This window comes from Peromyscus maniculatus, chromosome 6 (assembly GCF_049852395.1).
Source record: "Peromyscus maniculatus bairdii isolate BWxNUB_F1_BW_parent chromosome 6, HU_Pman_BW_mat_3.1, whole genome shotgun sequence".
Lineage (NCBI taxonomy): Eukaryota > Metazoa > Chordata > Mammalia > Rodentia > Cricetidae > Peromyscus > Peromyscus maniculatus.
In genome coordinates this window covers 82,600,492-82,672,580 of record NC_134857.1, presented here as the reverse complement: position 1 = coordinate 82,672,580, position 72,089 = coordinate 82,600,492, and the positions used below count along the sequence as shown (strand labels likewise).

General features: G+C 45.8%; 1 long non-coding RNA gene across 1 annotated transcript; it reads right to left on the bottom strand.

The window, feature by feature from the left end:
• Positions 1-51,995: 51,995 nt before the first annotated feature.
• On the bottom strand, positions 51,996-60,041 carry LOC143273768 (uncharacterized). Its single transcript, XR_013051940.1, has 3 exons — positions 59,945-60,041; positions 53,505-53,675; positions 51,996-52,870 (listed from the first exon to the last, which is right to left on the bottom strand). It is a non-coding gene; the product is annotated as an uncharacterized LOC143273768 (long non-coding RNA).
• Positions 60,042-72,089: the final 12,048 nt, after the last annotated feature.

Sequence of the window (72,089 nt, the reverse complement as noted above, 5' to 3'; positions counted from 1 at the left end):
GTTTTGAGGTTCTGAAACTAGATAGTAGTGATGGTTACAAAACCTGTGAAGATTTTTATTAAAACACACACACACACACACACACACACACACACACACACACACACACACATACACACACACACATACACACACTGCATTGCACACCTTAAAATTTTATGGTATGTTGTTATACTTCAAAACAAATTTGTAAATGCTAATGCTACTGTTTCAAAGATTGAAAAGTAACAGTTAATGTTTATTAAGCCCTTACTATGTTTGAAGTAAAAAAAAAAAAAGATCTTGGCTAAAAAACTGTAGAGTGAAATTGATTCCTGAGGAAAAATGCAATGGAAACTCTTCTCTGTCAGACCAAATTTATGTCTTTATATATGACATAAGGAAGAAGCCACACATAAAAAAAGGTGGAAAATTGTGGAATGGTTCAGTAGTATCTAACAAATTGCCTAATTGTGTCTACAACAGAGAAGTCTTTGCTTTAAAAACGAGTGTCCGTGTTGGCACGGCCTGGCCATTCTAACCAACATGGATAAGGAGGATCGGATGGGGCATTGCTCAGTTCAGCAGAGGGGGGGATTCTGAACAGCCAAGGAAAACCTGGAAAGCTAATTTGTATGCAGAGGCTGGAGGGGATGTGGAGACCCTCAAGAGGTAAAGGGAAGCAGATTAAAGGGAATTGAGAGACCCCAGACAGAATCCTGATCTACGCTTCCCTTTACCAATGCAACCACCTTAATTTGACATGTCTGGAGTCCCAGTTCCCTGACTTGGAACTGGATCAGCTCTTGGAGTCTCCATTTCATTCACTTCCACCTCTGTTCCTTGGATGTATGATACAAATCACCCCACAGGCCAGTCTCAGACAATGATGCTGCCACTTAGAAACACACTGACTTGCCCATGCAATAGATATTTGTTGAGTACCAACTACACACTGGACCTCAAATCTACAGGCAGATAACTACACGAGAAGTAGAAGGTGAGTGAGAAATAATCTACATACTTAAATAAAATTGAGGTGATGCAGTGTGGGGGGCAGGCAGGTAGCCTGCTCATCATAGTTCAGCAAGATCAATGTGGGAATTCAGAGGAGGACCCACTGTTGTGGAGATATCCAGAAGAGGGCCTTATTGGCCTAAGATTAACCTAGGTAATAAGGCCATTCTTTCTAGTACTTCCCAGAAGTTGTTAAGTTCTGAGATCCGGGGGCTTGAAAGATGGCTCAGCAGTTTAAGTGTGTACTTAAGAGAACTCCAGTTCAGTTCCCACCCACAGCAGGGAGCTATGTAACTCTAGCTCCAGGTGATCCTACGCCCTCTTGTGGCCTCCTCAGGCACTGTACTCATGTGCAAATACCCACATAGACACACATAATTTAAAAGATTTTTTTTTTTTTTAGATTCCAAGATTCCACTAATTTTTAGGGTGCTGGATGCCACTAAGATAAGGTTTCACTGTGTGTCCCAGCTTGGCCTCAAACTTCCAGTCTCTTCTACTTCCTATGTACCAAGGTCCAATTATTCAGAAAAGAATTTTTCATTCTGAGATAATTTAAGGTTAGTGTACAGTTGTAAGAAATAACAGGCCAAGCCTGTGTGGCCTGTTCCCACTTTTCCCTGTCTGTGGTGCCCTGGGAAATGGTGGTCCATTGTCACAGGCAGATACTGACATCAGTCTGGCTGAGGAGCAGATTCCTGTCACCACAGAGACGCCCCCGGGGCTCCTTCTGCAGCTCTACTCACTTCTCTCCCATCTCCGCCCCCCTTTAGCCCCCCAACCCACCCATCTACTCCCCATTACCGCCATTTTTTGTCACTTCAAGATTGAGTGAGTGGAGTCCCATGCTTTGTAGCCTTTAGTTTGGGCATGCTCACGCTCAGCAAAGCCTCTGGAGATTGAGCCAGCTTGTTATTTGTATGATAACTTTCTCTCCTTTGTTGCTCACTGATAGTCCATGGAATGGCTGCCCAGCCGTCTGTTCTACTGTTAATCTGTTGAAAAATACCTGCGTTGCTTCCATTTTATTTTTACTGTTACGAATAAAGCTTAAAAGATTTTCATGGAGGTTTTTATGTGAAAATATTTTTTTTCCTTTTCCCTGACATAAATGCTCAGAATGTAATTACTGAATTGTATGCTCGCTGTGAGTTCAGTTTTTAAAGACGTTTTCAGACTGTTTTCCAGGGGGACCGGACCATTCACAGGCTTGTCGGCAGTGTCTGGGTGCCGCGCTCTCCTCATCCTCACCATCATTTGGTGGTGTCAGTATTTCTGCGTTTTAGTCATCCTCTTAGGTATGCGATGCTATCTCATACTGGTTTCAATCTGCATTCCCTATGACTAATGCTGTTGAATGTACCTAATGTGCCCATTTGTTATCATTCTTCTTCTTCAGTGAAGCGTGTCTCCATCTCTTGCCTTTTTCTAATTGGATTGTTTTATTTTATTTATTTTTACTACTGAGCACTGAAAGATCATCGTGTGTTCTAGACACTAGTCCTTTGCTGGCTTCTCCAGTATGCAAATACTTCCTCTCAGGCTGCAGTGGATCTCTATGTCTCTTAAAAGATGAGTCTGTGGAACCAAATCCTGAATTCTGACCCAGTCTGCTTTCCTTGTATGTGTGGTGATTGGGTGTCAAGTCTAAGGACTTCACACCAGCCCAGATCCCAGACACTTTCTCTATTTCCTTTCCAAAAGTTTTCTATTTTTCAGTTAGGTCCTTGACCCACTTAGAGTGTATTTTTCTAAAATAATATGGGTCTTGGGTCCTATATTCTTAGGTCCAGGTTGGCTGCATTGCTGCACAATTGTTTATGAAGGAGGCTTTCCTTACAGGGCTGCTTTCGTAGCTTTGTCAGAGATCATTTGGATACATCTGTGAGAGGTTGTTTCTGGGTGTCTTTGCTCTCCCTTTGCCCTGTGGTTCACTGTCCATTGGTGCCACCAAGTCTGGATTACTCTGGCTATCAAGTAAGTCACAAAACTGGGTAGATGGAGTCTTCACATTGCATTCTTTTTCTAGACTATTTAATCACCCCAGTTCTTTTAATTTCAATATAATTTTGTAGACATTTATTTTCATTTTTATAAAGGTAAAGCAATCTTGTGTGTAATCTTCCATCCCAGAGCTTCCATCCAGCTGCCTTTTAAACAGCCAGGTGCACGGCCATGCTGCCACAGGAGACTCAGGATAGAGTCTCTGTATGGAATGTGCACAGTGCATTCAGTCAAACCGACTCTCAGTACCTTCATCTAAGGTCGGCAATCTGGACCTGAGAAAGCTATCCAAAAGAAAACATGCAACCAGTAGTAGGAGGAAGGAAGGAAGGAAGGAAGGAAGGAAGGAAGGAAGGAAGGAAGGAAGGAAGGAAGGAAGGAAGGAAGGCAGAAAGCTGGTCCAGACAATTCAGATTCCACCATTTCATCTTTCTATTCTTGCCCAGGATGGCCATGGCTAAGCTGGCTTGCTCAACAAGTCCTCAGTTCTCACCCATCTTTCCGCAGAACTGAAATAAAAGAAATGCAAATAATGAGAAACCAGTTTGCAGCCAAGTTTGTCATTAGTGTTATATGTCTGGAGTACAGATAGATACACACACACACACACACACACACACACACACAGAGAGAGAGAGAGAGAGAGAGAGAGAGAGAGAGAGAGAGAGAGAGAGAGAGAGAGAGAGATCATTTTGTATATATCTGGACAAACTCTGGCAAAGTATATTTTATTACAACATCTTAGCAAAAAGTGTAGTTTAATGTTGACCATTATTTCACACACACACACACACACACACACACACACACACACACACACACATCAAACATCACAGACAGGAGAGAGAGAGAGAGAGAGAGAGAGAGAGAGAGAGAGAGAGAGAGAGAGAGAGAGATTGAGATTGAGAACAAAACAACTTTCCATTTTGGGCCCTTTTAGCAACCTTAGGGATTAAGATGTATATTTATTATTACTTATAGCACAATGAAGTACATTAAAAAAGAAAACCCTTCGGGGCGTTTGCAGACAGCACTGTTTTCTGTTCTTGTTGCTGGTTTTTTTTCCTCTGAGAGCATGGTGAGCATGGTCACACCCAAAGTCAAGCCACAAGCAGGGCAGAAATTGTTCCCAGACACATTTGGTCACCCAGTGTCATTTTAAAAAATGGCTGAACCCTTGTGAGATTCATCCAGTGTATATATATATATATATATATATATATATATATATATATATATATATATATATATATATGAACCCCAATAATATGCACAAAATATAAAATGTAAATAAAACCATAAATTTCCCTTTTTAAAGTACTTGTAAGAAAAAAAATTCCCTGCCTCCTCTAGAATGTCCCTCTTGTCTTTTGTGTCCTCAGAATTGGTTTTCACAGCCACCTCTGACATGGTGAACTCTGACCCCTGATGTGGTGGGACACAGGCAATCTGATACAGCAGATGACAAAGAGAATTCTGGAATTCTCGAGAAAGCCTGAGAAGTACCGTGTAGAGGAGGAGCAGGAGAGGGAGCTGCAGGAAGCCAAAGGTAGCTTTTCTGAGCAGGTCCTGAGCTGGAGCTCACGTGAGAACGGCGTCTTTACTAAGTCAAGCTTTCCAATCGGGAATGTGCTACGTCTCTCTGTTTATGTGTCTTTGATTTCTTTCATCACTGTTTTACAGATTTCAGTCCTCTATCTTTTTATTAGATTAACATGTATTATTTTTTCCACTTTTGAGTGATTATAAATGATATTGTGTCAATTTTCAGTATGCATGTGTTGGTGGTTAGCATGTACAAATAGGATTGTTTCTATCGCATCTATTTTGTATAACCATTTATCTCGATGAGCACACTTACTGGTTCTAGAAGGTTCCATTTGCTGAGTTAAGATTTCCTAGGTAGTCACACTATGGCAAAAGGAAAGTTTTCTTTCTTTCTGTGTGGCTTTCCTGTGGCACTGGCTAGAACCTCCAGGACCGTAGTACATAAAATGGAGCAGATAGAAGCAGTCTTCCCTCATCAGAAAACAAAACCCTTCCTTCTCTCACTGTGAAGAAAAATGCAAGATGGAGATTTCTCTGCAAATATTCATTATCAAGATGTCAAAGTGTTTTTCTTACAGCAATTAAAATGGTCACATGGGGCTGGAGAGCTGTCTCAGTGGTGAAGAGTACTTACTGCTCTTGCAGAGGACCTGGGTTCAACTCCCAGCACCCACATCAGGTGGCTCATAACAGCCTGTAACTCTAGTTCCAAGGGGTCTGAAGTCCTCTTCTGGCTTCTGTGTATAGCTCTCTCTCTCTCTCTCTCTCTCTCTCTCTCTCTCTCTCTCTCTCTCTCTCTCTCTCTCTCTCTCTCTCTCTCTGTGTGTGCCTGTGTCTGTCTGTCTGCCCGCCCCTGTCTACACATACATAATTAAAATAAAATGGCCATGTGAATGTTCTTTAATTTTTGATGTGGATTGTGTTGATTGATTTTCACATAATGAGCCAGCCTGGGATACATAATAGAAATGCCTTCCTGACTAGGTATCTGGTGCATGCTGGGTGAGGGTTGGTAGCTGATGTTCTTGTCAGTTGCGGGGTTGACTGTGGTTCTTCTCTTGTCCTCTTCATGTGTCTGAGCTCTAGAGAGGTGCCCCCTCTGTCTTTGATGTAGGTCAGTCCTGCTAGACATCTGCCCATTGTATTGATCCTCTCTAAGAACCCGATTTTCTCTATTGCTTTTTTGTTTTCTGTTTCACTGATTTGCATTCTTATCTACATTGGTTTCTTCAGTTTCCTTGGGTTATTTTGCTGTTGTCTTTCTAGATTCTTGATGTGGGAACTCAGAGAGCTGGAGACTTTCCCTCTTTTTAGATAATAAGGATGCAGATGAAAGTCTCAACTCCCATCTCAGTCTCGTGCGGAGCCACCCTGACAGTGGGTGTGGCTAGGTACCATGCCACAGCCTAGAGAGGGCAGAAATACTATCTTTGGCCTTTGCTGGGCTTGTTGGCCATATGGACCACAGATTTTTATTTGAAATTTACCTGGCATAGAACAGTCTCTATCTAAAGAGTCCTTTGATTGTGGAAGGCGGCTACTCCTTTGATGGTACATTAGCTGGAGCCAGCGGGCTTTTGGGGGGTCTTCTGTCTGTACCCACCTGTGTTCCCGTGTTTCCAGCATCCTCAGCTAGTAAAGAAAAAAAAAGAGACCTGAGCAATTCACTGTATGGCTGCTATTGCCTCTTCCTGTCTGCCTCCTGTCTGCACCTTCTAGAAACTTCTTTTCTTTGTTTTGCACCTATCATGCATTGTTTTTATGCAGTCCTTGTAAGAAAAGTAGGGAAGACTACATCTGCCCCATCTTCCCAGAATCAGAAGTCTGGGAGGTGGAATTTACCCGGGTCACTGGAGGCTGGCAGGAGTCAAGCTTTACCGGAGTGGCTTCTCTTGGGTTGACTTTGTCAAAACTGTCTGCAGGTAAGCTCGGAGAAGATCGCCCAGCCTTTGGATCAACTTCACGTGTGAACAGTCCTCATCGTCAGGAACCAAACTGCCAACCAGAATTAGCCAGAGTCTTCTCCAAGAGCTCCTTGTCTATACTACCAGGCCTGAGCCAGCCCAGCAGCCTGCAGAGATGGCTCTTGCTTTCCTCTTTGCAGTGGTCGCCTTTTCTACAAGCTCTCTTTTTCCTCCATGACTGGACTCAGAAGAGGACAAATTAAAGGAAAGGGATCAAGTGCCGTATTCCAGGTGGGAGCTTCTGGAATCTGATGTCATACCTTTGGCCTGGGGTGTAACCCAATGCTCACCGGTTCTCTCCACCGCAGGTTCTTCTGGGAACCTGCCTTGGTGGGAACGATAGACGCCGTAGTGTCTTCTAACATGGAGGCAGGCAACAAGATAGGAGACAGACCCGGTGTTGGGCCTTGTTTAGGCAAAGCCTGCAGGTATGGGCTGGCAGCATCTTTAGAGGCTGGAGTTCTTTGTTATCTTTGGATGCTCAGGTGAAACACCTGGAAAACAAACCAAATCCCATTTAATCCCCTGTCAGCATGAGAAAGAAATGTTGCATGCCAAAATATGCCCAAGATCAGTAGAATAGTGGTTTTGAGATATGAGCCAGTCCTCAGAACACACACACACACACACACACACACACACACACACACACACACCACACACACACACACATACACACACACACACACACACACACACACACACACACACACACACACACACACACACGAGGACATTGAGTGCCCTCTTCTATCACTCTCCATCCTATTCACATGAGACAGGGTACCACTAAACCTAGACCTCACCAATTCATGGCTAGGGTGGAAGCCCACAAGCCCTATAAATCTTTCCGTCTCCACCCAACACCCCTCCCCGACCCGCACACACCCATACCAGGATTATAGATATAAGTCCATACAAACTTTTGTGTGTGGGTGCTGAGAATCTGAGCTCAGAACCTCAGGCTTGCATAGCGAGCGTGTTTCACCACTGGGCCATCCCTCCCAGCCCCAAATCACCTTCCTCAGCTGACTCTGGGTTACACGGTGTCTAAGGACATGGTTGTTATCTGTAGCACAGCCCTGTGGACCAAATGGGAGAGATAACGGAGTAAGTACAATTGGACTGAGGAACTGGGTGTAAAAAAGAACCATGTCCATTGGACATTCGGGAGGTCATAGCAGCAGGAAGAGGTAGCACACAGAGGTTGTGTAAGTCCGTCAGAGAAAAAAAAACAAACAGATAATGGTAACAAGGACCCTGGAGCCTAAAGCTACCATCCATCACCCACAGCAAGTCTTTCAGGGGCTGCTGATGGCAGCATGAACTGTTGTGCATGTCACTTCAGCTCTGCTGGCGGTCCCTAGAACATATTATATAATCATTCCCCAAATAACTTACTGTTCAGTCAGCTAACATCCCTAACATAGCTGGTTGTAGTAGTGCACCATTCTGATTACCAGAGTCCCTACGAGTAATTCATAAGGGTCTCCAGGCTCCAAAGAATATGACTGAATAAAATGTAGCTCTGACATTAGAGAGGGCTCCAGTGGGAGGGGGGTCTTAGAATCTAGCAGTTCAGAAATCTCCCATGATCATTCCCTGACCCTGGACTGACAGCTGTAAGCAGCAACACTGAATGAATTGCCTACTGATAGAGAGAAACCTGGGGAGAAGCTGAGAACTCCAAGAAAGAAGATGGCTGAGCACACAGCCAGCATGGGATGTGGTAGCCGAAGAACTTCTGGAGCCCTCCTTTGCTCTTCCCTCTCGCTGAGGCTGAGGAACTACCTTCTACCAAGGCCAAATCTCTACGCTCCTGCTCTTAAGCACCACGCAGGTCAACTGAGGAGAAGAGCAGACCCCAGCCTCACCTGGCGTGACAGCTCAGCTCTTCCACAAACAACAGAATTCCTTCTGGAGCTAAGACCAGTACAGAAGAGACTCCCTTTCACTCAGGCCATGGGGAAACGTCCAGCCAAAGGAAGAAGATGCCCAAGGCTTTAAGATCTATTTCTTTCAGCTGGAAAACACATTTCCCCGTGTTCATCATTCTTAGCAACATCTTGAAAGGAGGGTTTTCACATCACTATGCAGCAATCTCCCTGGCAAGGCTCGGTGCAGATCTGGTATTTGGCTCCACAGTAGGTATCAACAGCACATTGGGATGGCATGGAGGAAGTGCCCCAGCCCAGCCCTGAGGCCCCAGCCCAGCCCGTGAATAAACACTGCAGGCTGGAATGCTGCTTCCAGCCCCATGTGCCTGGACTGATGGCCATGCGGAAAGCCCTGACAGCACTTTCCTATGAGAGACCTGGGCTCTGGGGAGGCCCAGCTTCCTGTTGTGTCACCGTGATGTGACCACGAGAGTGGGAACCAGGCCCAGGAAAACTTCCTTCTGGACTGGGTCGACCCTTGTGCAGAATACTGGCTCAGTGCTGAGCGTTTTTTCCCTGAGATAGCGGGGCCTCTGTCACCCTGTCCAGAGCAGCCTCACTGGCCACTGTTCTGCCAGGATCTGTCTTATTGCACCCTGGAGACTTCAGGGCTAAGAATCAGCCAATAGCAGGCCCTTTCTATGTCCCCAGCCAAAGGGACCAGATTTAGAAATCTGATGACTCAGGTACATGGGAATTTGAAGGTCTCTCGTGCTATCAACAAAGCAAACAAAAAAGAAAAATGAATAAAAAAAATCTCAATATGAATACAAAAATGTCAATAAGTTGCTTGTCTTTAAGCAGTAAAATTGTGTTGATTTCTTTCTTTCTTATTACTTTACTACATTTTCTAATTTTTTATATTGTTTATATATTGGGAGGACAATATTTGTTAAAGAAAAACTTGAAATAGCAAATTAATTCAATTGAATTTTCCTATCCAAGGGACTCCAATAAGGACTAATAGTGAAGATCTACAGCTTAGTATGCTAAAGATGTAATACTGGATTTTTTCATTTAGACACAACCTCCTGAAATTATCTAACATTCATCAAGAGTTTGGGTGTTACCTCATCATGAAACCCCTGTGCCTACTAATGAACCATTTTTTCTCATAGTCACATGTGATGCACAATAAGCTCCCTGTGGCCGTGGCGTAGTGACATGATATCCACAAAGTCATTTATTGAGCACGGACGGATGTTAGATCTCAGCCGAGTGCTTGGTTTTGGTGGCCAGCACACATCGAAAATCTGTTTAATTAATGAGAAGGGAACCTGCCTGGGGGCTAGAGTATTAGTTCAGGGTTGTATTTCTGGACTTGGACCCTGCCTGAATCATTTTTGAACTCTGTGACGTGGGTAACCACTTAACTTTGGTTTTATTACCTGTAAGCTAGATATAACAGTAGTGCCTAACTGACAAAGCGTTGATGATATACTGAGCATGACGCCTGGCTAAGAGGACGATGGCTGCCCATGCTTCAAGTTACAGAAAAGCACAGGTGAGGGATGGCAATGGAATGGCTATAGTAAAGTCTCTGCCTCTGCAGGCTGGATTTAACCACATCCAGGCCTCTAGTTAGGGGAATGGTACCTACATCCCATGTTTCCCAACCAAGCTACCCTCGAAGGCTCTCTTTTTGCTTAATCCTTGTGATTAAGAAGTCTAAGAAGAGGATGCTGGAGGACACTGCTAGCCAGTCAGAAGGCAGAAAACTGAGAGTGTACTCACGGCTCTTTATACCACCTACGAGACCCACGGCCATGGCACCTCACCTTCTCAGGGTCTTTGGCACATACTCCATAGGGTGCACTATGGCTAAAGTGTTCATTCAGGAGGGACCACAATCTGATGGCGACAACCTTTCAAGAAAACTCGAGTCCCAGCTAAATTCCTAGTGAGGAAATTTCCAGTCAGTTCCTGGAACTGGTTGTCTTTCAGGGTGCCTTTATACAGTTAACCCCCGCCCCCCAAAGTCAGAGCTTCCACGTCTGAAGGCTCAGGAGTGAGGATAAGGAGGAAGGGAGAGAAAGGACTGCTCTTGGAGTGTTGCCCACATGAAGTTATTTCGGGATCTGGGTTGCTAGGTGTCCACATAAAATATCTTCATCAGGAAAAGGAGTTTTTCTCAAGACTTTTTTCAGCTGTTTGTCAAAGCTGGTGGCCGACAGAAAGAAAGCAGAGGCAAAGGCAGCTCTGTGCCTTTTCCACCCAGAAGGCCCTTCCCTCAAGAACAATATTTGGGTGACTACGGTCTATAGACTTGTTCTTTGTGAGTCATGAGCCCACTCATCCTGGAGGAAGTCCCTCCAGGCCATTGAGATGTCTGAATTGTTCTTTGTACAAACAGTAAAGAGAGGCTTTCTGGATTAGACAGGTCGATGAACAGTGTGAAAACTTCACCTCTCTGCCCCCTCTCACTCTCCACATCAGCTAGACCATGCTCTCCGTTCCTTTGACCTATCCCTTCCCTAGCAAATGGGATATATGTGGAAAAAAATCTCGATTTATAATCAAAGAAAATATCACCAGAATCACAAAAAATGTGTTTCTGGATCTCCAGGCCCGTCGGATCAACAAATAATCCTTTTAGTTCCAAATAACATAAACAAGAGAATTCAGTTAACCATGTGTGGCAGAGACTGACATCCATGGGAGGTGAGTGGGGCCTCCTCTTTTCTACATGTTCTGGATTGTCCTGAGCTTAGATCTGATCAGTTCAGTCCAGTGGGCTGGGGTGTGGAAAGGATACTGGTCCATAAAACCTCCCCAAAGAATATTTCCATCCTCTTTATCTTTCTGGAGCTTTGACTCCAGACCCAGAGTGATCTGGGAGCTACACACGGAAAGAGTCCAGTGTCTATTGTATTCCAGACATGTTATTTGATATGCAATAAGTCCCTGGAGTGGGTGGCATTGCTTAGCTGATGGAGAGTGAGAAGAGATGCAGAAGCAACACTTTGCCATGGTTCGGTGACCTGTCTGATCCAGAAAGCTCTGCATTTACCCCTCCTGACACTGACCTGCAGCATCTCAAGAACAAGAGGTGGGTGTCTGCTGGGTGTCGGTCATCCCTTTTAGAGTCTGTTACACTCACATAGTCCACCAAACACAGAGCAAGTGACAGAAGAGACTAGAACACTTTGCCTTAGGAAGCTCAGATGCTCAAAGATGTCATTAGGTTTGTGCTCCACCATCCTTAGTGTGTTGTCTTTGTTCTCATACCCTGTGTCATGGTCCTGAGTACGCGACTTCAAGGGGAGATGTTAGCTGTGGGACTGTGTCCCCCTTCCGGGAAGGAAAGGGGGGGGATGAATTAAAAACCTATTTCTTAAGGTACAGTGTCTCTTTATTTATCCCGGGAAGCAGTTTGTTCTGTCTCATTACCCAGAACAGTGAAGTCACCAGCCTACAGTTTGACCAAGTGCAAATGGCCAAGAGAAATGGCAGTCACAATTCACTGGGTGGAGGGGTAGACCAGTCATAATTCAAGCCAGGGGCTATCCATCCTTCTCATATGGGATCTCAATCCATGAGGGAATAGGATGGGGTCCTTGAAGGGGCCCCAGAGTCAGCACAGAACACATCTTAACACCAAATTCTCAGCACAAAGGAGATTTATTAGCCCAGAGGGACAAGTTAGGATGGGGGACTGCCTCTGAATCAGGCAAAGACAGTAGGTGTTTCTGCAGGAGCGGTTTTTTAACAGGGGAAAAAAGGAGAAGTCTGTGTTAGGATGAGTTGGAAAGTCCCAATTAGACATGTTAGGCAGTGTAGCCAAGTAATGAATTTGGATTGCTGGGCCTTGGAGTTTTAGTCAGGCGTTAGGAAGTGGCTGAATAAGGGACTAGACCTTGGGTGGGGGGCTAGCTTTAGGAATGGAATCTAACAGTTTAGCAGGGGAGAGGGCAAGACCTGCCGAAGCCATGTTTGCCATGCTTGGGCCTGTGAGTCCTAACAGGAGACACAGGCACCCGGGGGATGGCTTTTATCTGTAACAAAATGGTACAATCTGGGTGGCTAATAAACTGTAGGAGTTTATTCTAACATTTCTGTAGAAGGCAAGATCTACAAAGAGCTACAGATGTGGTGTCTGCTTCCCTTATAGACAGACATCTGCTCACTATTCTTACCCAGTGGGCAGGGCAGGCCAGCTCTCTGGACTCTCCCATACAAGGCAATTGGCCCCATTACTGATGTCTCTGTTCTCCTGACCCAGTTGCTTTCCAAGAGTCCCATCCCCTAAAACCACCATGCTGGAAGTTAGAACCAGAACATATACATTCTGGGGAGACATAGGCATACAGATCCCAACAACTGTTTCGTAGACAAAAATAAGAATCTACCATGCTCACATACCTAACTGCTTGCTGCTTCCAACCACAGCAGATCAGCCTGCGTCCTTTTCCATATCCTACCAAACAATCACCCAGTCATGTTACTTTCATTTTCTAGCTATGCCTTACTTTGGTCCCTTTTCTCACTCTTATTCTATACTCCCTGTCACAGCTCCCTCCAGTCTGGCTCTCGCAGTCTTGGGAGGTTTCCCGTAGAAGCTCAATCCTGATGCCCGCACTCCATTGCTTCGGCTCGTAATATCCATACACTGGTCACACAGGAGACTCACTTACTGGAAATCGAAAACCTTCATGATGTAACTCAGGCCTCTCTTTTACTATCCAGCAGCACAAACCACATATTTACATGTTCAATCATGTAACACACTTTCCAAACTTTTCCTCATGTCTCTTCTCCATCACCGGCTTAGGGCTTTCCATGTTCCTACTTCTTGCCTTTAAGTGTGCTGGGCCTCCATTGACGTGCATGTTTTAAGCTGTTGAAGTCTCTTGCCTTTTTGCCCATCTCTTCTTCTCCCCTGTATCCTGCCTGAAGACAAGGACCATGTCACCCTTGAAAGCTGTGATAGTTGGTCTTGACTGTCAATGCCACTGGACTGAGAGACACTGAAAACTAGGAAAGTACACCTCTCGGTGTTTCCAGAGAAGACTGACATGTAGGACGGTTGCTAAAGGGGAAGAACCACCATGGGTTTGGGCAGCCCTGAGCGGTAGGCTAAGGTCCCACGTGGAAGGAGGAGCAGGCCCGCAGACACAGAAGCTGCTCTCTCCCTGAATGAGTCTGTCTGTTCCCCGCTTTCCTCACTCACCGCACGAGCGTCAGACTCCAGCTCTTCCACAGACTCACACCAGCAACTCTCCAGTGAGCTCCCTTCAGCCTCCTGCTGGGGCTGTATCGTTCTGATTCATCATTTTCCTGGACTAAGCAACTGCCAGATTCTTGGCCTTCGCAGAGGCAGATGGCCATTATGGAACTATCCAGCTTCCAACCATGTAAAGTAATCAATAAGCCTCCGTTTATAATCACTGATGTGTGTGCATACATTTTTTCTACTGCTCCTGCTCCTCTAGAGAATCCTGACTAATGCACAGGCCCAGTGCCTCACCCAGTGACAGGCACAAAGGGATGAGTTTTATTTTTTACAAACCTTTTACTCTAAGGACTGCCATACAATTTCATTAGTGCATTTCATCCAGTTAGCCAATAGATGTCTCTTTTAATTGTGTACATTGTTAGAAGACTGATTCATGGCTAAGCAGGGTTTGCAGAGGACAATGATGACTCACCCACAAGGTACTAAGGTAAGCCGTGCTCCTGGTTGAGTCTGTCGGGGACAGGAGTGTGGATAATGACACTGAGAACAGCAGCCATTGTTGGACAATCACATCGCAGCTGCACTTTGTAGCTTTGGGTTTCAGGAAAGTGGGGTCTGCCTGTCAGGTGACATTGGGCCACTGCCCTGTGTGTCCATCTGAGGACAAGATCCCTGCAGCTTTCGGTGCTGGCATATAGGGAAGGGACCTGCTTCCGAGACATATCATCCTCCAAACTGAGCAAAGGAAGTGCCATGGTCCTGGTGACTTCTTCACTGACACCAAATACTGCATCGGCTGAGGCTCTTACTGCCTTGTGCTTCTGGCGATGTCCTTTCTTCCCACACACTATTTTTTTCCCTTGTCAAAGAAGTTTCTATTTTCTTCCTTGAAGCCTTTTTTCTGGTCCGTCTGTTTTGTGTTTGTTTTTCCTTTTCCTGCTTTGCAGATATCCTCTCTCTAACAAGGTCAAAGACTGAGCCATCTGGCCACAGGTGACCTGTGGAGCTTTTGGCTTGATTTGAGGACATGGAGCTTAAACATTCAGGCATCACAGATCCTTCAAGAAGACAAGTACTGGATGGATTTCAGCAGAGCAGTGGAGAAGGGAAAGTCCTATTCATCCTGCTGTGTGCTAGCTACACATTAGTCAGGCATGTCAGCTGCTTTTCCAAGTCCCACCTCACCACTTCCCAGAGCTCCTCCGCAGAGAAGGCAGGGTAAAGCCCAGCTTCCCACTTCATAGATATGGACACCAAGGCTTTAGCAGGCTGAAAGGTTGACCATACTCATGTAAGGGGTGAAGGGGAAAGGCAGAATTCAAACCCAGGGTAAAGCTGGTACCTGGCCCCTGCACCAGGTAAAACAGATTCCAAGAGTCTTATTCTTCTACACTGACTTTTCTTGTGATGCTTCAAATCCTTCTTTTTAAGTGATTAGGAAATGGAGGCATCAAGAGGCTTGGGGACGACATGGTACTATGGTGCCTGCTACATTATCAGTACGAAGGGTGCTCGTGACAGAATTCAGTGTAGGTATACTCCAACTCACTCACTCAACAAAGATTAGTTGACTGCTAATTCCGAGTCAGGCATCATTCTTTGTGGAAGGAACCCAGAAGTGAGGGAGATGAAGTTCTGCACAGCATGAAGATTATAACCCAGTCAGGCAAAGCGTAAGGAAACAGGGTAACTTCTGGAAGTGAAAAGCACTTTAAAGGAACTGAACGGAGACATGGGATGGAGTGCCGAGGGCAGGGACAGCATTTCCAGGAGTACCAAGACCTGAGACCTGTGTGGTGAGGATGAACCTGGCAAGCAGTACCCCAGGGAAGGGCTCTTCAAGTGAAAGAAATGGCCTTGAAGGGCTCAAGAAGGGAATGCACATAGTGTATGGAATCTGATACCCTGACTCCAGATGCTCTTATGTGGGGGAAAGAGGAAACTTGCAGGTACAGATGGACTCTGGAACCAATGCTTTCCTTGGGCATTACCTAGCCTTTCTAGGCTCCAGGATCTGAATTTTCAAGTCAGGAAGACACAAGTGAGTAGGAAAGAAGACATGGAAGAAGCATGGTTCTCAGCCCACAGAAAGCAGGCGAGCGGGCCAGCTCTGGTGGGTACTATCCTGTGTGTAACTGGAGCATGTGGAACATGAGATGATAAGCGGCCAACAATGGTTAACTATTGTTTGGGGTGCCTAACCTTGTGGGTTTGCAGCAATGTGTCCCCTGCAGGAGCTCTACGATTTCTCAAGAGCAGAGGAAGGGCTCAGCATGCCATTTTACCATATAATTTAAAACGCATCGACATGATCCCTGTGGTCAGGATGACTTTCTTTTATCAACACGCCTGCCTTACTGAATGGAAATGATGCTGAGAAACAAAATTTTTTTTTAAAAAAAGGAAGAAAAACCAGAATTACAAAATTTAGGGCATTCTTTCTGAAGTCAATCACTTTTTGCCAAATGATTTAACTAGGGGTGGGTCACTTCTGTTTCCTCCATCACTCCCTGAAGACATTCAGCCTTCAAGAGGGAGGGCCAGAGGGTGAAAGGGTCAGTTAGAACCCTGTCACCACGGAGTCTGAGCTGGTTTCAACTGCTTCCCATCAATGTTTTTTGTGGCTTCTGTAAGTTATCACCTATTGGCCATGGGCCCCGGAGACGCCGGAGTTCATGGCTGACATAGTTTTGTTCCCATGACAGTCAAAAGTGCAGAATCTTCCACATAGTCATGAAGGCCTGGGTTCTATTCAGTCACTGTGGGCTGTGCAGATCTGTTTTGCCAGGAGACCTGACAGTCTTCTTTGGAGAATATTCATTAGAGCTAGCGACACCCGGCTGGGGTACCGGTACTCATTGGGTAGCGCTATTCCAACCGCTGCGCCCGTTGTAGGGAAACTGATTTTACAGTTTTTCTATTTAGGACATCAAGATAGGTTGCCATGGAAAAATGACATCTTCTAATTAAAAACACAGAGAGGTCACAAGTTTCCCAGAACAACTAGGGCACAGATCCTAAAAGGAAAAAAAAAAATGAAATGAAACATTTGAGTGAAGAAAAGAAAAAAAAAAAAAACAGTCAAGCAAGCCTCCAGAGCCATGTCAGCTGTAACCTTTCCAAACCTGAATGAGATGCTGGGGTGGCTGAAGGATGCCGATTGGATAGTGAATTCACCGTCACTGGATGTGGCGGTTGGCTTGCAGGGGCTCAACCGCCCGGTAGTCTGGGATGCTTGGGGGGGGGGATGCTGACCTAAACTGTGGACTTCTGCATTTGCTCCTGAGGACTAAGAAGGTTCATGAAAGCATAGGGAGGGGGATTAGGAGGCTACTGACTGCAAGGATAGTCTTCCAACTCTGCCGCTTTCTCCTTTTTACACCATTGCTTGTGCGTGCACTGAAAGTGGCCCCGGGAACCGGCGCCATGCTCAATGCAGTTCCCCACACTGGACTGGAGCCTTCTCCAGGGCGAGCTCTGTGTTGTACTTGCTGCTCTATGCCCAATGTCTACTGTCACGGTTGACATACATCACACGTGCAATAAATCCTTGTGGAGTAATAGTAACATTACAAAGAGCCTCTACTTACTCAATCTCTCAGCGCTGCATGTTATTATTCATGTGAGTGCTGTATGCATGTGTATGAATGCTGTGTACCTGTATGTTCATATGCATGTGCCCATCTGTGAATGTGAATGGAGAGGCCAGAGAGCTCGATGTTGAGCATCTCCCTCAATCACTTTCCACATTATTTTTTCCAACAGTCTCTCACTGAACCTGGAGCTGGCTGGCCAGTGAGCTCCAGGAATGCTCCCATAACCACATCCTTAGTGCTGGGATTATAGCTACAGTCGTTCTGTTGTAATAATAGTAACCATGTCTTTACAGGCAAACAAAAAACTGTGATTTAAAGAAAGAAAGTCACAGTGCATATGATGATGGTGATGGAGCTTGCCTGGACTTAAGTTCAACACTGTCTGACCCAGGACTTAAGAATAAACATTTCCCCTCACTCAGAGGCCAGCTAGCAAACAAGTGGTTTTCAGTCCCTCAGCTCAACCTCCTTCACCCTTCAGGGGCCACTCGCTGACACTGTCACATTTCCAGCATCCTCTGAAGTACAGCAAACAAGAGCATCACCTTGCACACCTCAGTTCACCTTTGTATCCAAGACACAAGCAAATACACAAGCCCAACACAGCAGTGGGTGAGGGTGAGACATGAAGCCCCTTTCTTCCTTCTGTGCCCACCCTTTGGTAACACTTCCCATGTGGGAAGGGCAGTCATACTCCTGGAAGGTAAAGCTACCAAAGATGAAGCTTATCCATACGGACGGTGGTCCTCACAGTAGAGGAGATGGGACCCTTGGCTGAGTGAAAGCCCATTCTAGTATCTCATGACAGACAGTGCAGTGGAGCGGGTTGAGCCTATTCCACAGTGTCACACAATTCTGTGGGAACTAAAGACGTGGACTGTTATGTGAACGGCAACCCTAGGAGCTGGGCAAGGAAGTCTCTGACTTAACTCTTTCAGCTTGCAAGCATGCTTTGCACCGTGCATTATCAGCAATGGATAATAACATCAGTAGCCTGAGATGAGCTTTAAGGGTTTTTGCATATTGCTTCATCGTTAGCCTGTGAGGTAGGTACCCTATCACCCTGTCTGAGATAATGAAACTAGAGCTTTGCAGGAACGTACCACTGTCTCCAGATACTACTCAAAGTGTTGTTCACAAGCCAGAAATAGCACTCACACACCAGGGCCTTGTTAGAAGTGGGAATGCTTTGGGCCCAACCACCTTGACTCAGGGTGTCTGGGGTTCATCCGTCTCCCACCATGCAGAGGTACTGGGAAATGAACACAACAACACTGAAACCTTGGGGGCAAATTACAGGGTACCTTTCATTTTGTGAGGGCTTGGGACTAGACATTGGATGTCTCTGAAGCTCAGTTACAAATTCCATGGAATAAGCTTATGACCTACTCCACTTTATTGGGCAATTATGAGACTCAAAATAAATTAGTTTGTATTGAAGTACCTCTTAAATAGCAGACTTTATAAACTTTCTTTGTTGTTTATGATTATTATAATTATCGTAGCTATATTCTTATATTTCAAACATAAAGCCAAGAACTCATGGGTAAACTGAGGCTTGAAATAACATAATTATTCTCAACAGGTTCCCATTACATCATCCTATTCTATGAACAGCAAATTATTTTCAGGGAAAAGAAAATGAAGGCCATTGAGTGAACCCATGCTGGTGAACAACGACAACAATCATTATGATAATTACTTGTGCATGAAGAAGAGGAGCCACACTGTCTACCCACAGGGACAGGGCCTGACAGAACGGGAAGAAGACAGGGTCCATCTCCGAATACCCACCTGCCTGTGCTCCCAGGCTCCTCCACTCAGGGGCCATTTGAACAAGTGACTTCGCCCTGAGAGGCGAGTTCCTCCTATGTTAAATTTGAAATTATGATAACGGCCTTATTAGAATAATAATGCTGCATTTCACATGAAGCTCAGACAAGAGCAGATCTGTGGAAGGTCCCTGCCAACTGCAATTTACTGTACTGCTCTTGATGGTTCTGGTGCTGTGCTGTTTACAGTAAAAGAGCCCCAGAAGGCGGAGAAAACAATGGCTCCTGGAAGGATGCTTGAGACCTAGTCAGAAGAGGCCTGGGAAGGGACAAAGGTCAGGAAAAATACTTTTTAACTCTAGTCACTGGGTATCAGAGAAAGACAGACCTCTTTGTAGGAGAGTTGAGGAAGTACAGAGCCCCAAAGGCAATAAGGGGTGCTCCAAGGAAGCTGACTTCCAGGGTCACCCAGTCAAGTAGGGATCCTGTCAGGGTCTGTCACAGGATGGCCCCACCAGCCAAGAATTCAAATTGGCAGCAGCCTGAACTCTGGGCTCCTGATGTCATCTCAGGATGAGTGTCTAGAGTTGCAGAGAAGCTGATGGAATTGGAAGTTACTCATATCCTTAAATGTGCATCTCTCATCTCTGAGTTGTGTCATCCGGGCAACCCAGGAATCTAGTTCCTATAAATCCTTGCATTATGCTTGAATTGCCCAATCTTGAAATGAAAGGATGCTTTTTTATTACAAAATGTTGAACTATATCATCATTTTAAATGAGATTAACATGGCCTGTCTTCATTTCTTTAAAACCATATTAAGAGCTTCTGAGAAACCACGGTCAAGGTAAGCAGATGTAGCAGTCAAGGGCCTTTATGGTAAAATCTGGGGGAGCAGCGATGTGTGCACACTGCTCTGTCTGTGAGTTCTCTAAAAACCAGATTTGTCCAACACCTTAGGATGTGTGGCCTATGCCTTTAATCCGAGTACTTGGGAGGCAGAGGCAGGCGGATCTCTGAATTCAAGACCAGATGATGTACAGAGTGAGTTCCAGGACAGCCAGGGACACACAGAGAAACCCTGTCTGGAAAAAACAAACAAACAAAAAAAAAAAGATTTGCATCTGAGGGTATTTTCATAATATTTCCTCACTGTTTCTTAACTTAATAGAGTACACATTTCCATCTTCGGTTCATATGCACTAATGCTGTGTAACAAACTGCCCCCAAAGCCAAAGGGTAAATGATGACAGAATTCATTATGTTCACAAATCTGCCACCTGGCCTGGGAAGAAACAACTCACCTCTGTTCCACTGGGCATGGACTACTGTGACTCACATCTGAGTTTTGCCCATTCATGTGTCTGATGTCCAGCCACAAAGACCCAGACAGCCTCAAGTTCAGGCAGCCTGGACTCCTCTGTCTCCATCACTCCAAAACTTCTAGAGAGAGAGGGATAGAGAAGTATCTACAGTTAGGGCTAGACTGCTCACTCTCAGGATACTCAAGAGTCAGAAAAACTTCTTCACTTTTTCAGTTTTTAAAAAGTAATGTGTGAGGGGGGGCGCATGATGGGTGGAGGTCAGAGGACATCTTGAGGGACTTGTTTTTCTCCTTCTACCACGAGGTGCCTGGGGATTGAACTCAGGTCATCAGGCCTTTACCCACCGAGCCGTCTCAGGAGCTCACACGTTCTTGTTTCTGAAGGTGCCTCTTTAGAAAACTATTGTGAGGTTATTGTGGTCCACTTTGGTGACAATTCAAGGGCCAGGTCTGTGGTACAGTCAGAATGTGAACGTATGAGCTATACAGGATGCTGCCAGAGTGTCTCACTGAGTCCGAATTTCTCATTATTCTATTGCAGAAAATGTCAACAAGAACACCTATGGTCACCTTGCATGTCCTATCAAGAACGTTTCATTACCAAACCATATCTTTGGAGAAATCAGCTCTGAGAAGGTGCCTGTGTCTAGGTCTGGGTTTTGTTTCCCCGTTAATTTGTTTTCCAAATCAATCTGGAGTTTTAAACCACAGCATAGGTCAGCCACCCCTATGACCCAGGACTTCACCTCCAGAACAGAGGTGATAAAAAGACAAGTGTTTGGGTAAAGGGCCTGCTGTGAGAAAGCTTCTTCCAGAGCCCTGATCTCCCCTCCACTCTCTCAAAAGCCAGACACACTTTAATGAGATTTATACATTTCAAAGCTGATACAGTTGTACCAAGCGCTGAGAGAAAGAACTACGATGTGAAAGTTCACAAAGGATGCTTGTCTCCCTGACTCTCAACTGCCATGACTAATCAGGATGAGGCCTGGCTGCATGCAAGGTCTTTCAAAAGGCTGACCTCTGGCTGTGCGAACTCAGAAAATGTCATTCATCCTCTCTTAATAAGAAGGGGTCCTTTTTGATACCCAAAACCCAGCATTCTGACAAGAATAAAGTCCATCTAATGATCCTTAACCATGCAACAGCAGTAAATTCTTTGTGAATCCCCTAGTAAAAGCAGTCTCCAGAGAGACCACAGCTCTCTGAGAAAGACATATTCATGGGCTTGTACAGTAGCGTGAAATACGCTGCTTCTTTTCTTTGAGAGTTTAAGTTCTTGGCTCAGCTTTCCTGACCCTGATGACGATATTAGTGATGATTATGGGTAACACGCCCAGAGCACTCAGTATGTATCAGACACTGGGATGTACACACACACACACACACACACACACACACACACACACACACACAGTTCCCTCCACAGTAACACTGAGGTAAGTTACATTGCGGTTTCTCCTTTACAGAAGAGGACATCGAGGCCCAGAGTGACTGGCTCAAGGGGGAAGAGGGGGAGCTAAGGACAAGGCAGGGCACTGTGACTACAGTGCTGTGGACTGTGCACTCTGTGTTTTAAATTAAAGCTCCAGGGAGACCATCTGTCATTCATGTAGCACACTCAGGGAGGACATGTTGGTTCAGGAGAACCAATTGGAGTATCTCACTGCTGGATACACTGACTTGTTGGGTATGGGCATGTGACCCTACAGGACCAACCAGAGTTCAAAAAAGTGAGCATATTCTAGAAGGAGTTTCTTTTTATCATCGCGAGGGAGATCATAGAACGAAGTCCATGCAGAGAAATGCCGAACTGAGTCAGAAGGAGAGGGTAGCAGATGGCATTAATTAATCCAGCTTAGACTAAAAGCCAGGCACCCTCTGCTCTCCAGGCTTCAGGTCACACAAGCCATCGCCATGCATCCCCATTTGGGCTTACATCAGCTTGAACTGCTGTCACTTCATGAAAAAGAAACCACTGGTCCAGAAATGCGTACCATAAACAGTTAAAAGATAAAGCAGTGGTTGGGGAGAGCTAGGAGCATGGTGTGAGCATCTCACATCAGGGCAGATTTGATTCATACAAGTCAACACTCAGAGATTGACATATTATATGTGCTTAAAACAAAGAATGTATTTTTGGTTAAAAAAAAAAATAGAACCCAAATATTTCTTGACCTGGCCAATCCGTAGGTAGTAGAATAAAATAATGTCACGTCATGATAATAACTTAAAATTTCATGAGTCTATTGTGAGGTAGACAAAAATCTGTTCTGAAGCCAGCTGCCGGCCCCTCCTGTCTCGTGGGACTCCCAGGACAAATTAGAAGTGGCTGGTAGTAAGGAGAGCGCAGGTTCCTTCTCCCTTGGGAGGGGCTTCGTCTGCTCGGCTGCTCCTGTCCCAACATCTGACAGAACTTTCCCTAACGACTTGCTTGTGTTCCTCTTCCAGGCCCTCTGCATTTTGGAGTTCAGATCTTGACCTGACGGAGGCTGGACCTAGAGGATGACCAGACTGGCAGACACCGAGGGACAGTCCTACAGACACCGCACGTTTAAGCAAGACAGGCCTTGCACATCAATGGCTGCCTCGCTCTGAATTTTGAGCCCAGAAAGTCGGCATGACAGCATCCTTCCCACTCCAAGCTTTCCGTCCCATAGGTCCGGCTCCCTCCCACCAGACAGGCTGCTCCAGCTGGAAAAGATGGCTCTCCACCCCACCCCCTTTTCTACTTAATTAATGCCTAAGTCTTTGCAAAGGAAGTCTCTCCTGGCTTTGCATTGGAGCAAAATTTCTCTGCATTTTCACCCTCTGTTCCCACTCTAATGGGGGCTCTGTCTGTTGAGTGCATTCATGAAAGGTCAAAATGGCCATATTCCCTACATAAAAAGTCGGGCTGCCTGGTCCTGCAGGCTTCTCACCTTCTTCACACTTTCCTTCAACCCATAGTCAATGAAAATTCCCTGATTATCTCATGTGAAACTTGGGTGGCCCCTCCAATAGTTGCTATTCCCCTGCATCCTTATCTCTTCTTGAATTTCCTTTTTAGTACTTACCCCTCCCTAACATGCATTTAGTTAATTAGTTCATTGGTTGGTTAGTTAGCTAGTTGGATAGCTCATCTTTGTTTCCAAAACCTACGTCCGTGGAAGCCAAGGTTTCGGACGCTGCTGTTTATTGACAGGTCCCAGTGTACAGGTGAAGTGGGCTAGGTGAGTGAGTGTCTCTGAGAGCACAGGAGGAAAGTGGAACAGGATGCTTTCAACCCAGCTGTGTAGAGGACAGAGCATGGCCCCTACAATAGTCTCTTAACAGTTACCTCTGTCCCTCTCCAGACAACTTAGTGTGTGATAACTACAATGATCTTACCTCAAGACTAGGCAGGATGATCACTCCCTTGCCCTCCAGAGAACCCTCATCACACTAGCAACAAAATCCACAATGCTTATCAACAAGGTCCAGGGTGATCCTGCCCCTGGTGCCATCTTTGGTCCTTTTCTGAGTCTTCTGTCTCTTCTTCACTCTGTTTCTACCCAGTGAGTGTCAAAGAGTTCCTGGACAATGGACACACACTGGGTACACAGAGAAGAACTCTTCCATGCCCCTTAAGTGATACCTACTGACTCTTCAAATACATGGCTTTGGCACTCAAATTAACTGATAAGATGGAGAGGAAAATAAGTCCGTAAATAGTTAATAATAAATTGTAAAGTGGCTAGTAAGATACAGTGACATTCTAATACATGTGTGTCTTGTCTTCCGGGAGTTTCAATTTAGTTGTTATGTGCTCTGAGTCACTAGCAATGACAAGCAAGTTTAACATATTATCCACATTAGAATTTGCTGTGAAATAAGCCTGCTTAAGTGTTTTTAAATTTATAAAGATTCTTAAACTCTAATCTGGAAATCTCCAGTGGTCCCTATCCTATCTCCAGTGGTCCCTATCCTATCTCCAGTGGTTCCTATCCTGTCTCCAGTGGTCCCTCTCCTATCTCCAGTGGTCCCTCTCCTATCTCCAGTGGTCCCTCTCCTATCTCCAGTGGTCCCTCTCCTATCTCCAGTGGTCCCTCTCCTATCTCCAGTGGTCCCTCTCCTATCTCCAGTGGTCCCTCTCCTATCTCCAGTGGTCTCTATCCTATCTCCAGTGGTCCCTATCCTATCTCCAGTGGTTCCTATCCTATCTCCAGTGGTCCCTATCCTATCTCCAGTGGTTCCTATCCTATCTCCAGTGATCCCTATCCTATCTCCAGTGGTCCCTATCCTATCTCCAGTGGTTCCTATCCTATCTCCAGTGGTCCCTATCCTATCTCCAGTGGTCCCTATCCTATCTCCAGTGGTCCCTCTCCTATCTCCAGTGGTCCCTATCCTTTCTCCAGTGGTCCCTATCCTATCTCCAGTGGTCCTTATCCTATCTCCAGTGGTTCCTATGCTATCTCCAGTGGTCCCTCTCCTATCTCCAGTGGTCCCTCTCCTATCTCCAGTGGTCCCTCTCCTATCTCCAGTGGTCCCTCTCCTATCTCCAGTGGTCTCTATCCTATCTCCAGTGGTCCCTATCCTATCTCCAGTGGTCCCTATCCTTTCTCTAGTGGTCCCTATCTTGTCTCCAGTGGTCCCTATCCTATCTCCAGTGGTCCCTATCCTATCTCCAGTGGTCCCTATCCTTTCTCCAGTAGTCCCTATCCTATCTCCAGTGGTTCCTATCCTATCTCCAGTGGTCCCTATCCTGTATCTCCAGTGGTCCCTATCCTGTATCTCCAGTGGTCCCTATCCTATCTCCAGTGATCCTGTATCCTAAGAAGAGCTTCTGAACCACAGGTTAAGGAAGAGTTTCAAGCCCAATGATGCATATGTTTTACTATAGGAAAACTCTTTCTAGCTATCATGGAAAAATCAAATAGTTTGTAAGTACAAATACTGAAAGAAATATGTATGAGCTCCTATTATCTGAAAAGGAGCAAGATTTTACAAAAATCTCACTTAATCCAGAATCAGTTTTTTTTAAAAAAAAAAGAAGGCTGATCAAACTGATGAAATCAAAGGAAAAGGTGTGCCTTAATGATTGAGTATTTGGCCAGTATGTGTGAGGCATGAGTTTAATGCCCTACACTGCAAATAAAACCAACCAATCAAACAAGCAAACATACACTGAAAATACATAAAATAAAGGAGAAAACATTTTGTGACAAAACCATTCAAGATACTGTGAAAAGTAAAGTACTACAGCCTAGTAAAGTATAACCAAAGGCATGAACAGACAGGGCTCACGAAAGAAAATGAAAACAGTGTTAAGCATGTCAAAGTTACTTGAACACACCCACAACTAGAGAAATACGCAGTGACAGTACACCGAGGTACCCTTCCCCACCTATCAGACTGGCAATAGTCCAAAAGTTCAATGCTGACTTCTGGTGATGAAACAGTAAGGACCAGCCTCCTCCTCGCTGCCCCTAAGGATGCAAACAGCAGAGCTCCTCAGGAACAACCACGGAACCGAACCGTGAACCCACTGGCCCTGGGTTCTGGCAGTTCTACTTCTAGAAATCCATTCCAGGGACACAGTAGCACACATACAAGGGAGTACTTGTAACAAAGGGACGGGACCAGCTGGCATCTCCATCATCAAGGGACTGCACAGTGGTGGACAGCAGCCATGGAAAAGAGGAAGGTGGGTTCTCCATTCTGCGGAGCAATCTTCAGGATGCGTTTATAGCTGGAAAAAGTAAAGATGCAGGAAAACAGCAAATGGAATATGAGGACAAATACACATATAGATAGCCACAGATCGTTGTTTATATCTGTATAAGGAAGCACTAGAGCAAGAAATCACAACAGGATAAGAACGGATTCCTAAAGATCAGCAGAAATGGAGCAAAAGGTGGAGAGGAAACAGGATGCTTCCGAGTATATTTTGAGCAATGTTCAGAGCTTAGTGTGATGTAGTCTAAGGGTAAAATTGAAAAGAACAAGCATAACAAAAAACAGTAAAAAAAAAAAATTTATTGAGATTTATCTACAGGGTCATCTGTAATGTAATTTTGAACATATTTTGCTGACAAAGTGAGTTTTCTTGTGTAAGATTTTACGTTATACTTAATGTAAATGGAAAAATTAGGCAATAAAAGCTATATGAAAGTTTTATAATATTTCAGTCTTAATTACAAGGGGAAGCATGAGCTGAGAACTTTTAAGACGTACACATATAGATACATTATTTTATAGAAGAGCTCTGAGCTCTCTCTCTTCTCCATCCACTGAAAACTCCCAGAAGCAACACCACCTTTGTATTACCCAGCATCTTCAGTGGTATGCTGTGGGTTCTAAATATTATTCTCTAACTATTAAACATTTATTTCTAAACACTGAAAAGAGTGGGAGTTCCTAGGAGAAATGCGTAATTCTAGGAACTGCACCAGGAGTGTGCCCTCTAGCACATCTTATCCCAAAGAGCCAGGAGGCTGTCCAAGGCCAGGGAGGTACACTATGGACAACACAGCAGCCAGCCTGCAGTGACTCCTGTGAGCCCCAGCAGGAAACTCTGTGAGTCCACTAAGTCAGTGTGTTAATCCTGGATTTGGGAGCGGGAAGCCCTAAGCTCACCACTCAGAGGAGTGCCTTACTTTCTAACAAGTTGGGGGCAAGGTATCCGTTTCTTTGATTCTTCAACTCTGAATAGTGACAATGAGATCGAAAGAATTGGGTGTTTCTTCTCTTTTCTACCAGAACTCTGTTTCAGGTTGTGGAAAACGATAGTTTCCAAAGATGGCTGCAGTGGCTCTCGTTATAAGTGTTCTTCTGCACTGCAGCTGTTCGGCCTTCCACTGAAGGTGTCTCTATGCCACCTCACTGAGTCTAAGCAGGGTCGTGACTCCTTTGACCAGTAGTCCAAAGAAATGCTCTGATGACTTATGAGAATCGGTCATTAAAAGCAATTCTCCCCTGCCATTTCTGCTGGAGCATCTATTCTATAGCCCGGAGAGTATAAGTGACAAATTTCAATCCTCACGAGGCCACTGTGTCGAGAGGAGGCTCATGCCATGCAGACAGGCCATAGGTAGGAGCTCTGCTCAGTGATCCAGCAAGCCAGTGCTCAAGTCACTCTGGCCAACAGACCTGTGAGTGAAGAAGTCTGCAGACCTTCCAAACATGCAGTCGCTAAGTCATTGAAGCCTCCATGTATTTCTAGCTGAGGACCAGATGTCACCGAACAGAGACATGCCATCCCCACTGTGCTGTCTGAGTTCTTCACCCACAGAATCCACAAACATAACAGCTTTTTCTACACCACCAAGTCTACGGTGGTTTCATATACTGCCAAATTATCTGGAACACAGGGTCACCGCAAAGCCCTAGTCAATATAGGAAGGCTCTTCTTTATGGAAGGCATCTTATTAATTAACATGGAATGAAGGAGAGGCTCTGTAAAATTTTGACTGATATATATATATATATATATATATATATATATATATATATATATATAAACACAATAATAATGATTGACATTTCGCAGTCACTAAAGAGAGATTTTATTCAAGCGATGATGCTCAACATCACTTCATCATTAGGAGGGAGATCAAAGAGTTGCCTAGATATTTTGCAGGATGCTAAAATATTGCTCCACTTAATTGCTTTATGCCCTAAAGTGGAAAGGAACAATTTTGTAGTTAACAGATCAAGCCATTGCTTGTGTTGATTGGTTGGTGCTCACTCCACAACCTCCTTTTGGGTTTTAAATAGGGGGGGGGACGGGTATTGGTTGGTGTTATGTATACAACAGAGGGGAGAGAGAGAGAGAGAGAGAGAGAGAGAGAATGAGTAGTGAAGAAAACATATAAAAAATGGGTGGATTGGCCACCTGGAGAAGAATCATCGGGTCTCAGCTGCCTGTGTATAAACTCCAAACAATGTGTGTTAGTTCATTTCTAGTTACTGTGGCAAACAATTTAAGTGAGGAAGGATTTAGATTTACTATGGCTCACAGTTTCAGAAGTCTTCGTCTGGGGCTGTCTGGCTCCATTGCTATTGGTCTGGTAAGGCAGAACATCACGGAAGCAGGAGGGGTAGAGCAGAGCGTAGTTGCTCACGCTGACCAGGAAGGACCCATCAATGGCATACATGCGATGACCTATTTTCTCTAACCAAGTCTTACCCCCAACAGACTGTTCAGTATAAAGTCATCAGCTGCATAATCTGTTGGGTAAGTTAGTGTCCTCATAACCAGTTACCCCCCAATAGCACCCTCACTTGTGAACCAAGCCTTCGACACACGACCCTGTGTTCAAACTGTAGTGTTACGTGAGTGTTTTAGAACGGTTTGGTTTTCTGTTCCCCGCCCTTGAGCTGCTCAAAGGAGTGAATTTTTCTCTTTTATTTCCAGCATTGCATTATTATTTATTATAGAAAAGCGGCCAAATACGGTTTTGTTGACAAAACAATAAATGCAGTGAGATGGAATATGGAAAACCTGGGCTTAGACAAGGATGGCACAGCAAAAGAAAGGGACGGGGGTGGGGCCAGCAGGGTGTGGAGAAGGTGAAGGAAGTCCCTGGCCCCCAAGCTGGCAGCTGAGACATGGGAGGGTGTACTCACAGACTGCCCACAGAGGGAAGTAACAGGCGACACTAGCCCCCGTCAAGAGAAACAGTGCCTCCAGGAGCATGAGCAGCAGTAAGGCCTCCATCGAGGCAGCCACAGGTCATCATCCTGCACCTATGATAACAGTGTTGCTGGACACACACTGCCTAACCCAAGCTTTCATTCCCCAGACTCTTAAGTTGTTGTGGTCCTTTGACGAAGTTCTAGAACATGGCGAGAGGCCACTTTCAGTGTACCACACGTCCACCCTGCCACGGAAAATCCTCTTTTTCATAGTGGCTACAAACTCCCAAACATTTTGGGGATGGTTGGAGCACCTAGATAGAGGTGCTGACCTTGGCATCACAACCCCATCTTAGCCCTGGCTGCCTGTGCTTGTAGTTTACATAAGTAATAAAGCAAATGTCAGCCTTGACTTATTACTACTATTTTACTGGAAATAGTAACCCAACCAGAACCTGAACTAATATACCTCTGCAGCTAACAGAATTAAGATGTAAAGGTCCCCAGAAACTGTAACCTGGTCATTCTCTAAAATATTTAAGACAACTTGTTTTGTTTCTGAGTGGGAGATTAGACATAAAGATCTGGTGGTAGGTTACAGAGAGGCCTTGAAGAGAGACCAGAAGTGCCCCCCATACCGTTCTTGAGCTCGTCCTATCCAAGATGGCGGTGTTCAGTTGGACAGAGAGCTCACTGTTGATCTGCTCTAGCTAGAGGAGTTTTTGTGGGCGGATGGGCTGGCTACAGAGAAACCAGCCCTCTGCAAGCGGATGCTCTTGGATAATACAAGTAATTGATGCCATAGTATAATTTCTGTACTGGAGAAGAAGCCAAAAACACTCTCTCTCTCTCTCTCTCTCTCTCTCTCTCTCTCTCTCTCTCTCTCTCTCTCTCTCTCTCTCTCAAACACACACACACACACACACACACACACACACACTTGCTCGCTCACTATATTTTGGTGCCAATTATATACAGAAAAGCTAAATTCAGTTTGTTAACATCAGTCGGTAGATGCTTGTGATCTGGCAAAGGGCAATCGTTTTGCGATTTTGAAGCTTGTCATCAGGATTAATGAGCCTGGAGAAAAATGTCTTGAGCAATGTTTAGTCCTCCAAAGACCCCTGGGGTACAGATCTGGTGAGGCTGGGCACTCTCCCAGAGCTGGTCAGGCACATCCCATGATCCCATATTGCCTGGCAGGCTGCCAGACCCAACTCTACAGAAAAGTTCAGAAAGTGCAGGTTGCTCCCACGGGTTACCTGGCAGATACCCAATCCTCCTGCAGAAGAGGTTGACCCTGGAGTCAGGGACTGGAACACTCCCCCGGGGACTCATAGGACCTCTCTTTGCAGTCTGAGGAGCTACCGACTGGATGCTCTCCAGTGGAGACATGCCACTTCTTCTGGGGCCCCTTCCCACTGCAGCCGCTCTCTCACTGAGGGCCTTGGTGCCATGAAGACAGCAGTAGTCATGGGGGGGGGGGTGAATGCCAAGGTCATCTCGGGACCTTACTCATGTCCCTGCAACTTTGTGAGTGCCGTGTACTTCCCTCTCCAGGTCAGAGGTCAGAGTGTCACAACCACATGTAATTACCACCATGGCCTTCAACTTTCAAAGGAAGCGTTTTTTAAATATTGTGCCCACCCCTTTCTTCATCTTAAGAGCTAACAACATTTCTCCATTTTTTTCATGCTTTCTTAATAATCCTCAGCTTTTGATGCATCTCTGAAGGTTTTGTGAAGCTTTTAATCACTATGGTTGCCCATGTCCCAAATATAGATGGCCACTACGTAGTTCTAGAATGGACACTTTGCTGGGAGTAGCTGTTGAGTCTGGTCTGCCTAGCGCTGCTTACCAGTTCAAGTGAAATCACTTCATTTCTCCTGAGGAAATTACTTCCCCACATCATGCAGAGGGGGGGTTCCCTCTCCTCTAAACAACGTATAGAATAAGTCCAACTGAGGCCACTGTCTAAGCTCAGGATGCTATAGCAACCAACCACAGGCTGAGCGGCATACCAGCAGAAGCTTATTCATCAGTTTTGAAGGCTGGAAGGCTAAGGTGGGGGGCAGAGCTCAGCTCAGCTCTGGTGAGGACCTTGTGTCAGACTGTAGACTACTGAGTTCTTGTATCTTCACCTGACAGAGGGAAAGCCATGTGTGAAACTCTTTATACCTAATCACTTTCTATCACAGTGGGGGTTAGATTTCAAAGTACTAATTTTAAGCAGGGCATAAATATTCAGTGAATAACAGATGCCCAGAACCTCGTGGGTAGAGAAAACCAAGGATGACCGTTCACTGGACTGGCCTACCTGAAGTGCCCTCTGAAGTGAGTGTCCATCAATTCCATCCTGAACATCTGTCACCCACTTCTAGCCATTCCAGAGCCTGGCTTTTCTGGGTTCCTTTTGTTCTGTGACTACCCTATGCTTTTCCTAACGAATTTAGTGCTTGCATAGTGTGGTCCCAAGAGAATTTCATGTTCGCAACTTCATAGCCCTGACTGCCTTACCTGGAGACTCAAGAGCAGACAGAAGACAGACTGTGACACTGAGCTGAGCCGCACTGGATGGCTGTGGGCCGGGCTCTGGGTTAAGAGTCTGTACACATTTTTATTATTTAGGTTCCATAATCCAACAAGTGAAGTGAAAGATGAGTTGTACAGTTAGGTAATGATAACTCTGGTGTCTGAAGCTGTTTCCAAAGCCCCTCAATCTCTCGAATAGACTGCCTTTCCAGGGCTATGGTCTTACCTCTGAGTCTCCCATGGTCCTGTGATTATTTTTAAACTTCTATTTGCTGCCTTTTATTTTTACCTATTGTGTATTTATCAAATAAAATGCATTATGAAATTGTATGCTTCCTTGAGTATAGATGCAGAGTAGACAATGTACTTCATGTTCCCTACTATACCTTTGTATTTTTATAGTGCATATAGAAACACCCCCCCCCCATGTTTGAATGATGTTAACTGCCTCCTAGGGTAAAGCAGTGAGTGACCAGCTGTTGATGAGCTTATAGTGACGTCGAGGAAGTGTTGACATGGGTTTAGACAAACATGTGGTCACGAAGCCATTTCTTCCCCCTGAAGAATCATCAATTAGTGACTCTCTGGCCCTGAAGTTCTCACTTATGCTCCCTGACTCAGCTGACCTTTCCCACACATTCTGCTGTCCTTCCTTCCTGACTGCAGGTTTAGCAGCTGAGGACAGGACAGGGTGACTTGTCTTCACAGGCTTGGAGACCATCACAGGGTCTTACTCACATAAATATGGACTCTTGATGAGTCAGGGCAGCAGGCTGGGTGGGGCTGACACAGCTTCACAGTTCTCTGAGGTTTACCTGTTTACCTGCTTTAGGAAATGCTGCGTATTCTAGCCTAGCCATTTGCACCCTACTAAGCAAATAGTCTCAGCCTCCTTTTGGTCTCTTAAGTGAACTGAAAGAGAATCCAGACAATAGTGGGCAGCCATAGCTCTGAGTTCAAATCTGAACCCCGTCTGTCCACTTACCCACAAAGCATTGCTGTCCACCGACTTCGTGCTTGAGCTTGATGCTGTATTAATGGAACAGAGTCCCAGTCCCCACAAGGTTGACAGTCGGGTAGTAGGGACTGAGCTGTTAACAGGCTCTTTGAACACCATCAAGGGCATGGACCCAGCCCCCAACATGGAATGGGGCTGCCTGCGGAGTTTTCTTGGCAAGAACTTTCTCCGTACTGACTTGTCCTCTCTAGACTTTTATTTAACTCTGTGAAAACTGTTTTGTCCCGACTGTTCCCTACCCCAAACACTTTGCCTCACTATAATTGGTACCAGGTTTATCTATGACTATAGAGTTTCATAGACAGACCAGTTAAGATAGGCTAAGGTTACAGGCGGTCAAATTTTTTTTAGCCACTGTCAATTGAGTGTTTACCATATGCCTAAAAGCACTGCCGAAGAGTCCCATGGAAGCCGAGCTGAAAACTGGTCTCAGAGTATAGATATTTCGACTGACCACCATCTTCAGCTCAGGAAACCAAGAGTTAAAGGGGTTCAGAAACCTCCTCCTGGTGATGTCACTGGGGGAGACAGACTGTAAATCCCAGTGTAATGACTCTAGGATGTAAAATCTCTATAAACCAGCTTCTAGTGTCATTCATGAAGATATGCTTGGACCATGAAGACCCTGATATAATCAAGGGATCCATCCATTGACAAATCCCTAATCTACTGGCTTTGTTGGAGGTGAAGGAAAGCAGGAGGTGAGCCTGGCTGGAGGGAGTAGACAACTGGGGGTGTGCCCTGGAAGGTTTTCTCTTCCCCCATCTCCCTCTTTTCTTTCTGTTTCCTGGCTGCTATGCAGTGAGAACCTCTGGACTTCCCTACCCTCTGGGATTCCCTACCCTCTGAGCTGTGATGTTCTGTCTTGCTTTGTGTCTATCAGAACCGGAGCCAGCCAGCTGCAGACAACAACCTCTGCCCCCATGAGCCCAAACAAACCCTTTGGTCTTCTCAGCTGTCACTGTCAACTGTCTGTCACGTGACAAAACTGACTGGTGCGTGTGCGTGCGTGCGTGTGTGTGTGTGTACGTACAGGCTTGTATGTGTCACGGGTGTTGCTTCCCTGTTCTGAGATGGGGTTTCTCATTGTTCACGTCCACATACGCCAGGTTAGCTGGCCTGCCACCTCCCTGGGGACTGTCCTGTCACTGTCTCCCATCTCACCATAGGAGCACTGGCTTCCGGGTGTGTGCTACTGTGCCCAAATCTACACGGGTTTTGTGAATTCAAAGACAAGTTCTCCTATTTGTGTGTGTGCGTGGAAAGCACTTCACCCACTAAGGTGTCTCTCCCCAACCCCTCGATTAATAAAGTTACAGAAAAAATGTCCAATAAGAGTTGCAATAATTGTTTTTGCTAGAAGTTAGGGGCAACCTCCAATGTGCGTGGTAAAGCTCAGAGGCCTGAATGAACTAGTGCAATCAGGAACTCCTATCTCACTGTGGACATGCTAGGTCCAGCTCCAGGGACTCCCTCCCAGAAGCCTTCCTGATCCCCTCCATGCCTTGGAAATTCCTCTTATCCAGTGAGCCTCACAGAGCATGTCTCCCCTGGGAATCTGCATGCTGTGGAGGTGAAGGTACTCTCTAGCTCTCTTTGTTATTTACCCTGAACTCAGATCAGTGCCGTGCACACAGTATGTCCCCAAGGAGTCTTCCTGAAGATGAACCTGTGTTAAACTTTGCTGACAACAGGCCGTTCTCAAAGCACGGGACTGTATTCCACTCAGCTTGTCCTTTGAACAGTTGCCTACAATCAAACTAAATCCCCTCCCCCAGAAGCCCCTGCGGTTTCTGTAAAACACTTCACAACATGCCTGAGTATATGTTTTTCTGAAAATGGCACTCAAAAGGACTTTCAGTTCAAGTCTGAGACACATTTTGATGGGGAATAAGCTGCTATTTTGAAATTAGAAAATCAAGTTGTATACACACACACACACACACACACACACACACACACACACACACACACTTCATTTCAAAGGGTTTGTTTATTTCCTCAGCCTCACGGAGATGTCATGCAGTGAAATACCCTGAAAAATCACCTATGGCAAACTCCTGCTAGACTTGGATCTCCGAAGTGCTGTCTCCCTCCCAAGCCAGTTAGAAAATCTGCGGCCCATAATGAAATCAAAGTCATTTGTTAGATGGCCCGCAGACTCTCTTCAAAGCTTTGAACCTCAATGTCGCAGCGTCTCCAGCTAAACCATCTCAGCAGTCACTCGCCTTTGTTTACTGGGCTGCCCAGGCAGCTCCCCAGGGCCTCCCGGGCCGCCTCTGGACCACATCTCTCACCTCCATTGTTCTAAGTGTGTCCAGATGGCTCCAGCTTGCCCTTGGGTTTCAGAGCCCTGCTGAGAAAGCCTGGGACGTTTAGGGGTACAGTTGTAGAGTACCCACTGTGGAGTCTTTAGAATTGGGCAAGTCTTCTTATTGGGAATAGGGGCAGCTGATTTGACTGGATTCTGGGGAAGAAATCTGAAGACATTCCAGAAATGCTGAGTGTTGTTTGTGAGGCTCACATTTGACCCCACAGAGCTAGGAGGTCCGTCCCCCCCCCCCCCCGGCCAGCTGTACACACTTGTCTGCCCTGTCACTGTGGTAGCCAGTGTCTAGACGTGGTGCTAAGACATAACAGGTATCCCACACATGTTTGTAGAGTGGCTCAGGAGCAGCCGGGGTGGCTTTTCAGGAGCCAGCGAGCGTCAGCATGGGGACAGTTTTCCAGCCGGTTTCCTTCCTGGACCCCACCAAAGTGACTAATCAGATGGCCTGACCGTCCAGGTGTCTGACCCAAACCCCAAGCTTTGTCATTAGGGCTGCCCCTAATGACCCCGTCTTTCCTAACGTGGACAGAAGACTCAATGTCAACTTTCTGAGGAATGCCTGCAGGAAGAGTTTGTGTTCTTCCAAGCATTACTCTGTGGACATTCCAGTATGGTGTGTGTGTGTGTGTGTGTGTGTGTGTGTGTGTGTGTGTGTGTGTGTAGGTCAGAGGACAACTTTCAGGACTCAGTTCTTTCCCTCAAATGTGGATTCCAGGGATCAAACTCATGATATTAGGCTTGGCTGCATTTTTGCCCATGGAGGCCTCTTGGCTGCTTGAAATGTTCTTTTCAAATAGCCCTATGCCAGCTGTGGCTACCACACTGCCAACACAGTCTCGTGTGTCTACGTCTATGCTGGGGAGTCGGTGTCAGCCTGTCATATTCCCCAAGAAGGAGCCTGGTGCACTGTTCCTCACAGACTTGCAGGTAACCAGGTCTCTCTGACTGTCACTGTGCCTAGCCTTGCTGACGCCATGTCCCCAGCACCCGTGGGTGGGCACACATCCCATCTGGCTTTCCCTAGCACAGTTAGGGAGTAACCTGGTGCCACTGAGCCCATTCTGTGTAGCCCGGGCATTTCCAGGCCCATGGCGCCTTCTGTTACCTCACTTCAGACAGTCTGGGGGAGGCTGGGAGACGTCTTTGTCAGGGGTCACTCCCTCTCTCCAGTCTGATTTGCGTACGTTTCTCTAAGTGATTCTGGGATGATTGATTTCTCGGGTAAAATGAACAGCGCTGTTGGTCGACAGGTCATTACCCACTTTCGAAGTGGCTCTCCGCAGGCTGCCATCCCCCGTGAAGCTGCCCACATCTCATCAGCCCACCACAGGTGATCACAGGGTTCCTGCTGCATGGGGCAGAATTCTACTTTCTCGGTGAAGCTTCTCCCCCACGTCATCATTCATCACCTGCCCGCCGCTCGTGAGCTGGACAGTGAGGCATGCAGGGCAGGGAGGCCTGACTCATCCCGACACGCTCAGCCGCGCCAAGCCCTGCACTTGGCCCAGAGCAGGCATTCATTATCCTCTCTACCTTTCATTCACATTTCTCCAAGTTCTCACATTTAGGGAGGTTGAGTGCCTTGACAGCTCATCCTGCACCCACTAGTGAGAGGCCAGGCACCCAAGACAAATGGGATCGGATGAGAGAAATGAAAGCAGCTTAGATCTGGCTGAGAGGCTTTCGCTTACTCACACGGGGGGTTGTTCCAGTTGAAATCTAGATGTGGATGCTGATCAAAAGCCTTACGGAATCAGGGGACAGGCAGGTCTCCCGGGGATATTCGTGAGCTCTGCGTGCCCACTCCAGTGCATACAGAGCACTGGGAGACCCCCCTCCGACCCCTCATGCACTCACACTAGACCTCCATTCGTACCTTGGCCCAGCTGTCTGGAGGTGACTGTCTACTCAGCTCTCCTCCAGCTGCTTCACTGCCAGTACTAGAGCAGGAAGAAAAGTCTTACCACTGGGGAAACCCATCCTCCCATGTGCATGAGTACACACACACACACACACACACACACACACACACACACACACACACTCCCTATCTTGCATACTCTAGGGCAGCAATTTTCTTTTGCAGAGGGATTATGGTTTCCACCACCACCCCAGAAAGCTCCACAGCACCCAACTTGTAACAGAAACTAGGATTCTGTCAGAGGATGCTCTACTCCCCCACAAAAAGGCAGGCCCACTGGCTTGTCCACAATTGAGTCTAGGCCCAGTTCAACCCAAACTATAGGAAGATTTCTGGTTAAATAAAAGCCAGGTCCTATGCCAGGCTCCATGCCCTTCCCACCCCCCAGCTATGTGCCCTCCTTAAGAACCTCTATTCTCTACGATTCCTTCTCTCTCTCTCTCTCTCTCTCTCTCTCTCTCTCTCTCTCTCTCTCTCTCTCTCTCTCTCTCTCTCTCTCCAATAAACACCTTAATCATATCATGGAGTGGTCATGTCAGCAGTTTCTTTCCTGTGTCCCCTCACACATAGATTCTATAGGCTGAAGACAGAATTGGGTTGCTATGACAAGAAACAGGATGTCATGGGAACATGATAGCTCCCCTGCCAGCTCTACCTTTGAAGCCACTCTCCAGGACATTGCAAATGACCTACATTACTGAGCAGTCACATGAACACATGGCACATGGTATGGCAGGATGATGTGGAGGGTGTCTAGAGAAGACAGCTTAGCTCGAGTAGGATATGCCCTGGTCTACTCCATCCATTCGCTGTTATTACAGGACCCCCAGGTCATACTGGGTCATCAACCAAAGACTCTGGCTTGCAATCTACTCACTTCTTCCCCCCCCCCCCAGACACCTGGGATCGCTCTGGATGGCAAACACTGTCTATGTGGTTTCAGTTGTCCATCTCCTGATCTGAGGATTGTTACTCAACAACTGTCCCTTCTCAAAAAGTCTGCCCCCAACCTCCCACTCCAGATCTACCTTTCTGCTGCCCCCATTTCCACTGCCCTTGTCCTTTTTATCCACCCAGGCTCCTTTCTTTGTGGCCGTCCATCCATCTTCGTCTGTCTTGACTTCTCTCTCATACACAGCAGCCTGTCTGCAGTATATTTTCAATGGTTCTTTTTCCTTATTGCCAAGACCCCAGATTCCTTCCTCTCTTTGGCCACATACAACAAGACCCCAGCCCCAGGCAAGCCAGTCCTACCTTTCTATGCACTGTGCCTGTGTCTAAGCCGCCGAGTTCTGGTTCTAGGGTGGTGTCACAGTGACCAAGTAGGGGGTCAAGACGTACGTTAAGGAGGACTGGGATGTAGCTCAGTGGTAGAGCACGTGCCTAGGACATGCAGGGTTCCAGAGTTAGTCCCCAGACACCTTAAAAACAAATTTAACAGGTGGGGAGGAGAAAGCAATGGCTGGCCATGGCGTTACATGTAGAAGGGTTCGTGTTTGGCTCATAGTGCGAGATGAGGTCCTCCATCATGGCAGGGAGGGCTGTCTATCAGGGAGCAGAGAGCAGACGGGAATCAACTGGGTGGAAAGCTCAAGATCCACCCCTCAGCCACACTGTCTGCAGCTAGACCTTACCTCCTAAAGGTTCCACGACCTCCTCAAACACCGTCACCTGTTGAGCACCAAGTGTTCGAACACACGAACCTATGGGGGACATTTGGCATCCAAACCCCGACAGGTAGGGGGGTGAGGAGTCCCAGAGAACATGCGTACGCTGCCCTGCTCTGGTGGCCTTGAGTCCTTCCAGGAGTCGCGTCGGCTCCTCCAGTCAGCCTCTTCCCACTCTCCACAACTCTCTGGACTGTTGTATTTCCTTTGTGCCTCCAGTCTCGTTCCCAGCTAGCAGCGGAGGAGGCCACTGCTTCCTCCTCGTCAGCGCAGGACCGGAAATGAAGTCTGTGAACTACCCGACCCACTCACACCTTGCCATCCTCTCTCTAGCTTCTCCTGCCCTGGGGAAGGAAGAGACAGGGTGCAGAGCGGAAGGGGGAGAGAGGAGGAGGAAGAGGAGGGTGAGAGGGAAAGAGGAAACAAGAGCAAACCCTCCATCATTGTGTTTCTCCTCACTGTCACCTTTTCTAATCTGTCGTCAAGCATCACAAGCTTCGTCCCTGTGTGGCGTTTGGTCTCCACATCCTGGGTTTGTTTGTTTGTTTATTTGTTTTCTTTGGTGTTTTAGAGACAGCTCTTCATTCCATAACCCTGGTTCATCAGGAACCTATTACGTAGACCAGACCAGCCTTGAACAGGAAGCGGTTACCCTCTTGTAGCTCTGCCTCCTACATGCTGGGGCTACAGACACTCCCCCCCCCCCATGCCTGTCTGTATGGTTTAGATGGCCTTCAACTGCATGGTAGGAACAACAGAATTCCTCACAGTTCTAGAGGCTGATTGGTCTGGAATCAAAGAAGATTCAGGATCTGGTGAGGGTCTGCCTCTTGGTTCCAGGTACTGTTTCCTCCCATGGTTGAGGAGGCAGAAGAGCCCTCTTGAGTTCTTTCATAAGGCATCAATACTTCTGGGATTCTGCCCTAATTATCTCTCAAAGGCTTTCTAATCCCATCCCACTGAGAATTTTGAGAATTACGATTTCAGTATATTAATTTTAGAGAGATCCAAACACTCATGTTATAGCACTCTCCATCATCCTTCACTTCATCCCTGCTTGGGATGCCTGGATGTCCACAGCTCCCACTAACAGCCTGGATAACCTGCACATCTGTGTTTTTGCCTGGTGCTCACCTGACCTTGCAGCAGCATCTGCCACCACTCACCATCTCTCCTAAACATGAAGACAATGTCTGCTTTTTTTCTAGCCTCACTGGGCATTCCTCTGTGATCTTTTCTTTGAACTCAACTCCACTGAAGCTCTGGTGTAGGCCTTCTTGCTGTTTACTTTCTCCATGGCTAATTGCATTCATACCTGTGGTCTTAGTTAACAATGGGCAAGGAAGATACACATCTTCACCCAGGTCTACAGTGCACCTGCTATTTGATATCATCTCTGGAATGCTGACTAATGCCTAGTTAATGCTCAGCTTCTGCATCCAGAAAACTGGTATGTTCCCACCCATCTTTCTCAGTCTCATGGGTGAGATTTATAATTTCCAATCCTGTGTCTAACCTATGGTAACAAATCGGGGCAGAGTAGGATCACAACTATGCTATGTGTGCTAGGTATAAAAGTGAAGGGCTCAGCTTCAGGACTTCAGTGGGTACAGAGTGAACCTCAGAACGAGGCCTCCTGCTGTATTCTGAAGCTCCAGTATCTTCAGTCTCCCTGCAGACAGCCACACCTTCAGAAGCCTACTTGTGTAGAGAGGGGGCAGCAGGGGTGCAGGGGCTCCTACCTTCCCAACAGTTTAAGTTTTCACGTATGCAGTATCATCCAATCCTCATAACCAGCCAGTCAGGGTCATGCTCCTTTCCAGAGAGGTAAATTGACTTTCCCAATGTCTCACAGCCAATAAATAAGGGGGACTAGTCAGCTCGGAAACTGTGACTTTTGATTCTTGCCCAGGAGTCCTGAATCCCTAAGAAGCTCAAAGATAGGTCATTAGGGAGGGTGTGGGCTCAGCTACCACCACTATTAAAGCAACATGGTGGAGTAGGCGAACATAGGTTTGCACAGTTGAATTGGATGGTTTGAGTTTTTGTACAGTTAACAGAACAAGCCATCCCTGGAAGCATGGGCAAGTTACTTAACCTCTCTAAGCCTCAGTTTACCATTATTACAACACAGGTAGCAACAGCGCCCACTTCCTATGGCAGCTTTGAAGGGTTAGTGAAACAATGTGTGCAAACCATGAGCATCATTCGGGCACTTGTAAGAACCCAGCTGCTGTGGGTGGTCCAAGGAGAGTCCTTACCAGTGCATACAGAAAGACCTCTGAGCAGGAAGACAGCCTGTGGCCTGTGCAGAGCCAGGACCCACAGGGAAAAGCCTGTGTTCTCACCCCTGGATAAGAGTAGAGGATGGTAATCCTCCTCCCTGCTTTCCTCCAAGGGAGAAGAGGAGTGGAGTCAGGCAGTGGGCACTGAGAGCTTTGAAACAGTCACAAGGGGTCCCATAGTGGGCTTTAGTGGGAATAGCTGCAGCTGAGAAGAGGGACTCTCTGTGCTCAGAAAGTCCATTCCAAAGTGAACTTGAACTTGGCCCTGAGACTCTGTGGTGAACCTAGAGATAGCTTCCTCGGGTTTGCATGTATGATCACTGGGGGGTACTTACCTGCCGGTGCTTAGTAGGTTGTGAATTCCCTGGGTTTCTTTTTACCCCCACCCCCACCTAAGGTGACGGGAAGGTATGTAGGAAAGATGTCCAGGGCCCAAGATACATTTTCCTAAGAATGCAGTACACAGGCTCTGAAGATGTGGGTTCCTCTCTCTCTGCCCAGTCCAATTTCAGCTCTCCACACCATTCTAGTGTGTGACCCCAGGTGTCCTGAAACCCCCACAGACTGCTGTGGGCATCTACTGCCACCTGCAGGCCCCATGTGGCATTGCCTCTCCTGTCCCACACTGAGGGACGTTACCCTGCATTTAGGTGCTCAGAAGAAATACCACTGGGCATTTCTGGTCTGTCTACTGACTGCTTGAGTTCATCAAAGACAGTGATAAGGGCCAGTGAAATGGTCCATTGTGTAATGGCACCTGCGACCAAGACTGGAAACCTGAGTTTGATACCTGCGCGCACATGGGGGAAAGAAATAACCAGATTCCACAAGTTGTCTTCTGACCTCCACTGGGATGCTGTGGCCAGCTCCATTCCTACCCCATACACACAAGCACATACAATACATAAACAATGATGTAATAATTTCTTAAATGCCATGGTCTTTATGTATTCATAATGGAGTAGGTGCCCAATACATGACTGTGGAACGAATGAATGAATGAATGAATGAATGAATGAACGAACAACTACCCAAAGGCTGTGGGGCCCTAAGAGCTTCTGACCTATCCTTTAGGGATTTCCATCTGCGGTGGGGAAAGAAGATACTGGGAGGCAGCAACAAACAACATCACTCCTCTGCTCTACTCTGAATGCCAACACAATGGGCTCCTGGCAGACCGCAAGGAAGGAATCAAGCTTCCCCACAGTCCAAATGATGCAGCCACTAAAATTCCCAGAGGCCAGGGTCACCATGCTGTCTTCTTTCCAAATGAAGGTACTTCTTAAGGGACAGCCATCAGTGGCTTTCTGCCTGCCCTTCCAGGAAGAGAAACACAGATCGGAGGAGCAGAGGGAGAGCGAGGCATGTGGGAGAGGCAGTGAGGAGTCCCTGAGCCACTGCTGGGCATGGGTAGCACTCTTCTTCCTCCACTCATCCTCAGTTTATCCTTACCCCTTCTTCAGTGCCTAAGCCACCCACCAGTGTGGCTCCCCAGAACTCAAGAAAGAGGTACTGCCTGGGAGAGCCCCATCAGCCATCTGGCTGTCTGGGGCCACCCACAGGGTGCCAGTGACTCTGACACCTTCCTGTGCAGAGGCGGCAATGTATTGAGAGACACTGGTATATTCTACACCTCAGGGTCCACTAGCTCCTTAAGGCTGTGTGGAGAGGCTCTTGGGATAAAACAAGTATGAAGAAGCTGAGGGGTAGGACGTTGGAAGCAGATAATGTCTCCTGGTTCCAGCCTCAAACTACCCTGGAACCAAACAAGGACACTTATGAATTTCTTTTATTCTTTACAGGCATATGGCTGGGCAGGCACTGCCAATATGCCTTCCATACTTGAAAGAGCTCTAATCATCTTCTCCCCAAGATATCATGAACTGGGCATGCTCACTCTCCTGCATCAGCTTGCATGTGGGAGGCAGAACCTAAACGCTCAGCAGTGTGTAGTGTATATTATAGGTGAGGTGGGATGGGATGAGGCCAGGTGAGGGGTCCGGCATTCCTCTTGGTAGCGGTGAGGGAAGATGGGCAAGAGCCCTCCAAGGGGACAAGTCACAACACAGATGTCATGTTAGGCCAGTGGTTCTCCAACCTGGCTGCACATGCCGCCTGCAGCACTTTTAGAATCCCAGGCCACATCCCACACCTGCTAAACCGGAACCTCTAGGAGTGTTGCCCTGGTAGCGATGTTTTCAAAACTCCCCCGGGGGACTCCAATGTGCAGCCATGTTTGCAAGTCACTGTGCTTGTCATTCCAACTTCATTCTCTGGTCACACTGGCACAGCAGTTTCACGCTTCATGTTCGTATGCTCTTCATACCCAGTAGGCTCAGAGAAGTCCACTGGCCTGTCTGGGGTGGGAGGCTAAGTAAACTGTAGGTTTCTTGAAGCGGACACGGTGCCGAGCTATTGTTTGCCTGGTATCTAGCAGTGTGTGCGAGTGTTCAAGGGAGGTATAAACCATGTGAGACCAAAATGGAGTTGTGCCAAGCAGGAAGGTTGCCTGAGACAGTTACTGGATGGAGGCAAAAGGAAGAGGAAACGGTGACGGGCAGGACAGTGGAGTAACTTTCCTGCTGGAGGCCTGCTGTAATGATGACCACTGTCCCTCCGCAGTCTGAACCCTCTGGACCCTGGACATCAGCTTCACTCGCAAGCTCTACATGGGTTCATCTGCCTAACAATTGTGTTGGCCTCACCCTGGCCCTCTGAGGTCTTCTATTGCCTGGGCAGGCCCTTCCCTGTCCAAGGCTAGAGCTAGAGCAATCTGACAGTCTCTCTCTCCCCTGCTGCCTTGTACTGTCACTCAAGCACATAAGGCACGGACATCCTGTTAGTCGCTTGCTCTGCCCTGACCCGCACCCTACTTCACTTCTTCCCTGCTTTGAGGACAAGTGATTAAAGGCTTCACGTTCAAGACCCGCTGCATCTGGCTTCACCGGGGTTTGGAACACAGGAAAGTGGAGCCTGGTGATCATGTGCAGACAGGAATGTGACACACACTGACAAACCCCACTCACAGGTCCCTGCGTGCAGCTAGGATGCCAATCCCTCCACTGTCAGCAGACCTCCGGGACCGTGTTTACACAACCTTGGGTGGGAAACCTGCAGACAGACAGACAGACAGCCCCTGTGCCTCCTGGAGCCCCTCGGGGACCTAGGCTAATGCTGAATCAGTATGCTGTGGACTGAAAAGATGCCCTCACCTCCCAGAAGCCCACTTAGAACGGGAGCATTGCAATCCAGAGGTAGCCAGCCCTGGCTTGCACAGCCTCCAGTACTCCACGGGCCCTGCTTCTCATCTGCAGATCTCTGCCCCACCCCCACACAGCCATTCACAAAAGCAGTTGCAGGCACCCTAAACCTAAAATGTAGGGCAGCGGAGACATGGTCAATACACCCACTTTACATGTGGAAAAACTAAGGCCCAGGATTTCACAGAAATGTGTAACTATTAAGCCCAGAACCCTGCTTGCTTTTCTCCAGCTTTCCACCAAAGCACATGCTTTTGGTATCGGCTGCAGGTGCAAAGCATCACACATTCTGGCAGTGGCCACATCGACGTAAGCTGTTGCTTCCCATCTTGTGGACTGGAACTCCTCAGGCTGCAGTCTTTCCTTCTGCTCTTACCCTTAGGCTGCCTGTGAGAGAGGAAGGTGGGCCCACCTGCAGCCGCTAAAGCTGGCCCTTCCTGCCCTCCTCGCCCACTTGGACCTGGAAGAGTAAGGCATTGAGTAGCCCAATCTGGTTCTCTATGCCCCACTAGCCCTGAGACTGGGTGGGACCCCAGGCCTTCTCTGGAGCTACATTCTCAAGCTGAGTTCCTCTGTAATGTCCCCATGGAGACACAGCCAAGAGCATGAGGCTGGAATGCAGGATGCTAGACTCGCTGATTACCAACAATCCTTTATCTACACAGCTTCATTTCCTCACTGCAGGAAGATCAGAGGCAATGTCCTTTCCAACTATAAATAAACAAAACGTGACTCTGGCCACAGTGCAAATTCTGGCCATCCACATGTGGTGAGTGGCCTCTGCATTGGCTAGCGCAACTGAGGAACATATTTCCATCATCTCAGGAGGTCTGCCAGATGGAGCTGGACTGAGCAACAATAACCACAGCGCCCTTGTGTTGAGAGGCTCCTTAACAGGCCAGAGGCTCAACTTAGAGGAATGGAAGTAGTTCCCTTTGAGTAGGCACTTTCCTGTGTCAACCAATGGGAGATGGTGACTAGTCAGGACTCTGAAACAGAGCAAGACAGTAGGTGACCCCAGGTCTTGACATGGAAAGAAACCTGGAAATCAACTGTCTGTGGGTGACAGAATGATCAAAGGAGAGTGTGGCTGGCAAAGGAGCTCTCCTAGAGTGGCCTGGTTTCTCTCTACCTTCTTCTCCCCTATTCTAGACATCTTGTGACCTCTTCTCTTTGCATCATATTCCATGGCCCACACAGCCCTCTTTGGCTCTGCCAGGCTCCCCACAAGGAATCTATCTATCACCAAACCCTTACACCCAATGGCCCTTGGCTCAGGATGCCTGCTCACCTACCTACTTCCTGGTGCCTGCTAACCTCCCTCTGGATGCCTGCTACTTTCTTCTTGGGATGGTCCAACCAGCAGCCCCCACCACCACCACTATCACCCCATGTTCCCATTGTGAATTGAGAAGGGGTGGGTGGAGAGAGTGGGGGAAGGGTGGCACCCTGAAGCAAGGAGAGCTCTTGAAGAGTCTTTTCCAGAAGTTTGGAACTGGGACAAGGAGCAGAGGCCATTGTCTTTGGAGCAGCAAGCTCTCCACATTGCAGAATGTGACAGAGCTCAAGGAGAGCCATTTCCTGTCCTTGCTGGAGACTACCTCGACAGAAAGCCTGGGTCCAGTTGCTTAGGAAGGGCAGGAGCAAGAGCCCTGGAATGCCCTTGCTGGGACACTGGGGTTACAGACTTGTTGGCTATCATCACCACCCATTGTTTCAAGTGGCAGTGGCCATAGCTGAGCCATGTGAGCCATGTCTAATGGGTACAGAGATTGTCTGGGTTTTGGGCACTAGGATGCAAACAAGTAACTAAGGTTGGTTGGCTCCTAAGTCCTCAACCTTCCCTTTTCCTCTCTTCCCTCTCTCCTGTTGCCTTTCCTAATCTTTCTCTTCCCCTTTCTTGGAGGCTAGTGCTTGGCTATGAGAACTTGGGTTGGTGATAATGGGAGCATCACTAACCCACTAACTACCTGTGCTAACCCTTACATGATAAGGCTGTCCTTCTGAGGCAGGAAGGAGAAGGAACTGTCCGCCTCGTGCTTTTACATAAGTGGATCAGAACAATAGCCTTCCCGGTGCCCTGTGCCTCATCTGGGAAATGCAGTGGAAACCCCAAGAAATAGTCAGCTACTGAGCCAGCTAACCAGTGGGCCTGGGCTAGAAATCATCCTGCTGGAACTGGAGCTGGAGCCCAAATGGACACTGAAGTTTTAGGGCCATGTGTACCCTGAGATAGCTATGAGCAAGGCCCAATACAGAATGGTAAATTTATTTGAAGTATTATAGATGTCTGTGTTTGATAATCACATGGTGTAAACTTTGCAGATGACAACATCATGTCACAATGTCAACAGGCAGAACACACCTGCCATGGGGTAAACAGAGCCCTCCTAGCAAACAGGAACTATTTTCAAAATAAAACATTTGCTTAGTCAAGACATCAGGCAAAACAGGTTGATCCCACATCCTAACATGCCACCTGCCAGTCTTTTGACCTTTCTGGGCCTCAGTTTCCCCATATAGAGCTGATGCCGATATTTTCTAAGGCCCCTTACAGATCTATCACATTGTGTCCTCTAAGTTCAGTCACACACTGACAACAAAAGGAAAGTTGGAAGAAAACTCACGAAGGGAACGAAAGCCAACACCAAACATGTGTAGCTATACAAATGTTGAACCAAGTGGACTCCAGGTTAGTCAGGGAACGTGAAGAAGATCGCTGTGTGATAAAAGTCACAGTCCACCCACAAGATGTAAGAATTAGGAATACATGGGCACTGAATGGTGGTCCACCCAATTACATAAAACAGACATTGCTGGACACAGAGGGATAGAAAGGTCCAAACACAATTGTATTTGCTGATTTCAATGCCCCACTCTCATTAATAGGGAAGAATCAGAATAATCAACAAAGAAATTTCAGAGTTAAACTGCATCATAGACCAAATGGTCTTAACAGCTAACCGCAACCATCCAATAGCTATGGTATACACATTCTTCTCAATAGTCTATAGAAGTGTTTCCAAAAGAGATCACATGGCCTAGAGGCCATTAAGCAATCCTTCTTATCAAATGGGAAAATGTCAAAATTATTTCTTATATCTTATCAGATCCTATGGAACAAAATTAGAAATCAATTGCAAGAAAAACTACAAGAACTACAAACATGTAGAGATTGAACAAAGCAACATAGTGATCAGTGGTCATTTAAGAAATCAAGGAAGAAATTTAAAGATTTAATTTAAAGATTTCTAGAATTCAATGAAAATGAAATATCATTTAGCAGAGTTTTGGGATATAACAAAGGTATTTCTAAGAGGTAAGTATGTAGTTATGAATGCTGGTGTTTTAAAACAGACAAATAAAAACTTACAGGTTTCCTTCAAGGTCTTAGAGTGACAAGAACAGGCCAAACCAAAAATTAGTAGATGGAAAGAAAGAGGAAAGAGGGGCTGGAGAGATGGTTCAACAGTTAAACATACTGGCTGCTCTTCTGGAGGACCCAGATTTGAATCCCAGCACCAATATGGGAGTTCACAATCATCTGTGATGCCCAGGGGATCTGATACCCTTTAGTGGACTCCTCAGGTCGGTCACAGGTATACATGTGGTACACAGACCTACGCATAGGAAAACATTCATATATATAAAACAGTAAAATTCAGGGTTGAAATTAATGGAACTGATATTAAAAGAACAATAAAGCAAAAGGTTAAGTTGAAAAACCCTTAGCTAAAATAAAGCAGAGACCCAAATTAATAAAATTAAAGAGAAGAATTATTGGAGTAGATGAGCAATGAAACCCCTAGGGTCATTAGTGGATATTTGTAGCATGAATCTTAAAAGTTCTTATTAATAAAATCAAACCCAGGGCCAGTTATTGGAGTGAAATGCTGGATGGTCAGAGAGACAGAACAAGCCTGGCCAACTTCTCAGCTGATCTTGTTTCCTCAGACTGGAAGCCTCTGTGTCCTCATATCCGAATGGTTCTCAGCTGAACTGTGCTGCTCAAAACCTAAAAGCTTAACCAGCCAAATGCTTAACCAGCCAAATGCTGCTAGTTTCTAGTCCTCATGCTTTTTATACCTTTCTGCTTTCTACCATCACTCCCTGTGATTAAAGACTCGCTTTCTGGGATTAAAGGCGTGAATCACCATGCTTGGCTGTATCCTTGAACAGATGGATCTCTGCCTCTGGAATGCTAGGATTAAAGGCGTGTGCTATCACTGCCTATCCTCATGCCTAATATTGTGGCTATTCTGTCTCTGACCCCAGATAAGTTTATTAGGGTGCACAATATTTTGGGGAACACAATACCACCACAGATATTTTGAAAATATGTTCCAATAAACAGCAAAGTCATGAAGCATATAAGCTATCAAAATTAAATCAAGGCTACAAGTGACTCAAGTAGATCTGTGACATGAAGTGAGAGCAAAAATAAAGAATTCCAAGTGAAGGCAGTCCAGAGCTGGACTGGTCACTCACTGCCTGAGTCTACCAGACCGTGAAAGAAGAGCGAGTGCCAGCATCTCTCAAATCGTTACACAGGACAGAAAGGGAAGGAATACTACCAGACTCGTGCAGTGAAACCAGTGGGAACATTGGATCCCGTGAGCCTGAAGTCACAGATGATACGAAAACCAAATATGAACACAGTGCTCATAGAAACCATAGGCTGGCTCCCAAGATGAACATAGACAGAAAGAATCTCGGTAAAATACTTGAAAAACAGAATGAAAGAACACACTCAGGATTGTACACTGTGGCCAAGCTGGTTTTCCTTCATGGTGCAAAGTTGGTTCAACATGTATGATTAATGTAATCCAGCACAGGAATAAATTTAAAGGTAGGACTCACATAATCATCTCCATGGATAAGGGAAAGACATTTGACAAAGTTCAACATCCCCTTCGTGATAAAATGGCTGAAGAAACTCAGAAGAGAAGGAGCCTATTTGAACATAATAAAAGCTTCACATGACAACATTTTGTTACATGAAGAAATTCTGGAAGCATTTCCTCTAAAATCAGTAAAGAGGCACAAGTGTCTGCTCTCTCTACTTTTCTTCACTATGTCTTAGCTAGAGAAACAAGACAGAAGAAAGACTAAAAGGGATATACATGGAGGGGAAAGAAACAAATCATCTCTGCTTGTAGAAGATATGATCCTGTGTTTAAAGGATCCTAAAGATTCCACAAAAATACTCTTTGATCTGATAGTACTTTCACCAAAGTACTATGTTGGTTTTATATCTGGTACTTTGGTGAAAGTACTATCAGATCAAAGAGTATAAACCAACATTCAAGAACCTGTAATCTCTCCATTTAACCAGCAAAACACTTGCTAAGAAATAAATCAGGACGGCAATCCCATCCATAGTAGCTTCTAAAACTATAAAACACCTATGAATAAAGCTAACCACAGAGGCTGAAGACCTCTCGCTCAAAACCGAAACACCAAAGAAAGACATTAAAAAAGACACTAAAAGGCAGAGAAGGTGTCCCAAGATCGTGAATTGGTTGAATTAATATTGTGAAAATGGCTGTAGATGTAGAAAAGTGAACAGCAGATTCAACACAGCTGCATTTCAGCACCATTCTTCATAGAAATAGAAATAACATGAATCCTAAGCAGACAGAGAAATTCTGGAGGTATCGTAAAATCTCAAACAACAGGCTGTTGTAGTATGATACCAGGAAAAACAAAACAAACAAACAAAAAAAAACAGGTAGACCAATGGAGTAAAGAACCCAGAAATAACTCATATAGCTACAGCCACCTACTAATTGATAAAGATGTCAAAGATATACATTAGAGAAAAAGACTCTCTCACCACAAGGTTCTGGGGAAACCAGACTTTGGAAAATGAAGCTATATCCCTATTTCTTACCCTATACCAAGCTCAATTTCAAAATAGATCTAAGACCTTAACATAAGATGTAAACCCCCTAAGCTGGTCTCATTAGATGGTGGCACTTCCCACCAACCCTGATGACCTGAGTTTGATATCCGGAACACACCAGTGTGAAGGGAGAAAACTGAATCCCTCAGGTCATCTCTGAACCTACACACGCATGCTGTGGCATGTGCACCCACATAAATGAGAGAGTGAATGGATAAATGTGAACATGTATATGGAAAATACTTCAAAATACAGGTGTTAGCAAAGACCTGAAAAACCCCAAATAGCCCAGGAAATAATAATGTGAATTGATAAACAGGATTTCATTAAATTAAGAGTTTCTGTCCAGAAAACTATTAAGAAAAGGAAGAGGCAGTCTATAGAATGGGAGAAAATTCTTTGTCAGCTTTATCTGATAAGAGAGTTAATATCTAAAATCTTTAAAGAACTCAGAATATTAAACATTGAATCTCACACAATCAATAAACAAGCCAATGAACTGAAGAGACATTCCCCCATAGAACAAATATTGATAACCAATAAACACACGGAAATTGTTCAACATCCTTTACCATCAGGGAAGAGAGATAAAACTCGCTGAGACTTCATCTGGCTCCGGTCAGAACGACTGTCTTTCAGAGACAAATGACAGCAAACGCTGGTGACAGCAAGGGACACTTACTCGCTGCTGACAGACATGTGAGCAAGAGCAGCTACTGTGGGGTCGCTGTGGAGGGCTCTCAAAAGACTAAAGCAGGGCTGTCCTCTTAGCCGGAGCACTCCTGGGTCTACACCCAAGGAAGGCAAATCTACAGAGACCTCACACATCACTCCCACTGCGTCCACAACTGGCAAAGCAGAATCGGCCTAGAGGCCCATCAACAGATGAATGGATGAGAAAAGGCGGCAGAGATACATGGTGAAATACTATTCTGTCACTAAGGGGAATGAAGTGCATGTCATCTTCAGGGAAAAAATGGAGGGAACTGGAGATCGTGCTGTTAAGCAAAATGAGACAGGTTTGGAAAGAAAAATATCACACTTTTTCTTACATGCAGAATCTAGGTTTTACATATATGTGCACATGCGTGAACATTAAACCAGAAGAGGGACAATGTGGCTGTAGGAGGGGCTAAACCTAAGCAGGGGGGATTTGGAGGGACGAGAGAGGGTACTGGGAGAAAAATGAATGCTTCATGTTTAATGTCATATGCAGAATCCGGATTTAAATAACTATACGTATGTGCATAGAACCCTATATATATGTACATATGATCTGGACACCACTGGGTGACTGTCTGGGAGGAGAAAGAAGACAAGTGGGGAGGGGGAGTGACAGTGGGGGAGGGGAGTGATAGCGGGGGAGGGGGATTGACAGTGGGGGAGGGGATGACAGTGGGGCAGGGGGTGAGAGTGGGGGAGGGGATGACAGTGGGGGAGGAAGGGAGTGACAGTGGGGAGGGGGAGTGATAGTGGGGGAGGAGGAGTGACAGTGGGGGAGGGGGTGACAGTGGGGGAGGGGAGTGACAGTGGGGGAGGGGAGTGATAGCGGGGGAGGGGGATTGACAGTGGGGAGGGGGAGTGACAGTGGGGGAGGAGGGGGTGACAGTGGGGGAGGGGAGTGATAGCGGGGGAGGGGGATTGACAGTGGGGAGGGGGAGTGACAGTGGGGGAGGGGAGTGACAGTGGGGGAGGGGTGACAGTGGGGGAGGAGGGGAGTGACAGTGGGGGAGGGGGAGTGACAGTGGGGGAGGGGAGTGACAGTGGGGGAGGGGGTAACAGTGGGGGAGGGGAGTGATAGTGGGGGAGAGGGGTGAGAGTGGGAGAGGGGGTGACAGTGAAAGAGGGGAGTAACAGTGGGGGAGGGGTGACAGTGGGGGAGGGGTGACAGTGGGGGAGGGGAGTGACAGTGGGGGAGGGGTGACAGTGGGGGAGGGGAGTGACAGTGGGGGAGGGGAGTGACAGTGGGGGAGGGGTGACAGTGGGGGAGGGAATGACAGTGGGGGAGGGGGTGAGAGTGGGGGAGGGGGATGACAGTGGGGGAGAAGGAGAGTGACAGTGGGGGAGGGGGTGACAGTGGGGGAGGGGGTGGCAGTGGGGGAGGGGGTGGCAGTGGGGGAGGGGGTGGCAGTGGGGGAGGGGAGTGACAGTGGGGGAGGGGAGGATCAATATCAGCAAAGTATAATGACTGATATTTATATAGGAAATTTCATAATAAACACATTATTTTGTAAATAATGTAAACATAATATTGCAGATGTTACAAACTGAAAAAACAACTAATATTCATGAAAAAAGTCCATAGTCCTTCCTCTATATCACCTGCACTAAGAGCATTCAGTCTCGGTTGTCACTAGGCCCCTTTGACTCAGGAAACAGTGGGCAGGTGTCAACCTGTCCCCATGTACACCTTTAACACTGGCTGGGGCAAAGACGCAGCAGACAGAGGCAGCTCATCGGGAAGCACTGTCCCAGGCAACTTCCACCCGTGTCTGCCACTTCTGGTCCTCTTTTAGGGCTGTGACTGAAGATTTAAAGAACAGGAATGGGCTTCTACCTATCAAAGAGCATGGGAATTCTCCTCCCACTGTGAAATCCCTTGCATCGGGGTCTTACGTACTTGGCTAGCTTCCATGGGACACACTGGTCCATGAAAAAAAGTCACAGATCTGTGTGCTCCCTAGAGTTGCTTGGACAACACTGTATTTGTGTTCCTGTGTGTTCCTCTATGGAGAGAAACTTGATTTCCAGGGGAGAGTGTTAAGGAAGGCCAGTGAGAATCCTGGTGATCTGGGATGAAAGGCTTGTTGCTATACTAAAACACCCTAACTAAAAACTGCACAGAGGAGGAAAGAATTTGTTGCTCAGAACTCAAGGTCACAGTCCATCGTTTCAGAAAAGACAAGACAGGAACTTGGAGCATCCTATCCACAGTTCAGAGCAGGGAGAGAATTAGCACAGGGATCCTTCATTTGATATCCTTAGCTTGCTTTCTCCTTTCTTGTTTGTCCAGGACCCCTGTGCAGGGAGTGTACCACCTGCAAGGAGATAGATCTGCCTATATCAATTAACAATCAAGACAACCCTCACCCCCCCCCTCCACCCCACTCCCGCTGCCCGTCAGACATGCCCACAGGTCAACCTGATCTAGACAACTCTGCCACTGGAATTCTTCCCAGGTGATTCTAGGCTGTGTCCAGTGGACAAAAACCCTAACACATTCCCCTTCCTTTGATTGTGCCAGGGTAGGGATGTCAGGATGTATTTTTCTTCCTCCCTCCATGCCACACCCACGTGGAAACCACTGGAATCTATAGACTCAAATCCAGTTGAATTTAATCTTGTGAAGAGGGGTAGCAACACAGTGCTTTACCTAGAAGCCTTGGTATTTGTCCTGTCTGGCCTAAGGGGGATCAGTCTGTACACTCAGAGTGTGTGTGTGTGTGTGTGTGTGTGTGTGTGTGTGTGTGTGTGTGTGTGTGTGTGTGTGTTGGCTTTTGAAGATTCTGGGCAGAGCCCCAGCTGAGTGTCTCCAGTTGTCTGGAATAGCAGTGGAGCGGGTGGTAGCATTTCGCCCCGCACAGTCTCTGCTAGTGAAGGATGGCAGCCGTGTGTAGAACACTCAGAGATCAATTCGCGGGGGAACTGCTCACCTTCAGAGATCCATCTTACCTCAGAGAGAATTGTCCATCTTGGAAAGAACATCAAGAAACATCCTACTTTTACCAACCCCAGTCTCCTACCCTCTTCAGAATGGAAGGGATCTTGAATAACGTCCATGAGAAAACTTGCTTGGAAATAAAAGGCAGGAGCTTCTGTTTCCTAGTCCAACAATCATGGCTCCTGTTCACACAAGACAAAAAAAAAAAGTTAAATAAACTGAAAGTCAACAAGTTTTCTTAAATTCACCAGAGAATTGAGGTCATGGGGCAAACCTCTGATCCCAAGTTAGAAAGACAGACAGACAGACAGACAGAATCACAACTTGTAGTAGAAACTTTCATGGGAACTAAAACAGGGTTAGGAGACCAAAACTAATTGTCAAATTCCCAGAGACTCAGTATAGACAAATTTCTATATAAAAACCCTGGCTATGTCCAGTTTGGGTGGGAATAGTGCCATGCAGACCTCTTACCTCACTCAAAGAATGGGTTTGAATAAAAGAAGAAGTGAGAAGCCCTTTGGGGAGAACAGGTTCACTGAGACCAATCAAGGGCCTCCTCTTCTTTTTCCCAATACATCATATCATATCCAACATTTTTGGTCAGCGGAGGCAGAGGGAGAAGGTACAACAAGGTAAAAAATAAAAAATAAAAATAAATAAACCATAGTTTAACAAGATACCAGAGAGAGAGGAAATGGGGGGATCAGACCCAGATGTATGGCAAGGCTATTCAAATTAGACTGGAAAATTTGAAAATGGCGTCTATATTCGTCACTTTCTCCTTTGCTGTGACAGAACCTGACAAAGGTAATTTGGGGAAGAAAGAGTTGATTTTGCATGGATGAAGGGTACAGATGTGACATTTACAGGATGAAGAGGTTGGTGACAGGAGCATGGTGAGGTGAATGCTCACACTGTGTTCACGGTAAGAAAGTAGACACACAAACACTGGTACTCAGCTCTTTCTTTAAGTCCCCTCAAGTGGGCAATAAAGATTGACCATAAGGGGCCAGCTACCCAGTGATGGCAGCTTGATACGTGAGTTTGATCCCCACAAACCATGTCAAGGTGGAAGGAAAGAACTGACTTCACAGTATTGTCCTCTGACCTCCACGCATGTGGCATGCATGTACATTTCATGGGTGTATAGAAATACACACTAATAATAAATAAAAATTAAATGCAAAGACAATAGTGATTAATATGCTCAGCTCCAGAGGGAAAAGCAGGCAACATGCAAGAACATACAGGTACATACAAGAACACATAAGAACACACAGGTACATGCAAGAACATACCAACACTATAAACAGAGAGATATTCTAAGAAGGAATCTGAAGTAAGTGCTAAAAATAAAAATTACTGTAACTGAAATAAAGACTACCTTTGATGAGCTTATCAGTAGACTGGACATGGCTAAATATTAAATCAGTGAAACAATTTTAAAAATGTGAAAGACTGTGAATTTCTCAACCACCAAACCACAGACATAGGAAGTTAAGAGAGCACCAATCAGTCCAAATGCGGCGTCTACCCCCGGGCAAATCATACCAGACTGCGGGGAAGTCGAAGGCAAAGAATAATCATATGAGAAATCAGAGGGGGAGGGCATATTAGCTATACAGGATTGCAAGCATCTTTAGAAAGTATTCAAGCGAGAGGAGAGTTGCCGTGGGTTGAATTTGCTGCCCCCCAACTCAGGTTGAGGCTTGATTCCTGAAGGTAATACAATGGGAAGTTGGTGCGAGCTTTCAGAAGTGGGGCTAAGTTGAGATAATCTGGCCCTAACTGCCTTCGTGGGGGACTCAGGTGGCTCCTGCGGTAAATCTGTCCGTGGGTGGCCACGAAAACGTGAGCCCGGCCAGTCCGCTCCCTTGCTTCCTCACATACACGTCTCCCTTTTGTATTTAACCAGTTCCTTTTCTGTGTCTCCAGCATGTTATGACACAGCCATGGCACCCAGACTTGTTCCGATTTCCACTCACCTGAATCTTGAGTCAAATCGACATTTTCCTTCTTAAAAGGCCTTCAGGTATTTTGTGATAGCGACTGTTAGCAGGCTAATGCAAACATGGGATGGGATGTTTAAGGTGTAAAAGGGCTGAAAGACCTTACCAAACTAGAATTCTGTACTCAGAGAAATGGTCTTTCAGAAGGCAAAGGCAAATAAATTTCTCAAACAAACAATGTAAGCTGGGAAAGGGAGATTTCACCAATGGAGTGTCATTGGGTGTGTCAACTGGCCCCATGGGTATACCCGTTGGGTATACCAAGGCAGGCCTTATGTCCAGGAATAGGTGGCCAACACAAAACAGACTCCATTTTTGTAAGCGTATGCCTTTTGTTTTGTTGGGGTATTTTTTTTTTATCTTGATGGGTTTTGTTTTGTTTGTTTTGAGATAGGGTCTCTCTATGAAGCACTAGTTGTTCTGGAACTTGTTATGTTGACCAGGCTGACTTTGAACTCACGGAGACCAGATTATCTGCCTCTGCTTCTTCAGTGCTGGAATTAAAGGTTTGAGCCACCAAGCCTGGTTTGTCTTATTGGTTTTTGTGTATTTGTGTTGATTTTCATTTTTTCATTTTTTGGTTTTTGAAAGAAATGGGGGAGGAAGGAGAGAGAGAAAATATGAAGTTGGGTAGGTAGGGAAGAGATGAGGATCTGAGAGGAGTTGGAGAAGGTGAAATAATATGATCAAAATACATGAAAAAAAATTTAACTAAAAAATAAATAAAATACATTCATCAGAAATTCATTAATATAAAAAAGAAAACCATTAGAGAAAGAATAAAAATGAAATCTTTAATTTTTATTGTCAGTTGATTTAATGGATAACAATTTGCTCAAAATGATCATGGCAACAATACATTCGGGGACTGTAGCTCACGGGTAGGGCAATAAGGGAGAGTAACCATCTGTGAGACTGGAGGATGTCTCACTCTCAAGGTGGCCTCCTGTATACCACTGTGCCCCATCACAGTCCCTCTCTTGGGGGACACTTCTTGCCCCAAAGCATGGCCAAAGGCCCTGTGGGAGGACTGTGTAGATAGTTCTCCTCTTAGGACCCCTTTTCTTCTTCGTGTGGCTTTGGAAGGGCATTCCCCATTTCTGTCTCATGTCACATACCTCATGACACACAAACATGTCACTGTTTCCAAACACAGACATATGCCACCAACACAACACCTGGTGGCCATGTGCTCACCAGATGCACACTCTTACATGCATGCACAGCTGCCGTCCAGGTCTATCTATAGCACAGGTAAGCATCTCCTTCATATATGTGCACTCAACTCACTCTCCCCTACACATAGCAAGGCTGCCCCACCCCTCACACCCCTCACTGGAGGCTGTCAGCCCCTTGCAGTCCTGAAGTGTCAAGTGTACAGGCTATGCCAGGAACTTAGAGAACTGTCCAAGCGTTCTTGTCCCAACTTCTTCTGTAACCACATAGAACCTGGAGAAAGGCCCATTATCCTGTCAGAACCTTGTAGGTATGGAAGAGACAGGCTGGGAGAAAGAGGTGATGTGGAGAAGCGGAAAGGTCCCGACTCTAAGACAAGGCAGGAAAAGCCAAGTAATAGGAACCAGAAGGCCTACATATTAAAAGGCTGTCTCATCCCCTCCCCACCTCAGATGCCGATAGCCCAATTGAAAAGTGGTTGAGGGAGAAGCTAGTGGGATTAGACAGATCTCTGAACCCCGGCATGGCCTTTCAGTTGCTGGGCAACCTTGCCTGAGAGACTTAACCATTCTGAGCCCTGGTTTCCTCCTCGGTGAAATAGGGAAAGGAACCTTAACTTATGGAGCGGAAGCCTTTCAGGGGTGCGTGCTGTGCATTCCCATGGCGTTTGCACATTCTGCACACTGCGATGATCCATTTACATGCTTAATTTATTTCTGAGTCAGCCAGGAGCCTGAGAACCCACCCCACCCACCCAGAAAGCTGTGAAAACGCCTGCTTTACTCATCATTGTAGCCACGGTGTCTAGCATATCTCCCGGAGCACAGTAGGTGCTCATCGTGACATCGCATCAGACATGCCCGGGACGCAGATCGGCCATGGCTCTTGCCAGTTTTATTAGAGAGATGGTGCTATCTGGGTTTGTTTCCCACACCCAGCCTCCGTGTCTAGACTGCCTTCTGCACGTGTGAGTGACCCAACACCTCCCAGAGGTAAAGCTCCTCCGTTTCCTTCTGAGTCACACATCCTTTTTCCATCTTGCTTTGTCAGATGAGCCCATAGCAATCCTCTCTAAGTCTCTTTTCTTCCCAGAGATTAAAAAAAGAAAAAAGAAAAGAAAACAACTTTCATTTTCCACCTTTCCCATAAAGCATGCCATTGGCTTCTTCAAGGATGTCTGTGGTTTCTCAGGAGGTTTTAAGGTCTCCCTGACTCCCAAAGGCCAAGACCTGTGGCCTACAGTATATGTGAATTATTGGGCTGTCCAGTCCTCTCCCCACAGTCCAACACCTTTTGGTCCTTTCCAGGGGCACCAAGCATGAAGAATGCCCTTGCCAGCTCCAGCCCAAGGGAAAGGTATCCTTCAGGCACAATGGTTAGGATTGTATGAGGTCAAATCAGACATGTTTAGAGCCAAACTAGTCCAACTACACTCATGCTGTAAATGAAGGAACCGAGTCACACAGACATCAAGTTCATGGGTGATCCTGTTGCAGGACTATGGAGATGGAGGACTTCAGCTAGCTGCAACAGACAGCAATGACCCTCCCTGGAGTACTAGAGACATTAGGGCCAGCTCTGGCCTTTATCACTAGGAACGTTTTCCATCCCTCAGGCCCTTGTCTTTCTTCTTTGTCCCGGCTCGCGTTCAAGATGTGAAAGACCTTAAACTTTAAAGGCTCTGGCCATATTTCAAAGACTTATAGTTACATCCTCAGCCTCCTGACTTTTGATGCTTTGGAGGTCCTGAGATATTTTAATTTCCAATGCCAAGGGAGAGGCAGAGGCACCCGACCTCTATAGAAACTGGGATCTCAAGGGCATTGCTTACATATGATGTAGTGGGGCCAAGCCTCTCCTCCTTCCCTTCTCTCTAGCCAACCCTCTCTAACCCCTCAGTGGTGCATGTACTGAGCCTCAAACAACTCGCTGGCCACTTCCTCTCCCAGTCAATGGTCCTATGTGTTTGGAATCGAAGGCGTGTTTGCTGTCGGCCGCATCCTCTCCAACAGAGCCCTAGATGCAGATAAAGACAGAGATAAATCCTAGTGAGGCCTCGTGTCAAGTGACTCAGACTCAAGCATGTGAGCAGACTTTAACACAGAGGAAATTCCATTCCTGTATAGTTTATCTTCCAGGAGCCAAGGACTGAGGCCACACCTCTCTTTTGATAAAGTTTGTTCTTCTCTACACAGGCCACACCCCAGGCTCTGGGCCATGGTTCTCTATATCTGCTGGACATGTGGAGGAGACAGTGTGGATTAGAGAGAGGATACTCACTTGAATTCCCTAATATATCAGACCATTAATATCAGCCATTAAATCCTCCCGACAGTGCCAATGTGAAACCATATAGCGGGATGGTAAGGTAACTGGAGAGTAGGGGTCAAAAACATGGGCACATCACTAGACTCTCATTCATTCATTCATTAATGATGAAACCAACCTATCATGATTTCAGGGGACCAGAATGATTGGCAGAGCAAAGATGCTCAGGTTTGCAGGCTTCCACCAGACCTTTTGGGGTTCCAAAAGCTGGGGTGGTCCCAGCCCCGTGTGGCTTCTCCCTTTCAGGATCTGGTACTGAAGTTGAAAGATGTGAAAAACTGAGTTGAAAGATGTGACCACCTCTTGACATGGCCTCCTCTGGGGTAGGAATAAAATATCGGCTTCCTCTTAAGACCCAATCACCCAGCACTCTGCATTGCCCTTTCTCTCTTTTGAAACCCAGAAGTTTCTACATCTGTAAACATCTGGATTTGACCACTGTGCTGGCATAGAATGCTGGCAGCAATTTTCATCCAGCAGTTGGCCATCTCCCAGCTTCCATCCACAGGTTCTGGAGTCCCGAGGGAACTCTCACTTCTGACCTGTTGCCTTCAAATTCATGGCATTTTACTATGATTTCAGGTTAGAGCATTGTTAGGAAGACTCACAGAACTCAGTTCTGTCAACATGAAAACATTGTAACAGCAGTGGAGCACTCATATCCAAGCCAGGGGACAGACACATAGAGCAAAGTCTGGAAGCATCTGAAAGACAAAATTCTTCAATCCCAAGTACTAAACAGTTTTCACTTCTTAACCATGTCTTCTGAGGTCTCCCCTTAGAGACCAGTGATTGGTTCGTGATAAAGATAGCGAGTAATGTTCTCTATTTAACTCTCTCCCCACTCTTTCCCCAGAGGGCAAGAACTGTGTCCACACCACCTTTTCCCACCCCTATGCTTCTCCATGCACCATCTCTCTGAAAGGTTTCCATACCTGATATTAAGTCTCTCCATCGACGCAATAAACCAAATCCAGCCGAATTAATAAGACCAGGTTTAATCCAAGCAAAGCAACTCCCGAGTGATTCCTGGTGAAAAGAAGCAGGAGAGAAATCATGTGGAAGGCCTATGAACTGGATGTTAAATACCCTGTAGGCATGGTCTTTAGAAGCTTTGGGGGAGGGACCATGGCTTGGTGGGTTTTCTGAGGGTGAGGTTTGGAATGGGGCCCTAGTTGGAGATTTCCAACACTTTCTACCCCTCACAAGGTAGTGGAGTCCACCTCTTTCTTTCCATGCTCACAACCCAGGGCATGGCAGGGGTCTGTAAGCCTCAGCTTCCCTACTCATGGATTCTCAGGACGCTTCTGATAGGCTCTTGACAATTACTACTGGATTGTGCTTGTATATATACACATATGCACAATTATATCCACATAACCATACATACATATCAAACATAAGTATATATCAAACATATGTATACTATGTGCATTATACTACAATTGTTAAGGCAAATCCTAATTCCCTCTCCTACTAATCTGATTTAAAAAATTCCCAAATCAGTATACAGGTTTAATTATTGCCAAACCCTCAAAATAATAAGGTATATATTCATGAGAAAAGAGATTTTTGTTAGTATAGGTCAACTCCTCTATTAAAACAACCTTTAAAATGATCCCAAACCAAGACATTTTAGGCAGAGTGGATTAGAAATTATTTGTATTTCTTCATAAGTGACAACATTTGAGGCCATTGCAAACACAGCACTCTTGCCCACCCCTCTGTATGAAGGAACATGCCAAATAATATGTTAATGTAGCTTAATTTCTAAGCCAAGTGCAGAAGATTCTTAGAACGGCTTGTAACCCCATAAACACCGGCTTGGTCTTAGCTTTCTTGTCAATTTTTTAGTACACTTATGCATGCAAATACCCCCACTAGTGAGAAAGCCTTTAACTCTTCATAGCAGAGATGAAGGGGCAGCATTAAGCTCTCCCTCATAGCTCCAAATGTCTTCCTGTCCTGCAGCCTCCTGGGATGCAGCAGTGTTTAAAAAACAAAAAAAACAAAACAAAACAAAAAAAAAAAACAGCAGTGAGCAGAATTTAACAAAGTTATACTATTTAACACTGGTGCATTCACGCTAGGCACCACGGGCATGCAATTTGTGTGAATTAGTAAAACCTGACCTAAATGCTTTTTAAAAATGAGCTACATAAGTTTGTAAACTTTTAACTAAGTTGTAAAAGATCCACAGGAAAGATGGACTCCTAGAGTAACTCTGGCTTACCTGTTTACAGGACAGCTAAGAAGTGAGCTGAGATTAGGTAGCCCACCATGATCAGATGTGAACATAAGCAATAACAAAATTGGCCTGAACAAATTACTGCTAAAGCTACAAGGGCTTGGTTGTGTTTTATACCCCTCCAGAGGAGCCTGACCCATAACTGATCAACCCCAGCATACTGAACACAGTTATCCAGCCCACCTGCCCTTTGTTACCAGGCCATGAAACATGGCTTCCTTATGGACATTTCTCTAGGCTCTCATCATGTCTCTGCAGAATGAAAAGAGACCAAGAAGATGGAAGGCTGGAGATCAGACCAAAACACATCCCTGCTGTCCTTTGAAGTGACCTCTTTGCCTGAGGCTCCTTGTCCTCAGGGTGTGGGGTTATAACCTCTTCTTTCCCTGGGCTATTTCCTCCAAGATTTACTCAACCTCTTCCAGAGGTCCCCCTCTGCCATTCTTGTCTGTGCTGGATGATGCAAATGCCTAGATGTCTTGAATCCCAGGAGCGCACAGTATGACCATTTGTCTCTCAGGACCACTCATCCAGGAACAGGACCTGAGATTTTGCCTTGGACATACACACAGACCCCCCTGATAGGTTGGCTCACAATCTGCTGAGATGCCTGATAAATGCTCTCTTGACCCTTGAGGTTATATTTTCCATAAGATGCCCCAAAATATCTCTTCTTGATACAAATGGAAAAATGTGAAGCCAGCATCTTATTATTCTTGGTTATTTTCAGTTGTGCTTTAATGGAAAACTAAGTTATTCCTTACATTGGGCCTTAACCTACAGCTATTCTTATTACATTTCTGAGAAATATAGTAAGCTTTTTTAGATTTTATGGACTCATCTCATATTTCCTTTCCTTTATCCCTGGATTAATATGATTACCACATACATTTTATGCTTCGAAGTTATTTATGAGAACTGAATTTTTTCTGGGATAAAATCACAAAGCTCCTTGTAATTTGGTCTCACATACTTTCACAAGCTCATCTCCACTCATACCCTCCTCTCTAGCCCTCTGCTTTCCCAGGGTCCCTGTCAGGCAACCTGGTATCGCGCTTAAGAGCATGGGGAGCTTTGGGTTCTGGTGCTATCAATTATTGGCCTTATGATCTTGGTGTGTTTCTAAACTGAAAACTGAAGTTTCCCCTTGTGGCAAAGACATACAGATAACAATAGTCCCTATCTCACCACAAAGAGGCTCACCCCACACCTAATAGAATGGTCACTACCAAAATCAAACCCTAAATAGCAGAAATGAACAGATGCTTATGAGAATATAGAGAAATCAGAGCTCCTAGCAATTCTGATAGAGATTTAAAACAGACCAATGAAAAGAAAATCAGGATGGCTGATCTTCAAAAAGTCAGAAATCTGTACCCATATTTTCCCCAAGTCATCTCAACTTATTCTGTGACCCGGAAATTGCAGTACTGGCTATACCTAAAATGAATGAAAGCGAGGATGTGAACAGTTATTTGTATGTCCATTTCATAGCAGCACCACTTGACCAACCAGGGAGAGGCAACTCAGACGAGTGCCATGGATGGGTGAATGGATCAATAAAATGGGATGAAATTCTCTTTGGTTGCGGGGGCGGGGGGAGTGTCTCATTCACCTTAAAAAGGAATATGCTGGCATGTGTTACTGCATGGATGAACCTTGAAAGTATTACCCAGCATGAAATAAACTAGTTACAAAAAATACATGTATTACATGACTTTCCTTTTTGGAGACACCCATGACACTTGAGCTCACAGAAACCAGAATTGGAGTAGTGATTGCCAGAGCCCAGGGGGAGGAGTATGGGAAGTCATTGCTTGGTAGGTACAGAGTTTGAGCTTAAGAAGGAGAAAGGATCTTCAAATGGCAGAAATGGGTTGTGATGTGAATATATTTAATACCACGGAACCATACATTCAAGTTATTCAAATTGTAAATTGTGTTATGTGTATTTTACTATATTACCATAGACCCATGCACTGAAACTTTTCAAATTTTAAACTGTGCCATATATGTTTTACTACAGTATATTTAAAAAATAATAGCACTTGTCACAGGCCATAGAGAAGCCATGAACCCAGAGTATATTTGCTGTGATACTGGCAAACTGTGAGCTCTTTTTCTAGAAACTTCTTGTGCTACCATCACAATACTGATGCTCACCACTCAGACCTCTCCAAGTTTCACACATTCACTTCTCCATTGAGTGCTAAGTGTCCATCTTCATGCTCCCGTTCGTGTTCTTCTAATATCACTGGGGCTTCTCTGCAGTTCATCCTTTGTTTTCTGGTCCAGGACAGTGTGGCATGTTCCTTTCTTGTCCTTGTAAAGTACCTGCTGCAGATGTCTGGAATGTTCACCACTCAAGTAAGGGAATGATTAGGGGACGAATTTGCTTATGAAGAGACAATCATTGCTCATTCCTCTGAAACAGAGGGTTCAGTTGAGTAGAAAGGCCTCCTCATTAATGATGAACAATTTCATGGACTCCTATGTAAACTAGTAATTGATTTTTTAATTCCTGAGAGTGGCAATGAGCTGCTTTACCAGCTTGAAGGCACATATGGTTTTGTAGGTCACTAGCTGTATGTAACTCTAGGCCCATGGGGGCCTAGGCCCCTCATGTTGGCAGCTGTACCTCAAAAGGATATGGCACTTTCTGTACTAAAGCTCAGTTTGGATCATGTCCTAATTACTTTTCAGTTGTGACAAAGGACCATGGCCAAGGCAACATATAAAAAGAGTTTATTGGGGCTTACAGTTTCAGAGGGTGAGTCCATGACTGTCATGGTGGGGAACATGGCAGCAGGCAAGTAGGAATGGTGCTGGTGTAGTAGCTAAGAGCTCACATCTGGTCCACAAGGAAGAGGCAGAGAGAGCTAAATGGGAATGGAGTTGGCTTTTGAAACCTCAGAGCCCACAACCAGTGACACCAGTGGTTCCTCCAACAAGGCTGCACCTCCTAATCCTTCCCAAACAGTTCCACCATCTGGGGACCAAATATTCAGATATATGAGCCTGTGATGCCCTCCTGCAAGTCACCACATCTCAGAAAGATGATAATGTCTTTAAGGTTCGTCTACACCTCAGGTTGGCATTTAAAAAAAAAAAGATTGTTCTATAACCTTGATGGAGGACAGAAGAATTGTTAGAAAAAGGCAACCCCAGAGCTAAAAGGTGGGTGCCAAAAAGTTTTCCCATTAGTTGAAATTCTCTCATAGAAAAAACAAATATCCACAGACCGCTGTGAGACCAGCATGTGTAGACTGAAGAATCGATCACAATTATCCTTCTGGAAGACATGGTAGACACTTGGATAGTGGTCAGTGTGAGCAGAAATCTTGGCTGCAGTTAGGCTGGTTTTTGAAGGGGGGAGTGTTTTTTGAGACAGAACATCTGTAGTCTAGGTGGTTCACCCCCTCCTCCTACCTCTGGAATGGTTGAGATTACAGACATGTTGGCTACCACCCTGGTTTAAGGGTGATGGGAATAGAACCCAGGGCCTTTGCTATACAAGGCAGGCACTCTACAAACTGAGAAACATCCTCTGTACCAACCAAGATCTGTCTCAGCGGGGGCGGGGGGGGGAGCACATGTGTGTTACTTTTCTGGGGTCCCTTGTAACAAAGTACAAGCAACCAAGTTGCTCAAGTCACATGAAGGCATTACCTCACAGTCTTGCAGACTCCAAGGTCAAGACCAAGGTAATGGCAGGGTGGATTCCTTCTGAAGGCTGTGACAGTGGTTTGCCTGCAATCCTCGGTATCCCCAGGCTTGAGCAGCCATCACCAATCTCCATCGTTAATGCTCCACATTGTCTCTATGTGAACACAGCTCCTAACTTCCTTTTAATAGCATGCTTTATAGATTTCCTTTCCCAAGGGTAATCTGGCAAACTTCAGAGCACATTCAAAATAAACACAAACAGTTGCCAGGTAGAGAAGTATCAGGTTTTGCCATGAGTTCATATAAACCCCGGAAAGAAGCGCTACACACGAAGTGACGGAGAGAGGTGTAAACACCATAGTTAAAGCCAAAGCTCATCAAATTTTACTATAGAGAGCTAGATAGTAAATATTGTAGGTTTGGGGTTTTATAGTCTGTGTCACAATGAATGCAACTTTGTCATTTCATGGTAACAATTTTAACAAACACAGTAAACAAATGAGCACCATTGTTTCCAATAAAGCTTTATTAGCAAAAATCAGGCTCCTATCCCTTGCTGGTCAGATTCCTTCATCATCTTACCACATCCTTTTATCTCATGCTGTTATTCTTCCTTTTGTGTTCCTATCAGATCTAGCCCACTCGCGGTTTCTCCCCCAATGTAACCCTCCTTATTTTCTCTCTCCCTCACACAACGTCTCAAGGATGACCTACGCTGACAACTGCCTGACCCTTGGAGCACCCTTCCTAACCTGTCCTGGTTTTAGCTGAATGGATTCAGGCTCCCCCACCCTGTCCCGTGTCCACAAAGGAGATAATAGCATCAGCATCCACACCGGGCAACCCAGCACTGAGCTGGAGTGGTGCAGTGCGTATAGAACCGTGTGTATGCGGTGGAAAATACTTTCAGGTCATCCGTTTCGATTTATGAATCTCTTTGGCAGCCTTTGTTCCTACTCTCACATGAGGCCCTGCCAAGTTTATAAATACTTCCTCTGAATGACAATAAATTTGGTCTCCCCTAATCTTTCTCTCCGTAGATAAAATCTCATTGAGGTTGCAATAGCACTAACACTTAACAGTAACCGTTTTCTTGCTTGATTTCAACACCCAAAGCAAATGAATCTGTGGGCCTCCTATGTCTGAGGTCGCAGCTGCTTGACTCAAGGACTCTTGCCTGTCTGTATCCTGACAGTTGGAAGCTCCCTCGCTTGGATAACTGCCTCTCGTGCTGTTTTATTTTATGAAGTCAAGACCATTGATAAAACCCAGACAGTTTGCAGAAGGGCCTAGAGAAGGTCATTTCTCTGGACTCTTGGCTGCACCTTCTCCGACAACAGATGAATTCACCAGATGTATCAGAAGCGGCTCTCTTTTCCTCATGCAAGATGAGCGTGCCCTTTGTTTGATGAGCCTCGGAGAGCTTAAAGGTAAGGAAGCATAATAATATGTCATCTCGATCTTGCTTTTCTCCTTAATTCTTTCTTTATTGCTTCTGCAACTGGCCAGGTGCTTAACATCGAGGCAGACACATGGAAGACTTGTAAAAGGCATTCGCCTATCATCGTAGCCATCAACCTCGCAGGCGGCTCCCCTCTTTCCTGTGTCTACTCAACCCCAGAAAACTCCCTCAACCACTTAGAAACTGTTTCAAGAAGTGTGCGGTGCAAGTTATAACCTGAATTGATAATTAACCGATCAATCTTTTTTCCCCCCCAGCACAGTGAAAATTACCATGCCTGCTTCCAGTGAGCCAAGGGGGGGAAATAAAACACCTCTGAATCCTGTTTTCTTTCCCTGTTGATTGCTAAGTACGTATGCAGAGAGAGAAGACACAGCGATGTAAAGAAGAAATAGGCAAGGGCAGAGGCCGGAGGGTCACGAGGCCAGACGCAAAGCCTGGTGGGGCCCCCGTGGCGAATATTTTCATTTCTCTTTTCTTGTCCCTTCTTGTCATCCTCTGCTTCTGTTTCCTCTTTTTCTGCTTTTCACCCTCCCGATGTAGACTGCATGCGGCAATACACTCTCACAGCTATGCTTTCTTTTTAAAGAGTGTTGTTACCCCCCTAAAAGCAATGACTAGTATTTTTTTTTACTTGGAGTTTGTACAATGTCATTGCTAATTAGTAATTATCTAAGAACCGGATTTATTTCTTGGACCATTGGCCTGTCACTGCCACAGGCCTTGACAAGTATAAATCGAAATGGAAAAATAAAATATTTTCCTTGTCAGGACGGCGGACAGCAGTGATGATTTAGGGGGTTCCTGCTCTTTCCCTTTGCCCTCTCCTCCCCTCCCCTCTCTCTGGTTACTCACACTCAGCTGTGTTACCCCAGTGACCAATGAGTAAGGAATCCACCATAGGCTCCTGGGGGCGGTGGTGACTCACAATAATCCACCTCTCTCCTGACAAGCCACCTGCGAGCGACTTTCACTTCCAAGGGCTGGGCAGGGCTCTGTACACAATGTGGTCTCCTCTCAATAAAGGCTGCTGACTGAGGGCCAGGTGGCCGACAGGCTGGGCCCAAGTGAGCCCACAGGAAAGATGACACCAGCCAGGTTCAGATTCGCAGGGGTGGCCTTTGGGAGTTCAGCATGAAATCACCCTGTAGGCTTGCAGACTTTGCAGTCCTCTAGATCTGAATTTAAACCTTCTATAGCCTAGGAGACCTTGAGCTTCTCCCTCTGAGTCTCTTAGTCTCATTGTTTGCATCTCTAGATCAAAGGTAACGCTGCCCATTTCGTAGATTTCTTGGGAGTGTCCATGACACGGAAAGTATCTAGACGATGGGGTGAGAGCAAGGAGGAAGGAGGGGGACAGGGACCAATACCACCACCTGGGGACATGTGAAGTTCATCTGGAGTCGTGTGGGAAAACGGAACCCAGCCAGCCCCAAGTACACAGAGACAGCAGAGAACAATTCCTTGCTTCTAGCAATGATTATTTCCTGAACTTGCTGACTACACAGCGCCACCTAGGGGCGGAGCACGCTTGGAACCGCAGAGGTCCCCCTCAAGGCCAGCTAACGCACACAATGCCTCTGTCTCTTTTGGCCTTTCCTAGTCTCCAGCCCTCCTCTTGCGTCTGCTCCCTTCTTTCCCATACCATGTCCTTTCCCACCCAGTCCTCATTCCTTCTCTTCCTCTTTCTCCTCTTCCTGGTGCAGTGTTTTTCACGCCGGGGTCCTCAGGGCTTTGGACAAAATGTGGGAAGTCAGATAACATCCATTCCCAAACAGCTCTGCCCCTCCTCTTAAGTTCCCTGTTACTGACTTCTTTTGGATGGCACCAAGAACTTCTGGGTTGCCATGGTTACTTTGTCCCTGGGCTGGGACGGGGGCTCTCTGGTGCTGTGGACAGTAGGGCCTGGGGATTTCCTCCGAGGTCAGTGAGAAGGCAGTGTGATGGGTCATATCTGTATCCCTGGAGCCTATTTTTCCTAATGGGAATCCCAGTGTGAATATTTTCTTGTTCTCTGACCAAACTAAGGACTACACCCAAAGAGCTCACAAGCTAAAAGAGGCAACAGAGTTTTTACTTAAAATGGGAGAGCAGAACTGGAGAGATGGCTCAGCGGTTAAGAGCACTGGTTACTTTGGCAGGTGACCGGCCTCTATTCCCAGCACCTACATGGCAGGTCACAACTGTGTGCAACTTCAGGTATCCAATACCCTCCTCTGACTTCCGTGGGTACCATGCACACATGTGGTACGCATACATACATGCAAGCAACCACATAAAATAATTTATACATATAATATACATGGGAGCACAACAAACAAATAGGAGAATGAAGGGCCGTTTTGGCCAAGTCTACATTTATGTGCCTTTCCAATTTCCCACCACTCATTCTAGAAACTGTGAGTTATATACATAGCTGAATTATTTCTTTTAAAACACATTTACAAAGAGATGTTGGATTCAGTTCAGCATTCTCTCCACACCTCCTTAAGTCTCTCTCATTTTTCTCAAGAGCTAAGATTTGCTTTCAAATCCCAACAAGTTGCCCTTGAAATGAGATCAAGTTTGTGTAATATAAAGTGTTTCAAAAACCTCAACATGAGCCCTAGAGCACAATAATAAACTTCCTGGAGCATTATCAGAACACATCACTTCTGTAAATCTATGTGTTTCTAAATTTCACAGAAAATTATTGACTACTAGTTTACTCATCTTTTGCCAAACCTAATGTTATTTGGTACACATGCTTGTTCTGATTATGGAAAACAAAATTCAAATTTGTTTGGATTTTTATAAATCATCTAGTTCATATCAAAGAACCTCAGAAAATACAATTAAATTCCAACCATCTCAATAGTAGCCAGTATACATACACACACACACACACACACACACACACACAGAGTGATAATTACCTGTGTCAGTTGAAGAATAGATAGAAATGTCATGTGTGCATATTCTTCTCATTTTTCCCTTGCTGAGGATCATGTCTCGAATGCAAAAAGTGGAACCACAGACCTTAGCCATAATTTTACTTTCTATAGTTTCAGTTGCCTGTGGTCAACTTCAGTCTGAAAATTGCAAATGGAAAATTTTGGAAATAAACAGCTCATAAGTCCTAAATGTGCACCATTCTGCATAGCATGACAAAAATCTCTCACTATTTCCTTCCGTCCTGCTTGCAATGTGAACCATCCCTTTGTTCAGCGTATCCACATTTATATGCTACCCGCCTACTAGTCACTACGCAGCCATCTTGGTGATCAGATCCACTGTTGGGGTATGGCAGTGCTGTGCTCAGCTTAAGCTTCACAGTGACCCCAAAGCACAGCTGTAGTGATGCTGGAAAGCTGGCTATGCCAAAGTGAGACCTGAAAGTGCTTCCATAAAGTGTCATCTCACATCATCACAGGAAGGATGAGTGCTGTACAGCAAGATCTTTTGGGAAGAGGAAGAAAAATCATATTCATGTTCCTTTAATTACAGTGTAGCATATAATGATTCTGTTAGGAGGCACAGTTATAATCTCTTCTTGTGTTCAATTTATAAACTTCCACAGGTAAGTATGTATAGAAAAAATCAGGGTTTATGTAAGGTTTGGCTCTTGTGAGATTTCAGATATTCATTGGGGACACTGGGCCATATTTCCTGTGAATAAGAGGGATGGTCGTAATTGGCTCACATACTGTGCTGTCCAAGAAAAGCAGATGAAAACAATTGATAAAGCAAATAGAAAGAATGTAGGATCCAGCCAGGTTCAAAGTTCTTTGTAGTCAAACAAAACAAAAGTATATTTATTTAATTTTAAGTCAAAGGAAGGCAAAATTCAACTCGGTAGCTTTGCTTAGGGATTCTAATTCAACTTGAGATGAGAAATAGCCTCATGACCCAAATGTGAGGACACAGCTGTTGGCTACTTCCTTCCCTAAATTGTCATGTCTGTGTTATGGATGGAAACTGCAGGTAAGTTAGCATCCCCAGCAAGTGCAGATGACCAGGTCTTAGAGGCAACTTACTAATATGATCTCTGATCTTTACAGACCCCTGAAAATGGAGACAGAAATCCCCAAAATTTGCATGAAGGAATAACCACCAAGATATTGTAGAACAGCAGAATTGCTTCCTCGGTGGAAAGTGGCATCGGTATAGAATTCAAGAGAATCAATCAGGGCTGCAAGAGCAGTGCTTTGTATTCATGAATTTGTATTCACTGGTTCAACTGCTTCAGTACAAGTAGCCTTATAAAATTTAAGGGGTCAGTCTTTGATTCTACAACAAAATACATACTTAGTTAATGGATTTAAATTTGTAGCCTATTACTTATTACTGAAATTCTATTGTTTCTCTGGCTTTTGAACACTGGAAAGACCAATGAAGCATGGTATTTATTACTTTAGATAATAGGTTAGCAGAAGGCTTTTCAGACATTTGATTCATTTAAAAGGGAATCAAGCATATTAAGTTCATAGGTGGAGTTTTATACACCTTAAAAGGTATTTCTCCCATTTGCCTAATTTTACTCACTTTCATGGAAATTGCCATTGTCTAACATAACAGATAAGTTATCTGTTTGCTCATGTTCTGTCCTCTGCTTATTCGTCTGTGAACTTCATTGAGGGAAAGATGGTGCCTGCGTTTTGATCCTGGTAGATGCCCAATGTCTGGACCAGAGCTGAAAATTGAGGTTGATAGTGAATAAACTAATAAATAAGTTTCATAAGTAAAACTTGAAAATGCAAGCAAGAACAGAGGAGTCCAGAAGAGAATGTCAAATCCCCTGGAGCTGGAGTTACAGGTAATTATGAGCCACAGCTTGGGTGCTGAAAATCTTAACGTTGGTCTTCTGTGATAAGCGGTATATGCTCTTAACTCCTGAGCCATCTCTCCACCTCCAGAGTGTGAACTTTTCCTACAGCGAGCACTATTTGACAAAAACATGAACTGCTCAGAAATCTTCTCAGAACGCAAGGGCAATCCCCAAAGACACCAGCGTTCGCTTGTGAGGTCTCACAATCTCTCTGAGTTCCCTGACCGAGGAGGTTGGCTTCAGTACAGACACGCTCTCAATTTTGCCAGCTTTCGATGACAGCCATTATCCTCAGGGGTCACTTCGCCGTGTGGAAATACTCACTCTCTGAGACGAGAAAACTGAAGCAAAGCAAGAGCCGAGAAATCTTCCTGCTTCCGTGGAGCCAGTGGTGCTGTGTGGGAGGGGACTGACATCTTTCTTCTTTCCTGACATGGGATAGCATCAACCCGTCCTCCTTAGCTTTGTGGCACTTTTAAACATCCAAGCCCAAAGGATGTTACCTAGTGCGGCTCTGCATCTCCTGTACCTAGTGCGGCTCCGCCTCTCCTGTACCTAGTGCGGCTCCACCATCACCTGTACCTAGTACAGCTCCGCCAACTCCTGTACCTGGTGCAGCTCCCTCCGCTGTTTTCTGTACCCCCTCACTTCTCTCTAGCCTGGTTCAGTTTAATCCCCATCTCAGCATAGATGTCAGAAAAATCTACCAGCTACAAGATCAACGTCACTCCATGACACTCCGAGGGATTCTGGTAACTGTCATAATTTGCTTCTCTGTTGCTGTGATAAAACACGATGACCAAAAGCAATTTGGGAAGAAGCGGGTTTATTTTTGCCTTACAGGTTACAGCGTACCATCGAGGGAAGGCAGGACGGGAACTCAAGGCCAGAACCTGG